General features: G+C 33.0%; 2 long non-coding RNA genes across 3 annotated transcripts; both read left to right on the plus strand.

The window, feature by feature from the left end:
• Positions 1 to 1,040: 1,040 nt before the first annotated feature.
• On the plus strand, positions 1,041 to 6,234 carry LOC143062133 (uncharacterized). 2 transcript variants are annotated; one of them, XR_012974567.1, is made up of 4 exons: positions 1,041 to 1,098; positions 3,166 to 3,243; positions 4,356 to 4,394; positions 5,941 to 6,234. It is a non-coding gene; the product is annotated as an uncharacterized LOC143062133 (long non-coding RNA). The 2 variants fall into 2 exon arrangements; XR_012974568.1 differs by lacking the exon at positions 1,041 to 1,098 and adding an exon at positions 1,169 to 1,309.
• Positions 6,235 to 34,043: 27,809 nt separating this feature from the next.
• Positions 34,044 to 38,088, plus strand: LOC143062997 (uncharacterized). Its single transcript, XR_012974909.1, has 2 exons — positions 34,044 to 34,182; positions 36,080 to 38,088. It is a non-coding gene; the product is annotated as an uncharacterized LOC143062997 (long non-coding RNA).
• The last annotated feature ends 22,860 nt before the right edge of the window (positions 38,089 to 60,948 follow it).

Genomic DNA, 60,948 nt, shown 5'->3' on the forward strand with positions numbered 1-60,948 from the left:
TTTTTTATGGGGCTCGTGTTGCTTATTCTTTAGTTTTCTATGTTGTGTCATGTGTACTATTGTTTGTTTGTCTTTTTAATTTTTAGCCATGGCGTTGTCAGTTTATTTTCGATTTATTAGTTTGACTGTCACTCTGGTATCTTTCGTCCCCTTTTGTATACTAGCTGTATAACTTCACCTCAATGCATTCTCATTTTAAAAATGTTTTTACGACAAAAAAAAAACACCTAAAAAATAACCAAAATCATCTAGAATATAAAAAGAAGATGTGGTGTGATTGCTAATGATACAACGCTCTACTACAGAACAAATGACAGCTTTCAACAATGAGAAAAACCAACACCGCAGTATCAGACATAAAAGGCCCTGAAGTGACATGGAAATTAAGTAAAGTGAGTAAAATGAAGGCTATTTTTAACAAAATATCGAACGAGAAACAAATATTTAATATTTAACACATTAACAAACGACAACCACTGAATTACAGACTCCTGACTCCTATAGAATGTGACAGGGTTAATATACTTGTTTGAAGGCGCCAACCATACCCTAACCGGGGACAGCGGTTTGATAGTACAACATAAAAAACAACATAAACAAACTATTAAAGCAAGTCGAAAAAACGTAACAGGTAACTCATCAGATGGAAACAAATAGAAATACATTGAACAAAAACTAAGAGTGCACGTGTACTTTCACATCCCCCAAAAAATCGACATTGAGTACAGATCTGCGAGTAATCGCAGTTGCTGGCAGCTTGCGTGGATACAATAACAAATATTAGGGAAAAATGCATCAAATAAAAACCTACTTCTTTTATAATTCCCACAATGATAGACGAACATATTAGAAAAGTTCATTAACTATCTGAACAACTGAGTACTGCGATGATGAGCTTATTGTAGAGTTTATGAAATACTAAAACGAAACGTTGATCGTTCAAAACTTAAAATTCAGTAGTGACCGCTTTGAATATGAAACTAATGACCTTTTGCACCAAGGTCAAGCATGCCGTTTATCATAAACATTCACATACGGTACATCATTTCATTTGATAAGACTTTCTCCCCAGAATTAACGTGGCAGGCAGTTCATCAGGTAAGATGATAAAACCTTGTTATAATTAAATAAGGTCATTATAATCATATTATAACACGAATTTGTTTTGATGTTCTTTCACATTCTCCATTCACAAATACATATCTTCTGCAATTGACAATACTGAGATATAAGAAGATGTGGTATGCGTGCCAACAAGACAACTCTTGGTCCACATCAAAATTGTGAACTTGATGCGACTTTCATACAAGTAAGAGGTTAAACTAGCTTTAAAACTTGGTTAAATCCACCATTTTCTATGTAAGCAAATGTAATACCATGCCCAGGACTATGCATGACAATTGTTATCCATTAATTTGATGCGTTTGAGCTTTAGATTTTGCCATTTGATTAGGGACTTTCCCTTCGGAATTTTCAACGGAGTTTAGTATTTTTGTGATTTTACTTTTTTAGCTCACCTGGCTTACAGGGCCAAGTGAGCTTTTCTCATCACTTGGCGTCCGTCGTCTTCGTTAACTTTTACAAAAATCTTCTCCTCTGAAACTACTGGGTCAAATAGAACCAAACTTGGCCACAATCATCATTGGGGTATCTAGTTTAAAAAATGTGTGGCGTGACTCGACCAAGAAACCAATATGACCGCCATGGCTAAAAATAAAACATAGGGGTAAAATGTAGATTTTAGCTTAAGACTCTGAAACCAAAGCATTAAGAGCAATTCTGACTGGGTTAAATTGTTTATCAAGTCAAGATCTATCTGCTCTTGAATTTTTCAGATAAGTCAGACAACCGCTTGTTGGATTTCTGCCCCTGAATTGGTAACTTTACCGTTTTTGGCTATTATCTTGTATATTTTTATAAATAAAGATAAACTGAAAACAGCAATTATGTTCAGCAAAGTAAGATCTACAAATAGGTCAACATGACCAAAATTGTAATTTGACCCCTCAAGGAGTTATTGCCCTTTATAGTCAATTTTTAACAATTTTCATAAATTTTGTAAATTGTTGTAAATTTTTACAAAATATTTTCCTCTGTTACTAATGTGCCAAGTTCATTATAGATAGAGATAATTGTAAGTAGCAAGAACGTTCAGTAAAGTAAAAACTTCAAACAATCACCATCACCAAAACACAATTTTGTCATGAATCTATGCGTGTCCTTTGTTTAATATGCACATAGACCAAGGTGAGCGACACAGGCTCTTAAGAGCCTCTAGTTGTAATAGTAAACCATTATAGGTCTCCAACACGTAGCCTTTGCTCATATCGATCATCAAGCTATAAAGGGCCCCACTATATGGCTAGTGTTACACCACTCAAACAGGTAAATAATACAACCCACACATTAATGCGACACTACTGATTAAAAGAGAATATCTATGACAGTATATCGCACTTTTAATACCACATTCGCATCAACCCGAGTCACCATTTTCGCCATAGTTTCATTTTATTGCAGTAGAACACACCAGGCCATACGTTGGTTTTTTGTTATTTTTTTTAAATTCTCTGACATGTAGGCGCCTTTAATAATTAATGAGCATAATTGAGGGAATTGGTTTTCGTTTAAAATATTTGATCCGTTTGTCAGAGCTTATTTCCTCAATCTAAAAATTATCATAAGTGGTCAATAGATGTCCAAGTTGAATCAGGGTTGTTTGCCCTTTTGACCAATTGTTATAGGGTTAATGCTGTTCATTCTGTTGTTGTTGTTGTTATTTTGTATTTAGTTTAGGCCAGTGCAATTTGTTTTAATATAAAGGTACGTTATTGTACTTTTTGTTAAGATCTTTTTAAAGTTCTTATTTACATGATTGAGCTAAATTAATACTCAAATTTCTTGATGATATCAAAGTCAGAAAGCTCTGAGGCAACAAACTATGAAGTGTTATTTCATTTTTCCGCTTCATAGTTTGCATTACTGTTTAGAATTGTTTGATCTTATAATAAAACTATATATTAGAGTTTTTGTCTACAAGTACGGATGCATATTCGTCATTGAAGAAACGTGTTTCTCACTGGGTAATCAGTATTTGATTTAAAGTAATTTCAAAAAATGGAAATCAATTATTAATAAGAATATAATGCAATATGTTTATTACAGATTCCTCGCACGTTTCCTCTCTTAACATACTGATGATGCATCTGACATTAATCCTTCTTGTGACTCCTTTTGTTTTAGGTAAATGTAAATTACTTAATTGTCTCCATAATGCCAAATTCTTGCAAAAACATAGACTAATGTACAGAACGTTCACACGACTGCCCAGTGAAACAACATAGCACATGACACATTAGCAGATAAAAATGTGCAGTCCTTTTAATTTGTCATATTGGTTTTATTTCAGTATTGTATCCATGTATTTATTAAAAAAAAAAAAAAATCACATTTTGAACCTTGATTCGATATATGATTGATTCATTGAAATGCTTGTTGCTTAACATCCAGTGGCAAACATGTTATATTCAAAGAAGGTTAATATGTATTCATTTAAGGCAATGTCCCGCTCACATTGTCATATGTCAATGCGTGTTCAACTACAGCCACGTTTTTAAACCTAACATTATGATTAATTGACTGTTGGTTGTTTAAAGTCCATGTGCAAATATTTCATGCAGGTTAAGAATGATCCTCGAGCTCAAGTTAATATGAAAAAGACGTGAAATAACTTCGAAAAAAAAAAGTAAAATCACAAAAATACTGAACATAGAAGAAAATCAATTCGGAAAGTCCATAACCACATGGCAAAATCAAATAACAGAACGCATCAAAATCGAATGGACAAGAACTGTCATATTCCTTACTTGGTACAGTACATGTGACCTACATAATGAGAATAAGAAAACCCTCATTCTCCTTCTACAATGGTCTTTCAAACAAAATCAGTAGAATATTAAACAATAAAGTCACTAGACACAAAATTCGAGAACTTTGTTCGATGCATTTATAGAAGCATCGCTTTTCAACATCCTGTTTCCTAGTTACTTCATTATATATCAAATGTAATCGATAATTAAAAAGAACTGAAAGTTTTAGATATTGCAATGTAAAATGATGTCATTTCAGTGTACTTGTGTTTATTCAAATCTATATAATTGATATATATATATATATATATATAAAAGAGATTCAAATAATATCCCTGCCCTAAGTCTAAGTGACCTTTTTTTAAAAGGATATTTTTTAGTGTCCTGTTTTGTTTTAGGATTGAGGATATGTTATAATTTATCTATATCGTTTAAGTTATTATATTTTTTTCAATGAAACATTCTTTTCTTAATCTTGAATTACAGTGTCTGGAGATAGCAACCTTCCAAGTGACATACCTGATGGTAAGGTTAGACCAAGAATTAACCGAAATTGTATTTTAGTTGAGACAGGGTAGAATAGCCCATGAACGTACTGTACTCTCTACGAAAATCTAAACTAATATTCAGTTCATTGTGTATACGTGGAGGTGAAATCATCATCCTTCGGTCAAAGAGTCGTGAACTTTCATTCATAAACACATGTTCTTTGATACATGCATATCTCTCTCGTGCAAAGCAATGAAAACTGTACCGATTTGGCTATACTTTCGGCTTTATTTTTTCTCAGCTCTTCAAAATTTCAGATTTTTAAAATATTTTGGGCTCTAGCATTGCTATATAATGGCAAGTTGTCCATATGCCTACCTGCTGCAGTAAAATTAAGAACGTTTAATACTATGTTATTTTCCACCAGATACCACTGTTAAAATTCACATTTAGGTATATTTAACCCCTCTTTTAAAAAAGTTGTCGGTTAAAGTGACAGAATAGCATTTGTCCTGAGGCCTTAAAGACGATTACTGTCGCTTTTCATGTATTATCTTCGTTACAACCGATTATTCTCTCAAACTTGTTGAGGCATTGGACTTTAAAACGCCTGATTGAAAGAAATTTTATTGTCAAACTATCAGTTACAAATATTACATGCATGATCAGGACGGGACCAATTGAACGATAAATCTAAAATATAAGGCATAGAGGCCGCTTGGGATGAAGGTTGGGGGATACTAGGACTAAATGATGGTATAATGGTTTTGTACCAAACAATTGCCTTAAACACGCTTACCTAAGGATACCACACATAATTGATTGGTTCTTAAATGTGTCAATATCTCTACGCACGACGCACGGGATTTTACGTCCCCCTTTGACCAGACGTGATGGCGTACTTGTAAATCCCGCACGGCCAAACGAATGCCCCAACTTGGCAAGGGTTGTTAGTGCGGTCGGAAAATAATCTTAAGTGAATGTTTCTTTTTCCAGTCAACCTTAGGGAAATTGAAACGATATAATTGTCTTTTATTAAAAGGGATTTATATGCACTACTAGTAACGACAGCAATATGAAACAATGATCAAATTGAGAATGAAAATAGGTCTTTAACACAGCGAAAAAATCTCGCCGTACTTCATCTGGACCCCAAAAAAATGTGTACTAATTCAGTGATAATGACGTCCTAATAAACTCTTGTACATAAATGGACGAAAATTAAAATAGTTATAGTATTATAATTTAATACGTTTCGTCTACATAAGACTCGCCAGTGACGCTCAGATCAAAAAAGTTATTAAGCCAAACAAGTACAAAGTTTAAGAGCATTGAGGACCCGAAATCCCAAAAGGTTGTGCCAAAAAAATCTATCCCTGGAATAAGAAAATCCTTAGTTTTTCGAAACATTTAAAGTTTTGTCAAAAGGAAATTTATTAAAATGACCTTAAAAAATCCGACAAGACTAACAAAGGTCAGAAGCTCTTGACTTTGGACAGGCGCAAACATGTAGCGCGGTGAAACAAGAGTTGTAAATACGACTCAGTTTTAAATATATTTTTTAAATTTTATTTCAATTTAGTGTGCATTCAGGCTGGAGCACCAACATGTCCTCCCGCTCCTTCAAACGACTGTACCACCCGCAAATTCTACAAAACCATTAAAAACGTAAGATGTGAATGGGGCTGTAAACATTGGTGTTGTAAACCTGAAAGTGAGGTACTAACAGAATGTCCAGAAACCAGCCCAACCAATCCATACTGTATACATACACATGTTGTGCGGTACACCATAAACGGAAAGCAATGTCCAGTATATTGTGGCTGTGTACCAGACTGCAGAGTGTTAACCTGCTAAATAAATGAAGAATAATGTCGTTCTCTTGTTGCTTCATTTCAGATGGCTATTTCTCCGTTCAAAACGAAAGCTGCTCTTAAATACATTTTTTACCCCAAATGCACAGCAATTCTAAATTGACTTGTCATAATCAGGATTGGAAAAATTAAGACTCGCAGGTATTTTTGACATATAGCTCTTCAACGGTTTCGGTACTTATACATCTTCGGATTTCAATTGTTTGGCTATGAGCGTTCCTGATGAAGTTAAATCCAGAAAAGAGCTGCGGACGTAAGAAATTATTGAACGTGTTGTTTTCATTTTTTTTACATCAAAAAGACTCGGTCATCAGTAATCCTCAAATCATAAGTTAAAAAGGCCTAATGTAGTACGAGGCGAAGAGCATTGAGGATCCGAAATTCCGACAGGTTTTGTAATATAAAGCGATGGTAGTATATTCCTACGGTAGACATATAAAACATATTTTGATTCTTACTGAGTTATTGAGGCACTAAATCGCCTTGCACGATGCCCGACACGCTGGTACACTCTATCACCTAGTCATGACACGAAATCTCAGTAGCATGAGTTCGAGTCCCGGTGAGGGATCTAACATTGTTGGGCTGATATTTAGACGAATTATATATAAGGTTCAGACGTTCTATTATATATATTTACATTCATTTATATAATGGCTGTCATCAGGGTTTAAGATCATTTGTTGTCCGAACTGTTAGTCAAATGCGATTTGTTTAAATATACTTTTTCACTTTTTTGGTCTTCTGGAAAATGTTGTTTGCGCGGTAGTAAGACCCAATATATTTGTTTCGCATGCATACTTATAAAACAAATAACAAACGCGACCATAGGTTTAAATTGTTTTCAATTTAGACCTGTTTATTGTATTGTGTACCAATTTTGTTTGCGGTATACCATCTTATCCCCAAGTTTATTGTTTTCTGTTTGGTATTAAAAAGTAAAACCACAAAAAAAAAAAACTCCGGAGAATGTTCAAAACGGAAAGTCCCTAATCAAATCTCACTTGTTTGACAGTTGAATCAAATTCAAATTTATTTACAACGATGCGTGAACACAACAGACATTATAGGTGTACAGCAGGCATCACCATGTCACAATCTCAATCAGAACAAAAACATACAAATATTTAATAAAGAAGCACAAAAAGCATATATCAAATTTAACAACTACATTAATTGCGCACTTTAAAAGGATTGAAATATTTGAAGTCATGTGAGTGAATGATTAGGTTCACAACAAGTCTGTTGTAGGATCGCATGTTTGACGTAAACGTTACACTGGTAGAGATATAATAGAATTTTGTCGTTCAAAGTATTTTGAAAAGTGAATAGTGAATGTACTTCAGCCCGGTAGCATAATGGGCAATATAACAGAAAAAACGACACAATTGCAGGATGTTTAAAAGTACAGAGACACGTCATATGTACTAAAAAACCAAAGAGACACAACAGGGCACACGTTCAAAGCACACCTGCACAAATGAAAGATGATACAAACAACACTTTTACGGGATGTATAAGTACCGATTTACCTCAAATGGATATCACCAAAACAGACCAAACAGAAAAAGTAATATTAATAACAGAACACTATAACACGTTATTAAGATGATAAAATACGTTAGTAGTCAGAATCTGTATACCAAGACCACCATGTATTATTTCATACGAAATATTAATCAACACGGTTCAAGTACCTTCCGATGAACGTTTTTAGAAAACGGACGAGACATACTCCTGGTTTATCAACATTCCGCTCAGACACTGGTAACGTTTTATAAAGTATAAGTAGGAGCTGCAAGCTCTAGAATATCGAATACGTTGGGAAATGTATATCCCATGTGCAGGCACAGTTAAATTGATATTCAAAGTCCATTTTGTTACATCTTGTGATCCTTTTATTTGACAATCGTCAATGGCAATGCTTTTTTAGGGACAACATCGAACGATCGATGAATGTATGCCCCAATGCAAGGTGTAGTGGTATTGGGTGTTAACCTTGACTGTCAGTCCATCTTCTTTTCATCCAATAAAGTTTCTGTACTCAACTTATGTTTTCCTCATCCTTATTGGTTTTTTTTTTTTTAAACTTTACACAATGCTAAGAACCAAAACGTGCAGACAGATTTCGAATTCGGGCAGTGATTCACTGACGATTTTAGAGTTATGCCCTTAAGAAAGTGTGAAATTGCAATTTCGTTTCAAACTGAGAACTCCACTGGACACAGCAGTTCTTATAAATTTAAACTCGTTTTACAGAAAAACACTTAAACCAAAATTGTTTTTTGTTTGTTTTGCAATCAAATTAAAGAGCAAACTTCTCCCGAGATAACCACTGCATATATAAGAAGCGACAATGCTGGGTGCTATCACTGTGAGATTCTTTGTCATCACTACATTGTATGTCTCTGAGAAAAGGCAAGACATCATGCATTTTATTGTAAGGGAATATTTTACTGACAAACCAGAAGGACAACTATTTACTATTGGTATGAAATGTTCTTCAGGTGTAACTAAATCTGTCACATTGATAACGTAAAATTTATCTTTAAATATATTGTCCTTGGTCTAAGACATGCATATTTTATATTTTGCGTTAACTTAATTAACAATAGGTAAAAATGTTCGAAAAAATTAATATAAGAAAGCCAAAACCCTACAATAATTTTAAGTATAATTTAACGTGCTAAACGGGACGATTTCAAATTCCCAATTATCAATTTCCCATTTCTCAGCAGTAACATACCCTCGGCCCCTTCGTATGGTGTTTACATATCACAATTGATACGTTATTCTCGTGCTTGTTCACACTATACGGACTTCATATACAGGAGTGTGCTCCTTACGCAGAAACTGCTCCAACAAAGTTATGAGGAGGACAGATTAAAATTGACACTCCGTAAATTTTATGGACACCATCACGATTTGGTGGATCCATACGATGTGTCGTTAACCAAACTAGCAAAGGACATTTTTACAACATGGTAGATTGTGTTTTGTCATAATGTCGTCTAATCTTTTAATTACCAAACGTGACTTATTCCCGATTGTGACTGTTTTGCCGAGTGTAAACTCTCATTACTATAAGACGTGGTACGGTACTTGTCTATCCCAAATTCATGTATTTAGTTTAAATGTTTAATGTTATATTTGTAATTCTCATCGGATTTTGTCAATGTGTTGACGTCTTTTCTATTATATTTATGTGTTATGGTAAAGAAAATTAATCACCGCCTTCATTTATTAGATTTGATTTCGTTCAACGTAATCAGTACGATATTTTACGTTTGAAGTTAGATAAACAAACCGGACATAGTTTTATAATATAGTTAATTGCTACCTTAGTTTGATATAAATAAGTATTAAAATGTGCTTTGTTATTAAATGCAATATCAGTATTTAGTTCAAATATATAATCTTAGATCAATCCTAATTCTATCTTGTTCATTCTTGTGTGACGTCATTTTTCATTTTTTGATGGTCTGTTTTGCAGATTCAAATGACGTCATTTTTTCGTCATTTTTCGGTTTCAAATAGGACGTCACTTGGCGTAGAGGTTTAACCTTATTCGGATGTGTCCACTTTTGTGTTTCAAATGTCTGGTTATGTAAATGTATTTCAGTTGTTTCCTGTAATTAGTTAATACTTCAGTTTTATCATGTACATCTTTTGAATATTCATTTTATAAAATTTACTGTTTGCAAAAGTATAATTATTCTAAATTATAGGGATTTTCTGGTAACGAACAGAAAACCCTTGCCGTTTTTGGCACAACCTTTTTGATCTTTTTGGTCCTCGATGCTGTTCAACTTTGTACTCGTTTCGGCTTTCAAACTTTTGTATCTGGGCGTCACACGTGGGTCTTGTGTGGACAAAATACACTTCTGGCGTATTAAAATTTTGAACTTGTTGCCTTTTGTTGGTAATTGTTCGTGTGATTCTTTGTCAATAGTGTTCTCCAATTTATTTATATTGTAGTCCTGTGTTGTCATTTTGATGTTATATTTCACATGGCCATAAAAGTGCGAGGTTTGGCATGCCACAAAACCAGGTTCAACCCACCATTTTTTCCTTTAAAAATGCCCTGTACCAAGTCAGGAATATGGCCATTGTTATATTATAGTTCGTTTCTGTGTGTATTACATTATAACGTTGTGTCGTTTATTTTCTCTTATTTTTGAGTGTAAATTCACATTGCGATAAGACGTGTCACGGTACTTGTCTATCCCAAATTCATGTATTTGGTTTTGATGTTATATATATATATATGTTATATTTGTTATTCTCGTAGGATTTTGTCTATGTGTGTTACATTTTAGTGTTATGTCGTTGTTCTCCTCTTATATTTAATGCGTTTCCCTCGGTTTTAGTTTGTTACCCCGATTTTGTTTTTTGTCCATGGGTTTATGAGTTTTGAACAGCGGTATACTACTGTTGGCTTTATTTACTATTGGACAAAAAGTCTGAATCACAGACATATGTTTAAAAAGCCTGACACCGGAATGTTGATTCATTTTTTTAAATAGTCTCTTTTGTTGTATGTATTCATTTATTGGAGATACTTCAGTGAGTCACAGGGTGAAAAGGCTAACTGTGATGCAAAGATTGCCCATTTAAGGAGCAAAATTACACATGTAACTGCTGGGAATGATATGAAGACAGCAAGTGAAATGAAAAAGGCCATTGATTCATTGGGAGGAGTTACCTAATGTGAAGCTGCCCATTTCGAACGAACAGCACGCTTGATGAGGAAAGCAAAAGAAAGAAAACCACTTGGAAAGGAATAACAATAATCTCTAACACTAATATAATGTAAATATATATATGTAACATATTCAGGTTTTTTGTAAAGTCAGTTCATATACTTATGACATCTAATCAGCATGTCACAATATATTCGTTGTACGTTCACAATTGTAGTCAAGCATTTTTTTTGTGTTAGTTTTTATGGCCCACCTAGGGACATTTTTTTTTCGGACTGTCTAACTGTCCATAAGAGAAAGAGTAGTAACCAAAATGAAGAAGCAGTGCATGTTGTTTTAACCCCTGATTAACCTGAAACACAGTACATGGGAGGACTTTATTGGCAAACACAAAAATGAACTGAAAAGGAAAACATCATTTGATCATATTAAAAATAAATGGAAAGATCCCTGCTCTATTATTGTTGAACATTCTGTTTTAGTTATCTTTTACAAAAATCTTCTTTTCTGAAACTACTTGGCCAAATTAATCCAAACTTGGTCCCAATCATCTTTGGGGTATCTAGTTTTAAAAATGTGTCCGGTGACCCGGCCAACCAAAGGGTTGTTTTCGTGCAACGTGATCGCCGTTTATTATTTCACGTTCAACGTGTTTTTACTTTTTTATTTGACGTTCAGTCGTGCAAGACGGGTGCCTCGTTCAACGTGTTCTGCTTATTTAATTTTACGTGCATCGTGATTTTCAAAGTCTTATTTTGCGTGCTCGGTATTTTTTCAAATAAAATTCAAACACTGGCAGCGATAGTCAAGAAATACTTTTTCAAAAGCCGTAAACCAATTATATCATAAATGTGTATACCAAATCGGGAATATCAAGTAAAACAAAGACATAATATATAAAAGAAAACAGTGACTCAGTCACCAAAGGTACAAATAAAAGTATTTATTTTTCGTGCAACGTTCATAACAGAAATTATTTCACGTTCAACGTGAAATTATGTCTTATTTCACGTTTTTTTCGTGCAAGCACCCCCCTTTTACAACCCTCTTCAAGGAACATCCTATTTTGTGTAATATCTGTGATTACTACGGGAAAGTACCACACAAAACTTCGGGACATTAACGTATTACGTAACGTCGCTACGAATAGACCACTTTCGAGTTCATCCGTCACCGGAAAAAAGCTCGTCAATTATGCGCGCCATTATGACGTTATTTACAAGATAGAGGGGATCACCTGTATTCCTGAACTATTAACGTTTATCAAGCGTCTTAGTGAACATCATTGTGCAGGATAAACCACACATGAAACAGCAGATATTGCAAAAAAATAGTGACAGTAAAAATTGATGATGTGGATATGAAGGTGGAGCAGATGTAAATGGGATGGATGGGAATCCAGTGTTATAAAGGAGCACAATCAAAATAAGAACAGTGCAAAATTTGATACCAATAAAGGAGGAATTTACAACTGTAATAAGAAATGAGACCTGTGTCAGAGAGACAAAATTTATTGTTGTTACGGGAGAAATCAAATCAACACTTATTGAGCTAGGCATGTTACAGATTAAAGCTAATGGTTCTTTTACATATCTAAATCATTTGAAGATACCAGATAAAGAAAAAAGATGTATAGTTAAAAACAGGACAGAGGAAAAATAAAACACATCTAAATAACAGAACAAAAAGAAAATCGACGAATAAACAAGAAAAGTAATATGTAATCGTTCAACACCAGCTGCAAGAAGATCACAATATCAATCCCTAATAAACAGACCAATTAGGACACAAAAAGAGAATAAACTGAGAAATACAGACAATATTGAAATTTATATGATATGATATAAATGAAGGAGACAGTCGATGAAAGCAGATAAAAAAAAATGAGTCCCCCAATCAAGCAGAAGAACCCAATGATAAACCAAAATGAGACCGACTCAAAAAAGTGAACATTACACATGTGTTACAGTGACTATGATAATTTAATTTGTTTATACAAATTGGGAATGTGAATGTTGTCTTTATTTGTTTTTGTAATAAAGACAGAGTCTGTGATAATTTGTTCATGTAAACAAAATCTATTTTACACATTTTAATTTACATTAATTTTATATAATTATTTTCGGATTAAAAGTTAAGGAGGAATGAACTATTTTCTAATCAAAAGTTAAGGAGGAATGTGCTATCTGTGATTACTCAGGAAAATAACACACAAACCTACAAGGACATTAACGTGAATTGTACTACTTACATGCATCATTGCTATACGGCGATACGACTTGTAATTTGTAAGTCATATATTTATGTCTTGCTCGGATCTTTCACTTTGCAAAAGAGATATAATGTCTGAAAAAATATTCTAGCTTATATATAAACAAACCTGTGCCCAATCTGTATAGGCTGCCCCAACTCAGCTGAGCTAGCTGAAACATCCTAACAGTCATGACACGCTGTGGTGTCTCCTTCCTGGAAGACTGGATTCCCCGGAACCCACGCTTCCAGCCTAGGTTTCAATCCTATGCAACACACATGTCTGAGTTAGACAAATAGTTGAACCTCTGTCAGTTTTGGTTGACCAGCTCCATATTCCAGCCCTCTTAAAGAGGAGTACTGCTTCATCTCATATACCATTCTCACCCTGCTTACAGACCCGTAAATGCCCTGTTATACTTTTAGTGCAGTCTTTTACATCGTTGTAAATATAACAGGATTTTGATGAGACTGTCGTATAAGTGAGAGGTTTAGTGCTATTAAACCAGGTTCAATCCAACATTCTCTACATTTGAAAATGCCTGTACAAAGTCAGGAATATGACAGTAGTTGTCCATTCGTTTGATGTGTTTTGTTATTTTGATTTGCCATGGGACTTTCCGATTGAATTTTCCTCGGAGTTCAGTATTCTTGTGATTTTACTTTTTAAAGAGAAGTATTCAGCATGACCACAAGTCCTCCAAAAATACTTTTGCATTGAACAGTTCTCTTCTGCAGCATTGGGGGCAGTCATTCTTGTTGTGATGGTGTCATGGCAATATATAGCGCCATCTTAACAAGGGAGATAATTTTCATTTTCAATTCAGAAAAGTCCATTGACTTTAATCGCAATTTGTAACCTTTAAATCCATTGTACATGACATTTTCTTTTACTATTTTTTTTTCTTTTATATATTAACTTTATTTTAGTACCAGTCATAATTACAAGGATACTAGGGTTTTTACTTTCCCAAATTTGAAGTGTTTGCCATACTTTTAATGCAATGCACTACACTCAGACAAATACTTTGTTAATTAAATTTCTGTTTTTTTTTTCTATCAATGCATATGACCACATAAAAAAGGTTGACATCTTTGTATAAGCCTATATTTTGAATTTTTAATAAAATAATGCAATATTTTTATATCCATGAATCACTCTCATAGCATAACTGCACAATTCTTGCAATTGAGCTGTACTTAACCTTCTTGCTGCCTACAGTTTTTCGAGGTTGCATTTCATATGCCAGAAAATACGACAGCTCGACGTCCGTGACGTAACATACCAAACAATGAATCGAATGACGTCAAGGCATTATGAACGTTACATTTAGAACCCATTGAAGAAAAACATAACACTGTTTAATCTTCTGTATTTTAATTGAAAGAGATACAACAATGATGAGAAGTTTGCATAAATTAAACAATGGACATATGTGTCCCTCCGGCAGCAAGAGGGTTGAAACTGAAGAAACTCGAATTGGAAGATCTTTTCCCAAACGAAGTCAAAAATCAATCATTTCAAGCACTTTCCTGACATAAAAAATATATATAAAGTAAGACAAGGTGAGTCTGACATGTTGAATTAAAATAGCTTTTAAAAGCATATCTAAAATTCTTTTTAATATGGTAGTCCAGTCAAACTAATGAATTACAAAATCTAGATTATAGCTTGATAAAAGATATGAAAACACTTTAAGAGTTGTTTGTTATACCCTAAAGACCGTTAAAAATCGAGAATCAATGCATTCTGGTGAATAGAAGCGGTAAAGTTATAATTTTGTACCAATTTTTATTGATATTTCTGCCTTTTTTGCAAGAGTTCTCTCCCTTTTCAATGCAACTCTCCATAGGATTTTAAAATGGTGATTTTTTTTAATCTTCCCCAAGTAAGATTTTATGGGAATTTTTTCTGTGTATATTTGGGGTATAATGCTAAATATTAAAAATTAAAAATCTTCTGTTGCAATTACTTTCAGGTGAGGGTCAAATTTATACAGATTCACTAGACTATTGGTCATACAGCTAGTTTGGAACAATATGATGGAAATAACAGAAAGTGGCTATTTGTCAAATGAGATGGGTGGAATATATACAGTTGTTGATTCATTGATCTTACATTGTACAAACGCAATAAGCATAGATGGGACATGAAGCATTTCTATAGGAACATAGATGTAGTATATTACATGATAGTGTGAGCACTCATGAATTTGAGTTGACATTGGCAGGTCTACTACATATCGAAATGAATGCATGTAAGGCTTCTTTTTTTTAATAAACTGGGAGCTTGTTCTTAAATATACATGTATATGTATGAAACTTGGCTAAATTTTTCCTGAATCATTAAATTCTACTAATAGATGTTTTTGGTCAATTTTGGAAAATGTACATTACAGTTGCAGATGAACTGGGTGTCCCATATGATAGACAACGCAACGAGACATTTCAGTAGAAAATTATTTAGTATGGTCCGATGCCGTGAAAATCCTAATTATTGCTTTATGCAGCAGATGATATTTACTTTCTTGCGTGCAATTATGCTGTTTCGAACTGGATGCAGAAATGGAAATCCAGATGCCATCATCGATGTTGGAAACAAACTATTTTGTCTATTTTATGCACGTCTTTACTCGCGATACCAGCGAATCCTAGCCGTCAATTGATATATTGAAAGTATGATGCCTGAAGAAGTCATGTAAATCTTACAATCTTCATATACTTTTGAGCAGGACAGGAAAATGTTGGACATTATCAGGGAGGTGACGCATGTTAAGAGGAAGTAGTTATCAAAGGTACCAGGATTATAATTTAGTATGCCAGACGCGTGTTTCGTCTACATAAGACTCATCAGTGACGCTCGTATCAAAATATTTATAAAGCAAAACAAGTACAAAGTGCCAAAAAGTTGTGCCATATTGTGTATATTGTGTCAGTACTAATTTATTTCATAATAATTTTTTTTAAATATTTCATTAATGATAATACAGTACGTTAGCTTAATATGTAAATATAATTTATTTGTAATAAAACTCTTGCAAAGTCATCACAAGGTAAATACATACTATCATAAAATATACTACTGAAATATTTAGTCTGTATAATGTGAACCAATAAATAAAAGTATGAGAACTATAATCTTTGGTGTATAATTTGTCTGGACAGTGCTGCAGACTGTTAATGTGAATTAACTGTTTTTACTAGGACTTTTTAGTCATGCCTAGAAGGTGCCTAGTCATCTGGGCAACAAACTTGATTGTTCGTAACTTTTTCAAGTTGGTTCTTCTACCTGAACATACATTGTATGTGCCAAGAAGTTGCATTCATCTATATCATATCCTACCCATACGGCTTGCGTCCTTCTTCTGAAAACCCTCGTCTGCGGCACTGTTGAATATGATTTCGCATATACTTCATTTATATTTTATTCTTTTGACGTTTGGGGAAAGCATTTCCTTTGCCCTATATTTTTCCAGGCTGAATTTTAGTTGTTTTTGCATTACTTGTCTCTTTTTTTTTTTGCAAAGGGGGAGGGGGGAGTCCCTTCCGCTTGTTCTGTATTCTCTGGTAATGGTAAAAGTTTCACCTGCCTGTTGCATAACTGATCTCGTCATGAATGGTGGTATTGACAGAGACCTAGTTTTTCCAAATTAATTTGTTATTTGTATCATTATTTTTGCCACAAAAATTGACTGAAGACTATAATCCTACAAAATATAACTTTTCGCTTATATATATATATCGTTTGTTGGTGTGGCTCATAAGTGTTCCTGTTTGGGTTTTTTTTTATAGATTAGTCCTTTGGTTTTCCCGTTTGAATGGTTTTACATTAGAGTTTTGTCAGTCACGCTATAGATTTCTGTGCGGAGTGACCTAAGGCTCCGTGTTGAGGAACGCATTTTTACCTTTAATGGTTCACTTTTATACATTGTGACTTGGATGGTGAGTTATCTTATTAGCACTGATACCACATCTTCTTATAACTATTTAATTCAATTAAGGGCAAAAAGAACTTATCAAAAATAGTGGATGAGCAACCTTAAAATCAAGACCAGACCCAAACTGTGCGAGAACAAGGGCCTTAGGCACATATTTATGAAGAGGTGATCCCTGTCCGGTCATTGTTAAGGGCAAATCAATATGTGATACATATAACGGAAAAAAAAGAGCACTGAAGTGTGTTGATGGTCAAATTAGTTTAAATCCTGACCTTACAAATTTCAATGCAATTGTGTGACTGTAAGATACATATTTGCACTTTGTGCTGGGTGGAAATTAGAATTACATTAGTAAAAGAGGGACGAAAGATACCAGAGGGACAATCAAACTCATAAATCGAAAATAAACTGAACGTTAACGCCATGGCCATTAGTGAGAGTAGCATATATGTAACATCTGATGAATGGAAGAAAATAACAAAAAGAAATACAGAGGAATATTTGCACGAGTTTGAAGGTAATGACAGTAAATGAAGCAACGTTATTGAGGAGGTTTTTAACAACACTATACAGACAAAGGAGGCTCTCATCGCTTTTTACTAGTCTTTTTGATAACTGAACATTTATGTCGAGAAAAAAATACTCGTGAATGTTTATCTCCATGAGTCCAATTTTATCAAAAAATGGAAAACGACATAAAAGCTTATGCCGTTTTAACATTTAATTTCTCTTAATACTAAGACTAAAAAAAAATGAATAAGGACTATAAATATTGATAAAAATCTGACCAGTAAATGTTTGAAACTGATAATTATATATATTACAAATGCGTTTTGTCAATATATACTTTTTCTTTTGCTTGGTCATTTTGGATAATGTTGTTAAGTGTTGTATTTAGGCTGCGCTACCAAGACATTTGTTTTAAATGAACACGTAATATAAAATAGCATTTTTTATCAAACGTAATCATAGGTTTGAAAGGGGTTTTCAATTAGACTTATGAAATGTCAATCATCTTATTAATAAGTTATGTTGTTGTTCCGGCGGAAAAAATATCAAATAATAGTGTCTTTTGAAAATCGTACTATTTCGAGTGTCTTTCAGAAAAATTTAGAATAAATGAGCACTCGGGTAATCACGCATACAATAAACATGATAAACATATAATTTGACAAGGATGAGATTTTGCGAATCATTTGTCCTGCATGACTTCAATAAAAATTTTATTGAACAACAAATCGTAGGAGTCACCTTGTTTGTATTTGATACAATAGCTTAAACAAAATCCGTACAAACAAAGCTACATTGCCGGCTAATGTGCATGTTCGACTATGTGTTAAGTTTTAGTTTTAATCAGTTTATTGAATAAATGCACATTTGTTCCCTTAATGGGGTTGAAGGTATACATTAATCAACACAATACATCATACAAAAGGAACAACAAAAGAACAAAACATTATATACATATATATATCTATCATCCAGTTGTTTAGTCCACCCTCCTCAGTGACCATGACTTTTTAACAAATGGAGCAGCATACTGCATAATTGACGGACACGAAAGACATAAAACCAATTTATCCAAATCATCCATATTTATTTTTAGTCATTTATTAAAGAATTTGATATAAAACTAAAAATTGATCTAAAAACGAAACTATTTATTTAATTAGATACCATTTCCTGCAACAATGTGAATAAATGAAACATAAATAAACATGTCGTTGGTTTTATTAAAGTTAATCTTCTTCGTCATCTTCCTCCTCTGACATGTCTGACTCAAAGCAAATCTTCAAAAACTCCATCTTGAACTCCATGTTGCCCAACATCTTCTAAACATCATTCACTTTTCCTTCATCAATAACAATCTTTTCAGCTGGTACTCGAGCATTTTTCTGCCAAAAAGTGGAATATAATCCATAATGACAATAACACCAACTCTGATGCTAATGTTGAAGACTTGAGGTAACTGCTGGTTGGTGTATTTGTGGTTGTTGTTAATATGATTGTGGATTTTATCTGACATTTTCAATATCTTTTTTAATTGTGCTTTCTAGATGCCAAGTAACAACAGTTCAGCTCGACCTACTATCTCAAGACAATTTAAAACCATAATGAATTATGAGCAAATGAATGATTAATGCAATTAAACAATTACATAACAGGCTTCATTTTCAGAGTAATGACTAATAAGTTAAAACTTTCTTTGTTATTTTTACCTCCAACTAAATCATCTTTGAAAAAAGGTCTTCTTGCTCTCAGACTACCATTCCATTCAAATATCTCTCCAAAAACTAGAAATTGAAGAAACAACAGACACTTATACCCCGTCTCAGTTTTAGACTTGTTCCTCGAATTTGACCTGTACGGTTATTTTAGGACAGGATCTGTACAAAATTATCAATTTCCCATTTTAGTAGCAATATACCAATTTAGCAATTCAAGTAAATTCCATAAGCCTTTGTCTGACCCTTTTTCACGTAGTAAGTTTTTCGAAAAATCTGTTCTGTGTATATACATTTATTACCTCCATATTTTTGTACATTTATCCAATGCTGGTCCTCTGCTCTGAAAAACAGCACAAATGGTTAAGCTCAGTCATTTGTTAAAAATAAAAGCATGTTCAATGTTTCTAGACAATATTGTTACGGTAAATTATGATTGATTGATTGTTGATTTATTAATGTTCAGTGGCAAATAGTTCATGATTGTTCAGGATAAATTGTTATTAAGAATGTATCAAGAGGTGACTATAAGTTGAGTAAAACTGTAAATGAAAAGCCTACATCCTATAGACCCTACACGTCGTGGATATTACCACCGTTGGAAGGCTCTGTTTGGTGACGGATGTATTTGCAGATATGTATATAATTATATATATGATTTAGGAATGCAATTATCTGTGATGCAATTTTCTAAATGAATGGTCCATTATATTCGATTTTTATGCTTCGTTTGTTGTTTATGTAATGGACATGGTGTGGTAGCCTTAAAGAATATAATAGCTTTTGTTGTGGAAAATATTTTTTGTACATCAGTACATTGTCCAAGGATGATTGCACTATTTGGTGGTCCATACTGCTGAATTGTCGGATAAGTATTCTGTCCATTACATATACTTCTCTGTTGACAAAAGTGGATTTCGAGTAGGTCTGAATTAAGAAAAGCAGGTGCAACACTGTTTCCTTTTCCTAAACACATTTTACAAAGGGAAGCTAATCCAATCAAGGAACTTTTTAAGTCATCACGTGTTCCCTGTGTTATAAGATGTTTTTTACTGGTGGCAATATGCTGTCTAGTCATGTTTTGGAATTCTCGGTCGCCAATGCTCTTCATTTTTATACTTGTTTGGCTGTTAACTTCTTATGAAGACGAAACGCACGTCTGGCGTATTAAAATATAATCCTTGTACCTTTTTGTTGAAGAACAGTCGAACTGACTAAAGCTTATCAAAAATGTCGTTCAGATAAAAACAGTCCATCATATTCGATTTTTATGCTTCGTTTGTTGTTTATGTAATGGACATGGTGTGGTAGCCTTAAAGAATATACTAGCTTTTGTTGTGGAAAATATTTTTTGTACATCAGTACATTGTCCAAGGATGATTGCACTATTTGGTGGTCCATACTGCTGAATTGTCGGATAAGTATTCTGTCCATTACATATACTTCTCTGTTGACAAAAGTGGATTTCGAGTAGGTCTGAATTAAGAAAAGCAGGTGCAACACTGTTTCCTTTTCCTAAACACATTTTACAAAGGGAAGCTAATCCAATCAAGGAACTTTTTAAGTCATCACGTGTTCCCTGTGTTATAAGATGTTTTTTACTGGTGGCAATATGCTGTCTAGTCATGTTTTGGAATTCTCGGTCGCCAATGCTCTTCATTTTTATACTTGTTTGGCTGTTAACTTCTTATGAAGACGAAACGCACGTCTGGCGTATTAAAATATAATCCTTGTACCTTTTTGTTGAAGAACAGTCGAACTGACTAAAGCTTATCAAAAATGTCGTTCAGATAAAAACAGTCCATCATATTCGATTTTTATGCTTCGTTTGTTGTTTATGTAATGGACATGGTGTGGTAGCCTTAAAGAATATACTAGCTTTTGTTGTGGAAAATATTTTTTGTACATCAGTACATTGTCCAAGGATGATTGCACTATTTGGTGGTCCATACTGCTGAATTGTCGGATAAGTATTCTGTCCATTACATATACTTCTCTGTTGACAAAAGTGGATTTCGAGTAGGTCTGAATTAAGAAAAGCAGGTGCAAAACTGTTTCCTTTTCCTAAACACATTTTACAAAGGAAAGCTAATCCAATCAAGGAACTTTTTAAGTCATCACGTGTTTCCTGTGTTATAAGATGTGTTTTACTGGTGAGCAATATGCTGTCTAGTCATGTTTTGGAATTCTCGGTCGCCAATGCTCTTCATTTTTATACTTGTTTGGCTGTTAACTTCTTATGAAGACGAAACGCACGTCTGGCGTATTAAAATATAATCCTTGTACCTTTTTATTGAAGAGCAGTAGAACTGACTAAAGCTTATCAAAAATGTCGTTCAGATAAAAACAGTCCATCATATTCGATTTTTATGCTTCGTTTGTTGTTTATGTAATGGACATGGTGTGGTAGTCTTAAAGAATATACTAGCTTTTGTTGTGGAAAATATTTTTTGTACATCAGTACATTGTCCAAGGATGATTGCACTGTTTGGTGGTCCATACTGCTGAATTGTCGGATTAGCTGTCCATTACATATACCTCTCTGTTGACAAAAGTGGGTTTCGAGTAGGTCTGAATTAAGAAAAGCAGGTGCAAAACTGTTTCCTTAAATCCTAAACACATTTTACAAAGGGAAACTAATCCAATCAAGGAACTTTTTAAGTCATCACGTGTTTCCTGTGTTATAAGATGTTTTTTACTGGTGAGCAATATGCTGTCTGGTCATGTTTTGGAATTCTCGGTCGCCAATGCTCTTCATTTGTATACTTGTTTGGCTTTTAACATCTTATGTAGACGAAACGCACGTCTGGCGTATTAAAATATAATCCTTGTACCTTTTTGTTGAAGAACAGTCGAACTGACTAAAGCTGATCAAAAATGTCGTTCAGATAAAAACAGTGAAAAATCTAAAAGTTTGTTATTCTACACTGAACTTTTGATGTCGTCCCTTATCGTGGAAAATTTCAACCAGCTATGATGTATTTTCAAGTGGTTCAACTGTACAACTTAATCTAGCATGGTTTTCCAATGTTGCTTGATATGATTTCATCAAACTAAGCACATCCCCGTACTTGCACCTGTTATGTTGATATATTCTTTTGTCTGGTGTCTATGCATGCAAAATACACCAGTGAAGTTGAATTTAAATGCTTCTTCAAAGTGGTTCCATACTATAGGCCGATTATTAAGAATGAGATACCTGCCTGTAGGACTTCGATAAATGTTTTTTACTGGATTAAACACTGAATTTAATTGCTTTTTTTGTCTATGCATGCGAAATACACCAGTGAAGTTGAATTTAAATGCTTCTTCAAATTGGTTCCATACTATAGGCCGATTATTAAGAATGAGATACCTGCCTGTAGGACTTCGATAAATGTTTTTATACTGGATTAAACACTGAATTTAATTGCTTCTTCAAAGTGGTTTCATATACTATAGGCCGATCATCAAGAATGAGATACCTGCCTGTAGGACTTCGATAAATGTTTTTTACTGGATTAAACACTGAATTTAATTGCTTTTTTGGTCTATGCATGCGAAATACACCAGTGAAGTTGAATTTAAATGCTTCTTCAAATTGGTTCCATACTATAGGCCGATTATTAAGAATGAGATACCTGCCTGAAGGACTTCGATAAATGTTTTTTACTGGATTAAACACACTATTTCTGAAAAAATTTAAAACATGTTTAATATCTTTACTTGATGTTTTTTTTTTATCAGAAATGTCAGTGGCAAGAAAATTTGAGACCCTTTTATTATCACCAAGAAGCAGTTTTGTAAGACAAAGATTTGATGTAGCTCCATCAAACATTAGTCAATTTCAATACCATGCTCATTCAAAAAATCAACCCATCCCCATCATCCATTACAAACAATTGATGGGTAGTTTCTTTGTTTGATGCATAAAGACCATGGGTCATCTAAATCCTTTGTATGCATCAAAAGTAAACTATAAACAATGTTGCCAGTTTCACTTCCTTTTTACCATTTGTGATAGTGCTTTTTGCATTATTGGTCTGACCAATGTCAACTAATCCAACAAATTCCCAGGCATCACCTACAAGTGGATTTTCAATATCATCTTGTCCAGTAATAGCTCCCCCCCCCCCCCCCCCACCCTCTCTATGTCGAAAATTGCTGACCAGTTGACGATCTGCTGCCTTTTTCATCTATGTTATATTATTATGGCTAATTCAACGTTTTTGTTTAACTCATTTTTTCTCATTAAATTCCGTTATATCTATACTATTAAACGAGAAGACCTCATTTTGTGTGTCGCTTCTCTTCCTTCCACAAAAAATCAAGCATCATGCCTCTGTGTCCTATAGGTAATATGCATAGTCGCATTTGTCATCCATTCTTATGATTATTCAGATTGAGTTATTTTGGGAGAAAAACGACAAAAAAGGAGTCCGGATATGATTCTGTCATCGGACTGACTTTTAGTCATAGATAAGACTTCCGGTTTGAAAGATGCACAAATACAACCAATCGTATAATATATAACAAAAATGAAAAATAAATACGCCAATCAGAGCGTTCTCCATATCATGGTGTTTAGATCGCAAGAACCAAAACTATTATACCTCCTTATAGAGGACAATTATTTTTCGCGTTTATCTACAGGTAAACTACGATTATACTACTTTAATATATAGAGACTCTCTGTATTCTGTCAGGGACTTTCTATGTTAGTATATTAGTATAGAAAGTCGGCCCTGATTCTGTCTACTGTTTTCTTTGAAATGTTTACTAATTAAGGGGTCATACCACTAGCATATATATTAAAATAAGAAAAAAATGCTCAACTTCATCTAAAAATACCTCGACCAAAAACTTTAACCTGAAGCGGAACAGACACGGACGGACGGACGAACAAACGAACGGATGTACAGACTAAAAACATAATGCCCACAAATGGGGCATAAAAAATTATTGTTGAAAGGGAAAATAGTGATTTGGCAAAAATGAAAGTAAGGTAGAGATTAGAAGTAGGCAGGGCCTTTTTCGGGGCGTCGGGATCGGTTGTTTTTAAGCTCGGGATTTGGGGATTGATCCTTACGGGATCCAGGAATGTATTTTTCGATTTCGGTATATGCATTTCTTTAAATTCTTCATCTATGGATTTCATGGTTTTAAACCCGGGATTTCGGGATCAGGACCCCTCCGATCGATCACCCTTCAAATTATCCTTAGTCATTTATACATGATTCATATCCTACCATTGGCATGTTAATAAGGCTCTCAAAAGAAAAAAAAAAACACTGATAGATTGTCCTAGATGCATATTTTATTAGACTAATAATGGTCTATATATAAGCATTTCCATTTATTTCAGGTTTGAAACGGTGCAAATTGTTAATTTGATTAACTTTTACCAAAGGAAGCATTGTAGCAAAGGAGAAGAATAATTGTGGTCTGAGGCCAGACACAAGAGAAATAATTGAATTTAACAGAAAGGAAACAAATATCGGACTTTGGAAAAAGGGAGAGGGCTTTTGATACCTTTTATGAAATTCTCCATACATAATATAATATCTTTTACAAAAAAATCATCCTACAACAGTCCATAAGGCCACACCAATTTAATTCCTTGTTCGACGGACCCGCCAGCACCTATTTTTTTCAAAGTAGAATTTTTTTATTTTTTTTATATTCCCGCTTCCCGCATCCGGAAATGTAATCGTGTCCATTTCCCGCACCGTTTTTTTTTTTTTTTTTTTGTAAATATTATAAACAGTTTTTATAATCACAATCTAACCTGTATTTATAACGATTTTAAACATATAAGCACCCAAGTACACTGTGTCCATGTCTGTGATAATATTTGATTCAGCATGAAACCCATTTATCCCAAATTGGAGTGCTCCGATATAAATAGAAAACAGAAGAAAATACCTGTACAGAACAAAACATTGGTTTCCTTCCCCCTTACTTACATTCCCTATCAAAATATGTTCGTTGTTAGTAATAAACTTCAAAGAACTTCGGAAAGAAATGCCTTCAACTGCAATATGCTGGCGATACAAAACTATCCATACCCCCTGCATGTTTATGCACCTGTCCTGATTGATTCAGGGGCCTGTCGTTCAGCAGTTAGATATCGTTGGTTGATGTTCATAAATATTATTTGGTATTTTCCCGTTTGTATATAATATATAAATTAGATCGTTGTTTTTCTTGTTCGAATTGTGTACACTTATAATTTTGGGGTCCCTTATAGCTTGCTGTTTGGTCTGGGTCAAACCCCTGCCGTACGTACTATCATGACCTGTATTTGCTATTATCCCTCAGACAGAGCACATATGGGGTCATTTTACTGTTGTAAAAAAGAAATACCAAGGATTTGCATAGTATTTATTTTCAATAATATTAAAGTAAATGTGTTAACATGGCCTAAGTCCAGGAATATTACAAAATTCTTGGGCATGTTTTGACCATTTAATACCAGATAGATATATAGTTCTTTGGGAAAATAAGAGCTCTTTTGTACTAAAAAGTTTTATTTACAAAAAAATATATTGCAACTTATATTGACCCCTCATACAAAGGATATTTATAAAATTGAGGGGTTGTTCCCAACCTGATTATGACTTGGATGGAGAATTGTCTCATTAATTGGCACACATACATATACCAAATCTAATTATTCAATTATTTATTGGTGAACAGGAAAAATACTTCATAAATTAAAGAAATGCCAAAGTACAAGTGATAAATCAAGTTTTAATATTGTCAAAACCTACTATTTTATGTTTTCAAAAAAAAAATAATCGCTCGCCTTTACTTTTCAAGCTTCGCCTCAAAAATTTGCAAAACAAATATTTTTTTATTAAAATTTTCAAATCGCTCGCTCGCCCCAATTTTTGGAGTCCAAAAATCTGTAGAACAAGAAATTAAATTGGTGTGGCCTAAGCTGTATATGCCCGCGATTTCGCGGGTGTGTTCTAGTTTACATTGATGCATTAACTAAACAGACACAATAAATAAAATAGTCAGAATATGGGTACATCAGTCATCATCGTATAACAATTTTAAAAGGAACAATTTAACAGAACACAAAAACATCTATCTACAAACACATTCATTCATTTGTGTGTCTGACGTCAGAAAATTTTATACGTCACATAGATTTGTCGTTCAATGTGCATACAAACAACTTTAATGTGCATACAAACAACTTTAAAATTTACCTAGGCAATGTTAGTATACAGGGTTAAAAAATCAAAAGTATGTAAGAATAAATTTAAGAAATAGACCGAGATTTTAACTAGTCCAAAAGTTATATATAGAATTTATAAGAATCCACACATAGTTAATTCAATACGCAATTGAATGATTTTGACGTTTGTGGTTCAACGTATATTGTAATGCATAATAGAAATATATCATAATGACATAAAATAGAACAATATCATACTGACGGGATCTTTTAAAGTACAGAGTCACGTTATAAGAACCAAAGAAATACAAAAAGTCGCATATACCAAACACATTACCAAAAAATTGAAAGACAATACAAACACATTGACGAGATGTATAAGTACCGACCCACGTCAAACGGATATCACATAAAACCATTCAACAGTAAAAGTAATATTAATAATAGAACCAAGATAAATGAAAGAACTATAAAACACTTCGTCAAGATGATAAACAACATCGTACGCAGAATCTATTCATCAAGACCATCGTGAATAATTTGTGAAGTTGATACGGAATATTTGTCAACAAGGTCATACCCTTGGTTCATCTACTTTCTACTCAGACACTGATGACGTTTTTCACAGTATGAGTAGGAGCTGCAAGCTTTTGAATATCGAAAAAGTTCGGAAATATATATCCTATATGCAGGTGAAGTTGGTATATTGCTACTAAGGTGGGGGAAATTTATAATTTCAAAATTAAAATCGTCTCGTTTGTCATAGATTCTGGTACTGAGATGAATGTGTAAGTCAAATTCGAGATATAAGTCTAGAAATGAAGCGGAGGAAGCCGTGTCTGTTGTTTCTTTAATCTCGAGTTCTGAGGGATATATTAATGGAACCCAATCAGAAAAGTTCGGATTGTTTATGGAAAGAACATCATCAATATATCTGAAAGTGAAATTAAATAATCTGGCTTCTTTGATCCTCTCGTTTTTGACAAGTGTCTGGGGGAACTCCGATTCATATGAAAATAAGAAGAGGCGCACAGTTTATTCCAATAGGAATGCCGACAATTTGTTGGAAAAGTCTACCTCCAAACTCAACAAATATGTTGTCGATAAAAAAAACTCCAGCATACTGACCACTTGTTCTTCTGTGTAGCATGTTTTACCTTTTAGTTAGTTTGTCACTATTAACGAAATATACCTTATAAAATTCCAAAGTAATAAATTTATAGCGTATGCTACCATTTTTATATTGAAGGCATTGTGGATTATTTCTTCTAGGCGATTTTTGAATTTCACATGGGGAATGGTGGTATACAGGGTTGAAAAATCAAAAGTTTTGATAGAACTAATTTCAGAAAAAGACTGAGATTTAAAATTGCCTAGAAGTTCTTTAGAATTTTTAAGAATTCACAAATGGTTAATACCATAACGCGAGTAAACAGTTTCACAGTATTTCTGAAGACCCTATTTCACTGCGGACAGAATTTTAGTCAATCTAATGGACAATTCGTTAGTGGAACATGAAGATAATTTTACTATCACACCTTCTTTGGTGTATGTCTAGGTCAGAATTGCAATTTTGTAACTGGGATTGTAGTAATATTCTATAATTTTCTGGAGCTCCTGTTGATAAAAAGTTTGTCTATAAGATTATTCACATTAACTTTATCTAGTGATTTGCTTTTTAGGTTTTTATTATCTTCCGAATCATTGTTTCCAGGTTTTTTGAGAATATTTTGAACTTATCTTTAGAACAAAGTCTTTTATCTACCTGTTTATATTATAAATAAATGACTTGTTGCAGATTGTATTGCTACATGTACATTCAGTCAATGCATTCATTCATTTGCAAAATTTCAAATGTTCTAACCGAAATATGAATCAACAGTCAACAGTTTCTTAGTTGGGTTCTAATATTATGTTCAAACATACTGTATGTCCTTAAATCTCTCATCTTGTACAGTTTTTGTAAATGTTACTGTGCATTGCAGTCTTGCTCCAGTGTGATGATATTACCGTGGACGAGTTATGGTTAGTGCCACGTTTTCTGTCTTTACTTGGAAATGAGATGGACTTTTCAGTTCCATCGTATTACTGGATTAGTTCTGTTTTACCTATGTAATAGAATAGGTAAACATTTTTATTGATATATTTGGTTCTGGAGTTTGTCTTTTAAACTAGCCACTTATTGCAAAGCATTAATTTAGTTGGCATTACATTCTTTTTCTCATTAAAAGAATTTGTTCATTTTCTAAGCATATCATCCAGAGGAAATCCCTGCTTACTTACTGATAGAAGTAGTTGTACTGTAAGTGGTAACCAACATGTTAAAAAATTGTACATATTCTTTTAATTAAATAAATTATCTTTTTTGATAGCATGATAGTCAGTACATTATTTCACCAAATCAGAAATCGTCATAAAAAAATGTAATCTAATACATATCCTCTCCGTTGTAATTTATTGTTTCTGCTTTTCATACTATACAAGTAAAAGTATATAGATCTAAGAAGATGTGGTATAAGTGCAAATGAGACAACTCTCCATCCAAGTCAAAATTTATAAAGTTAACCATTAAAGGTCAAAGTCCGGTCTTCGACACGGCTCACACCGAACAACATGCTTAAAACTAAAAATGCCTATGTACATGGTTTGATATCATGCATGAACTTTTAACAGAGGTATGAAACTTGAATTTTCCTCATGTTTGCAGTGTTTTAATTATTAATTCAAATACACCATGTACACTGGAATTATGTATTTATTACAGATTTAATTTTTTTCTGTTTAGTAAAACTTAATTGTTCTATAATATTTTAAGTTTTGCTACAGTTCATAGGGAATAGTTTGCAGGGGCGGAACCAACCAAATCTTAAAAGGAGGTTCAAATCATAAATGTCCATGTATTTACAAATTTATATATTGTTATTGGATAAAGAATATTACAAACAACTTTTATTCAAAATTACTGGAAAATAAAATAAACAGTTTGAACGAAAATAAACTTTTTTCTGGACAAAAATAGCAAAGTCAAACAAGACCAAGAATTTTTATCTAAGATATCCAAATTTTGAAACTAGACGTTTATTTACAAAAATTAGAATTAGTGACCATAATTTGCTCATTGAGAAGGGCAGATATCTAAAAATACCCCGAGACAATAGAACATGTCCAACTTGTTAAACCTTAGAGCTGAGGACAGGGGACTCTTAGTTAGTTTTACTTGTATATATATAGATATGTGTGTGTACAACTCAGTTATTTTATTGTTGTTATTACTTTTTTTTATGTCACGAGTATAATGTTATTTATATGACAAATAAAGATTTAAATTAATTTTCAAATGAAATTATTGAAACTAAGAATTAGTATTGTTTAATTGATTTAACACTATTTTCATATTCAAATGCAAGTGCATTATAAACGGGCTATTTCAACCAGGAAGACAGGTGTCAGTGACAGCAACAACTAGAATTGCTATTACCCATTTTGGACCTTTAGCTACAACAATGCATTCTTGGTGGGGTATCCTTGACGGCAGGTTTTCCCAAAGACAACTGAAAGAACTTGTTTGCAGTGATGAACGTGTCAGTGATGCCAGAGAAAGAATTTGAAGTACAGATGTTTTGGAAGCCTTCTCTCTTTTATATAAATGAACACTATTTTCTTCCCATTGCCCATATTTTATTACTATGGACAGAACGTTTTTTGCCTTCTGGTGAGAGGTTAAGCTATCTTACGACCAGGTTCAATTCACATTTTCTACATAAGAAAAGGTCTGTCCAAGTCAGAGATGTATGACAGTTGTTATCCATGTGTTTGAACTTTAGATTTTGTCATTTGATAAGTTATCAATTTTCCTCGGGTTCGTTTTTTTATGTGATTAACTTTTTAGTATCTTACTTTTTTAAACAATTGTTTTTAGGTTCGGATTTTCACTGTATTCCTCCTCGATTAAGGTCATATAAAACCTCAAATTACAAAAAAATGATACATATGTTTTTTATAACAAAAATGGATAGTTTTCATCATTAAACTTAATATATAAACTCATCATAGAAACCAGGACTAAATTTTGTATATACACCATTTGCGCGTTTCGTCTACAAAGGACTCATCAGTGACGATCGAATCCAAAAAGTTAAAAGGGCCAAATAAAGTACGAAGTTGAAGAACAGTACGGACCAAAATTCCTAAAAGTTTTGTCAAATACAGCTAAGGTAATCTATGCCTGATCACGGCCGACACTCGGCTAACCGAGAGATTGGTCGGTTAATCTATATTGAGTATGCGGCTATATCGGCGTTTGGTCTGTTATTCGGGTTGGCTAACGTCTGTTAATCAGGTGTTATCGAGAAAATCATTGAAAGTTCAGCATGTTTCATTGTAAAACTTTTTAAATATATTTTTATCATAAAAATTATTCATGTCTAACAAAACAATTTAATGTACTGAATCCAGTGGTGCAATTATTATTTTTCTAGCTTCGATGTACGATCTATAAAATGAAAAGGCGTGTTACTCATCAATAAATTTACACATTTTACACACACAAAATGTACACAAAATGACACGTTGGTTGAATTTACTTGCATGCAATATTTTGAACATCGAAAAAATACAGGCATTATGTTTGTTTACTATATTGATATCATTGTGCGAAAAATCTACACGAAAATCTGTATTTTGGTGACATAATTCAATCTTTATTTAAAACCTGGTCTGTTAATGGGTCGGATGTATAAAACCCGGTCTGTTATTTGGTCTGTTAAGAAATATGAATGGCAATAAAGGAATAATGTTATTGCTATATGGGGTGTTATCGGATCAAATGGGTAGGCTCAAGACGAGCGGCTAAAATATACGGAAACAACACATGAGCAATGAAACACAAAATATACGGAAACAACACATGAACAACGAACAATTTAGACAATGGAAATTGAAAATTGATCAAAATAGTTTAAAAAAAGGGTAGTAATAAAGTAATAATAATTTCATCCAAGAATGGTCACATATATCATGTGGATTCTGTTTAATTGTCATGAATGACACCAATTTGTCATCTTCATTGGTAACCAGTATATAAATCAGACATAAACGTCGTAATGTAACTAAACATCAGTAAGTAAAATATATTGGGATGCTAAAATATAAAGAATAGAGAAAGAATTATGAGTAAGATAAATAAAATGTAGAGAAAAGTGACACAACAATTTGAAAAATACAGAAATACACACCACCCCAATCTGGACCCTCATGGTATACACGAGAATCTGGATGGAGACGCAGAATATAGAATAATAGATAAGGACAGTAGGTCCGAGTACACAGTTATCGTCCTTTGATTTTCGAATATAGTCCTTAGTGTGGACAGTGTGTTACTTGCCAATTTTTGTTATACCCCTTCCAAATTTATTTCTCCATGTTTTATTTCTCATATAGCAAGTAGGGGGTGAAATGACACTGTAAAAGAAATTGGGTCATAAATATTAATGTAAAGTAGTGATTAGGTCCAGCTGAAAAAAGGTACAAAATTAGCACTTCGGAAGCTGTCAAAAGATTTCAAGACCCCCTTAACATAAAACTGTCCATATTTTGAGTTAGAGCTGATGAAGTTTTCTATAATTTTGATATAATTTGTCTCAAAAGTAGTACAACACACTGTAAACATATTATTGAGAAAGCGCAGGTGGGATTTTTTTTTTTTAATTTTCATTTATTGTCTAAAAGAAATGCACTACGAAATAACTGTGTACTCGGACCAGTAGAGAGTGATGCATTGCTAAAAAAGAGAGAGAAAACACCTTGGTGTTGAAACAGTAACGGATTGCGATGTACTCATATTGTTAACAAATGCTAGAAGTTTACATGCGGACAACTACAGTTAATCTCTGCGCTTATGTAGAAAGACACTAAACGGAATAAAATGAATTAAATCTTAAGATAACAAAATGTAGCTGTATTCGCTCCTTTCAATTTACTTCTTTAGAATGATTTGTAAACACCATATGATTAAGTAATAGAAGAAAAGAACCAACTGGATGATGCTGACGAATTAGGGTTTAACGTCCAGTGACAAATATCATGTGCATATGAGAACGACAACACGTTATATGTACCCTGTGTTGTATTTAAAAGACACTTTCAGTCGGATTTGAGAACGTGCTACTTTGAACAGATGCAAAAATTAAGGCTGATTGGAAACGTTAATAAAAAATTCATATATATATATTCCAGCATATATTGAAGTGGCACACTCTTCAATAAAATGCAAATAAAGTCAAAATAAAAATGCTCTTACTAGAAGGATACTGTTTCACCGTATTGTCATTTTTTTTTTTGAATCAAGAACATCTCATTCTTAACTTTTTCAATGGGATAATATAAAGGTAGCAAAACTATTGTCGTGGCTAAATAACTCTTAACTGATTTCAATTGTCCAACCCATTAACAGACTTTATTACCATAATTTTCACTAAAACGTGGTATTATTCACGTTATATTACAATATTATGAAATATTTACTAATGTCAATTTATTTTTTAGAACCAAAGTACTGTTTTGTGTCCTTTAAATGATATCTAAAATGTTTTTTTTTTCGCCTTTTATTAAAAAAATTGCTATGCGTATAAGCCTAAATACTACATACTTGCGCGACGCCTTTTAGTTTTACTGAAAACTGCGCAGAATATGATATGTTTTTAAGGGTGGAAAATGTTCTATGATAAATATAATTTTGTCCGAATCTTTTCTTTTTTTGATTTGGTTCTTATAATTTGCCAAAAATCTGTACATTTAATAGAGTTTAACATTAAAATGTGCGTTTTACTCTTAACAGACGTATAACCAACCCGATTAACAGACCAATCGCCCATATAGCCGCATACTCAGTATAGATTAACCGACCAATCTCTCGGTTAGCCGAGTGTCGGCCGTGCTGAGGTAGAAAAGCCTTAGAATATGTACATATACTTTTTTCTGAAAAAAAATCTTTAACTTGTCCACATTTAGAAGAAGTTTACTTTTTTTAATTGCTTGCTTCCAGGAAGCAATTCGCCGACATATTTTCCGTATGCAAAGTGACCATAGCGTAAACCTTCTCGATGAAATCCGTTGATCGCAATACGCATGGATCTGTCACGGAAATAAACTATTATCTGATTGTACATGTTAAACACGTGCTCAATATCCAAGCTTGTTTGTTGATTGTTTACTAGAAGGTGACAATCGAAAAACCCCGGAGTCAAAACACGGCATTTAATGAGCTACCATATTTGTTAAATCATAACAGACAGAGAGAGAAAAAATTGACGATTCTACGATATATTTGCATAAAAATGATAAAATCGTGCACAGAAGACTAAGTTTATGAATTATACATAGATTGGTTTAAGAATTGGATAAACATTATTTTTCACCAGTCACTCGTTTCATATGACTTTAAATGAGTCATCGCAGTTATGTACAATTACCCGATTTATATTGTTCCACGTGAATTTGCTCATAAATAAACTTACCATTTGCATAAATAGATGTATTAAGCTCTTCAAAGTTATTACTGTAATATTGGTAATTTGGTCAAATTGCTGGGACTATTAACATGATATTTTTCATAGTATAAAACTAAAGACTGAATAACATTCATTTGAGTACGCTGATTGTCTAAGTGGTAAGTTATTTTATTTGCTATTTTGAATTTAAATCTATAAATTACAAATTTGGCAAAAATCTATTGTTTCAACGCCCTAATAATTTTCTGACAGTTCCACCCTCGGACGGACTTTTTAATCATAATTATAGCCGTTTTGAAATTTCTTTCCTGAATACTGTGCTTTCATTAGAACTAATAACTTCGCATACGTAAAATGTTTAACTTAGAAGTTTTTAGACGTCATAAAGCGACATATGTTGTAAATATTTTTTGCACCGATATATTTCATTTTACTTGATAGTGAGAACATCCACCTCTTTTTTATACATGTATATATGTCGTAAAGCTAAATTAAGTTTGAAAATTGTAACAATTTCTCATAAAAATTTAATAAACTTGAGTTTTTTTTTCAGAAAAAAATGTTTTCATTTATAACTTTTGAAACAAAAGTAAATTTTTTTTAATCGACAAATAAATATGTATAATTTTGACGAAATGCGCATCTGGTGCAAGAAAATTGGTACCGTTAATTTTTTTTGACCCATATATATCTTGAAAAAGCACATGAGGGTATTTTTTTTTAATCAGATTTTAAATGATTAGCTTGTATGCCCATTTTTTTGTAAAAGCTTCGTCTGGTGTCAACACTACAATACCTGCCCTTCGTTATTGGTCTAAAACATGTCATACAGAGAAATACAAGATTACTCCCTCTGACATCTTCGATAAGTAGAACTGTTAAATGCCAGTATCAGAGAACGGCTATACAAATTTTCGCTATTTGGATATTGATTTTGATTTTGCAATTTGATGAGTGACTTTCCCTTTTGAATTTTTGCCGGAGTTCGGTATCCTTGTTATTTATCTTTTTACTACTTACGGGTTTACATCTTACATATTTAACTTAGAACATATTTAGACATCAATACACTCGAACAAACCTCTACAGATTTACCTTGGAACAGAGTTTTGACAATTCCATCTTAGAATTCAGGAAGTCTGGAATATGACAGTTGTTTTTCACTCTTTGATTGATACAGTTTTTTTAGACTTCCCGTTTTTAAATGATCCTTGGTATACGGTATTTATGTTGTACTCCTTTCTGAAGGTCAAAATCTACAATAAAGCGCCCTATGTTGATCTTAAATCTATTTTACACATATGATGGTTTTACTAAAATTTGATTGCGGATTTAAAAGAGTGACGAAAGATACAAGAGGGACAGTCAAACTCATAGAATATAAACTGACAACGCGATAGCTTAAAATTAAAGAACAAACACAAATAATAGTACAGAAGGCTAAAAACTAAGAAAAACGAACCCACCAAAACCTGGGGGTGATCGCATGTGCTCTGGAAGGGTGAGCAGATCCTGCTCCACATGTGGCACCCGTCGTGATGCTTATGTTGTTAATCATCAGGTAAAAAGTCCAATTCGCTAGGTCACAATCGTGAAAAGGGAAAGGTATTGTAGTTACGACATAAGGAACATATCCGATATCATCTGTGAAACGGTTATTCCAAAACGGTCAACCAACTCGTGATGTCGTGCGTAAAATGTACGAAGGGATGATTTCAACTTCACCATTTGGAACTCTTAATAGCTTCCTTGTGAGCAGCAATCCTCTATCAGGGGAATCATGATAGGAAATACAAGCCCGGGAATATCGTATCAATTGGGAGATATATACTCCTTAAACTAATGAGAAGGAGATGATCTGAAATTCATGTGATTTAGCGCTTTAAAACCAGGTGCAATCCACCATTTTCTACATTTGAAAATGCATGTAACAAGGCAGGAGTATGACAGTTGTTGTCCATTTGTTTGATGTGTTTTTTCATTTGATTTAGTGTTCAATATTTTTGTGATTTAACTTTTTTCATGTTATTTTAAATATGTATTTTTTTTCCATAGAAAGGTACACGAAGTAAAATGGATCCGTATGATTTTAAGAATGTCGTCGACACGAATCAATCAAGCTTCACTCAATATAAATATGGATATAATTTTACCACAGATTTTTACAATACAGATGTAAATGATTACCAGACAGTTACACACAAATTTGCAATAGTATTTGCAATACTTGTTGCAGCCATCATTTTTTCAAATCTACTGATCATTATTTTAATTATTATGAAAAAACTTAGGAAGGACTTATTCTATTGGAAAGTAATAATTTTATCTGTAGGAGATTTGATAGGGTGTACTACTTTACCATTTTCACATATAATGCGGGATGATGATTGGTGGAAAAGCGATTCAACTTGTATAATGGTACTCAATATGACCCTGGTATATTATTTATTTAGTGGATTGTCTTTGGTAGCTTTATGTTTAGATTTTCCCATCAATCTTTTTTCAACCTACTTCAGACTACGCCGTATTTTTCATCGAACTATTCATGGGTTATTTATGGTTTTGCCTTTTTTCCTAACGTATGTTGTTGCATTACCAATATTAATTCAATTTGGAACAAAGGTAAAAATGGTAGAATCTGCTGACCTTAAAACAATGTGTGTTGAGACAATGATGACCACAGATGAATCCTATACTCATCCATTTATTCCTGTACAAACACTGGCAGTTGTCGTTAATATTCCAGCACTACTCATTATGATTGCTTCTGTTATAACACATAAAAGGTCAAGCAAACAAGTGAACACAACCGCACCTTTAACCAGAAGCAACCCGTCAACGGATTTGGAAAATTTAAACCCATGCGGTATGCCTGAACAAAAATTATCAGATCAACGGTGCGAAAACATCGTAGTGGAAAGCGAATCAGTGTTTTCGTCTGCTAGCGAAAACGAGATATTGTCATCTACATATGCTGTCATTGCGATTACAACTTTCAGCATACTATGCCGTGTTCCACTTGTTGTTTGGGTTAACAGAACAGAAAAGGAGTTAAGTTTTGATGATAACATACAATCCTATATGATAACACACTATGTCATTAATACTATTTCTCTGATACCAGCTGCAGTAAGATCATATATGTGGATGATTGACACCAATGTAAGGAAAGCTGTCTTCGCGACGTTAAACCGGTGTGGTATCATTTTGTAATGTACTGCATTACAGATGCATACGAATGACAATTTATATCCATATAAATAGTAGTAGCAGACAGTTTCTTGACATATACTTTCATGAAAAAATATAATACTATGTGTGTGTGGTTTTTTTTTTTTAATATGTGTTTTACAACATTAATTGGAATAAGTATTTATAAGAAGATGTAGGTATGAATGTCAACGAGACAACCATCCATCCAAGTCACAATGAATAAAAAAAGAAAACAATTAAAGGTCAAATAACTGCTTCAACACGGAGTCTTCTTGGCTCACACCGAACAGCAAGCTATAAAGGACCCCAAAATGTCAAGTGTAAAACAATTCAAACAGGAAAACCAACTGTCTTATCTATAGAAAAAAATGAGAAAAAAAACCCGTTTTTGCTGTCAGAAAGTCGGATATTCTTTTATGGCAATTGAATTTCTGATGTCAGTTCCCGGACAAATTAAATATGATTACTACAGTAATTACATGTAACTATATCTTTAATCAACAGATGAGATATTAAAATGGGGGGTTTAGATCTTTACCGCTGTATTCATATGATATGATTCCGTTTCATACAGTAACTTCGGTCTATTTTACAAGTGCTAGTCGTTTAGTATCTTCTGCAAATCAAGAGTCATTACCGATATGAGCTCTATTTAAATGGAGCATAATTTTATATTTCCCAAAGAAGCCAAAGTACACCGTAATATTTTAGAGCTCATGCAAAGTTGCCCAGTTTTTAATAGATTATGCATGAAATAAATCCATCAAAGAAACCAGGATAAAATTCCACTTGTTGATGTATAAAAAGAAATCTATAAAATAAAATTTTGAAATAAAATATGTAGAAGCCAGTTTTTTTTGTTGATACTTATATTGTGTGAATTCTTACAGATCGTGGGAATCTGATGCATTTAGTAAACCCTGATTTTAAACGGCAAAGTTGTTATAAACGACATGTACAATGTATGTAATTTTGGTATCAAGTACATTGATGGAAGACCAGATGGAAGACCAGAGTTCTTCATTTATGGTAGAAATTCCAAAAGAACATATAACAGACTTCTGACTTTCTGGATTTCTTCCTTTGTTAGTGTCACGTAGTATATTGAGGTTCCAAGTGGATAACCAATACATCATTCCTTCATAAATATTAAAGTTAAATTGAATTGTTTAAACATGTTATTTACAAACAAAATCCAGGTTCATTTTATTTGGTACATCAAAATATTTGTCATTGAGGAAGGATAATACTTGGGTTGTACAACTAGGTCAGCCGGGGGAAAGTTTAGGGATTAGGAACGCCACAGGAAAATGCGGATAGTTTGGATAAAAGCAGACATGATACATGTACATTATATAGTTGTTTTATGAATCCTTGACAGTGTGGTACATTTGTATCTCCCTTCACGCGGAGTTCGTATAAATTTCGATCTAACGTTGCTTAATAATGATACTCCCTTTTCAGCTAAGCAGATGTATCGGTTTTCCCGCAGGGAGGGAGAAGTCATAGGATGACCAAATATATATACACTGGTCAACTCTTTGGGTTTCATTGGTTGAAATCAACTTGTAGTGTATGAATAAAATGTATCGATTGTCTGATGCTTATAACGTCCAGATGCATTTTTTTTTATGCATGTTCAGGACAAGAATTAATTAATAATATGTACATTAAGTAGGCCATATAACAGAGGCTATCTGGGATGAACATCGTTAAAACTAGAACTTCCACTGGAACATATGTGTATAGTAAATAGGGACAGAAATTTTGCTTTGCTACAGGTCAACTACGAATCCCTCAACGTTTTTTCTTAACTTTCAAACAATGTCGTGACACTCTTTCTACACGATAAATTGGATTTTACTTTCCCTTTCTGACAGACTTGACTGCATATTTATACATCCCATAGTCAAACAGATGCCTAACTTCGTCAAATGTGACTGCCGGTCGGAAAAAACAATGAGTGACCATACTTCTATTTCCCAGTCACCCTTGGAGGTTGTGTGAAGAAGTTTGATTTGTTCTTTCTGGTGCATGCTATATGATATATCGATGTCCTTGTCCTCTTTATATTTAGTGCATTTGTATGTCGGTACAACAAATGCATATGTGATTAAGATACTCACTTATCATGATTATGTTGTACCAGACTAACTAGATTAGAATATTTGAAATTTCTATGTTCACTCTAAATATGCATGAAGTGTTTGCTACTCAACATTAAGTCGATACCAATGTACATGTTGCAAATCGATCTTGCAATTATAATAAATATAAACAACTGGCGTTGTTCAAACTGAATTAAATGCTTTAAAATTTTAAATGTATTCTTTCAACTCTGTTCCTTATTTAATTTCTGGCAAATGTGCCCAAAATACGTTTGAGACGTTCAAGCATTTTAAAGTGGATTCGTTTCGGCGATTAACAATTACTGGACACGTTTTGGCGGTTATGTCTTATGTGGACACGTTTTATGCGATAATAACTTTTAAGGACACGTTTTGGGAGTGTTACATATGCTAAAATTATTTTGTTTTGTTTCGTCTTTTAAAAAAGTTAAGTAAATTAAGGACATGTTGCATGATTTTGAATTAACTATTGGTCACCGTACAACCTTTATTTATAAACATAAATGTTGAACACAACGGAAACAATGCATACGAGCAAACATGCGGCCTTATTTATGAATACACAAATGTACGTACGCTTTAAATCTGAATATAGTCACTTATGATGTGATTCATATGGAAATTGTTGTCAAATTATAAATAAACAAAAGGGTAATTTACATTAATCAACTGTAATTTTGTTGCTAATTATATATGACTAAAAGCATATCTAAAAGAGAATATTGATCGTTTTTCCTTTTATTAAATGTCAAACATTATAATAAATTATTATATTTTCACAAGGACAGAATTTGGTCTACATACATGTATTATTGCAGATCGACGGGTTTGACTGCCTTATCATATACTTTCATTGGTTGCAAAGTTTAAATAAAATGATTATTCGAACACCATTAGAAATGATATTTTTACTGTAAGTAGAAATTGGACTCAATTTTAAATCTGTATTTAATATACATAATTTATAGTAATTTTAAAATTTCTTTCATGAAATATAAACCATCAATGGTCGATCCATGTGCCAAGTTAAAAGATTAAGAGTTATAAAAACACAGAAGTCAGCACTTCGGTGTTGACATGAATATTAATTATACATGTATGGTCATTTTTATTAATTTACTGTTTACAAAAGTATGAATCATTCGTAATACTAAGGATTTTCTTATCCCAGGCATAGGTTTATAACCTCAGCCGTAAGTAGCACTACTTTTTTGGAATTTTGGGTCCTCAATCCTCTTCAACTTTATGCTTGTTTGACTTTCTAATAGTTTTGATCTGAGCGTCACTGGCGAGTATTATGTAGACGAAACGCGGATGTGGCGTATCAAATTATGAGCCTAGTACATTTGATAACTAATTAAAATATTTATGGTTGAAAAAGTCTAGTCTTTAATGCAAATCGGCCATAACACTTTAGACTTTCTTTCATCCTTCGATTAGTATAATCCTTATGCTCATCTATTCTGGTCCTCAGGACAATGTGCCATGTGTTAGCTGATAGGCATACACTGTCACGAGGTCCCACTGTAACATACATGTACTTGATATAATTGTTACCGAAAAACCAGTTTTATACTGACCAATTAGTATGTTTCTCTTTATGACTTTTTAGTCGATTTATTAATCTTTGTCCGGAATTTAATAGGTATACAATACCACACAGTTTACTTGAGCACATCATATACTGTTTCTCACTTTGTTCTTTAATTTGTTACCTCTTCTACGAATTTAAAGCTAAACAGATGGTTGGTTACTCAAAATATATCAGATGAAGATCGACAGAATACTTAAAGTCAGTCAGTTGGCTCCCACTATGATTTTTTTTTTGGATCCGGCACTGCAACTAAATGAAAAAAAGTTGTATGATTTTAGAACTTATCTGTATTTGTATTAATATCGGAAAGGTGTATTGTAGATGGGGGTTTACATAATACAGAATAATGGTGGAAAATATAAACACGATAAATAAAAGAGAAAAATTAAACCTTAAAAATAAAGAATAGAGAATAATGAGGTCCTAAATTTTAAAGAATGGAGAAAAATGGGAAAACCGAATAATGATAAGAGAAAACGGGCCTTAAATTTAAAGAATACAGAAATGAAGGTCCCCCATTTATACCCTCTTGCTAGCTGCGAAACAGTAGCTTTGATAGGTCCTTATGATAGTTTTTGACTATAAGCGGACCATAGAACTACGTATTTTTTCTATTTCAAAACATTTGGAATTACGACTAAGGGTAAGGTATTTAGTCCGTCACTCCTGCATATTTGGTTTTGGATTGACATTTCACCGACATCGATCCCAAGAAAGATTGGATTTCAGTAAGTTAAAGTAGCATACGCAAATCTTGAAACCTTTACATTTTATTATCAGTATTACATTTTTACGTACCTATTCCAACCGGCAAAACATATCCATTATTTCTGTAAATGATGGGAACATGTCCTACCCGAATTTTTCAGTTTGCAGAAATAGCCGTTTTATGCTCCTACTTTGTTTCTTGTGTGCATTAATTAATTCTGGAACGTCACAAGATTTTTGTCTACTCCTCTTTGCTGATATTATTTTTTTAAATGGTTTTAACATTGTAGTTTCATCCTCATCATGAGGATTGGAGTCACAATGAAACTGTTGAAGTTCAAGGGTATTTTTGGATCACAATTGATTGATGCAAATTTCCTAAAGAAAGTACATCCTGCACTCAGAATGGATAAAATGTATTCTAGTTGTCAAAGAAAGTATGCCATTTGTGTAGATCTTCTCTCTCTTATTACAGAAGAGTCCCAAAAGGGAGACATACATGTAACTCACTACAGTCAGATCAGAAGCTTTAGTCTGTACTTTATTACTGTAGACATATATTAAAGAAGATGAGAAATTCTAATTTGTTTTAAATTGTTTAAAAAATCTAAACTGATGCGACATTACTTGTAGCCATTGATAAATTTTAGTTACAATCGATATAAACCTATACATTCTGCACATATACGATGCTGGTTATTTATGGCTAAATGGCTGTTTAATATACGCATATACAGCGGCAAATTTAATACATATTCCGGACGAGAACACGTAATACACTGCCAATATGTATCCTGCCATGTACTATGAACCGATTGAGTTGTTCACAAGGCAGGAGAATAAATGTTATCCTATTCGGACACACTATTCTTAATTCCAAACTATAAGTGTTTTACACTTTTCTCTTATTTCTTAATGTTTGAATATACGTTGGTTTTTTAAAGTTTGTCCTTGAGTATTACTGAAGAAACATGTATTGTCAAAATGCGCAACCGACAGTAAAATTGCTACCGTTTGCTTAGCGCGAAGGCAGCAACATCTTATTTTAAAGAGTTGTTTAACAAGGCCGTGTTTCACCTCCGACTTCCCAAACTTTAGACGAGAGCGTTTCCACGTAGCCACCAATGTTGTATTTTACACAAGAAGCGATGGCGGACTTAGTTATAAAATCGAGTTGTCTTTCTTCTACAGTTAATTGGTTAACTGTAGGTAACTAATTATATGTAATTAGTGATATGTATTAAAATGAAAGAGAAAAGCTATTTAATAATGGCGCAGTTGGAAGGTTACACGCAATGTCTTCATAAAAAAGTTTAAAATAATACAACTTTTTGATAAATAAATAGGATTCCCCTAAAATATTTGGATACTTGTAATTTAATTGAAAGAAAGGACATCGTGTATTGACTCATGCCCAAAATATCTGCACGCACACATGTCGTGTAAAGAGAATTAAAAGATTTAGCGACAAAATTATAACGAATACATGTAGTTTACATGTGCTTAATATACTATTAGAGCTTTCTTACAAATTGACGAAAGGTACGAACGAACGTAAAGGGAGCACGTATTTCATTTCCACAATAACTGTTAAAAGAGTCTGTGTTTTATCCAGTAAAACAGCATTCTTTTCTAAATCAAGTTTATTTTTCAAAAAAGAATAATATCGCAAATAATACACGATTTTAATATAATCAAACAGAGAAAAATAGTGTCAAATACACTTACGTCCGATACGTTACTTACGTAAACCACGAGAACACACATTTCCGCGGGAAATTTTTAAGCACGAGTTTCACGATAACTTTTCAATGGCATTATTGAAGTACGTTAGTCTAAATTTAACGACAAGATTCACATTTATTTTATTTTTTATAGTACACTTTCAGAAAATTGTCAAAGTGGAATATCGGAATTTCCTAAACAAAACTGATGATACATGTTTTTAAAAAGTAATGTTGAATAAATCTAGAAAAACAGATTTTGTATATCAAGAAAATAAATCTACGATTTTACACCATTTACATTGTGGATTTTATAATGACGATTTAATAATACACATGTTTGGAAGATAGACGCGAAGTTATCACTTACCGTCCAGTGGCTAATATTTGATGAATGTCGAGGACTATAGGCAAAACGCAATTATACGCTAAAATATTCGATCCAGTGCCCGGGGGGCGATGATTCAAAACACTGTAATATTGAAGAGTATACGTATGGGAGGGGTCGGTTTTTAGTTTTTTAGGGGCATTTGTTTTGTCTGACTACTAGATATATTTAGGATATTTTGTAGTGTTATCTCATCCGACCTGGTGGTATCATATTTTAACATATCGTACGTCCAGAAATCCTAAATATATCGGAAAAGTCCAATTTAATAAGTGTCGTTGCATATAGGATAATTGTCCGAAGTTCCACGACTATTATTTAAATATGTCAAAATAAAGGATCCCTTAAACGAGTCTTACGTATGATTCGTCAAGCATACGTACCTTTCGTCAATTTGTAAGAAAGCTCTAATATGACTATAATACATTTACATGACTGTAATAGTTTGCATTACATATGTTAGATATTGTTCATTAATGTGTTTTAATCCATATATTGTATCAAATCCCTGTGTTGAATTAAACACAAATATTAATTGTCTCTATAACAAAATTTTGTCTGACTGTAAAAAATACTTAAGAAGATGTAAAAATGGTCACTATACTGCACAAACTTGTTGAATGTTGCTTGCTATGTGGGTCGTTAACAATCACCCTGGTCGTCATCATGCTATGTTTTTTTTTTAGTTTTGTGTCGTTAGTCAAATACTGATTGACTTCTAATTGACATAAAGCTCACATCTCTCTTGTCTTTATTTATGTCAGTACTAAGTCTTTCATATTCCAAATTTAAAGTACTATTTTAATTTTCCAGTACAGGGTAGTTTAAAACGCTGTTCTCTGTCTACAAGTCCCAGGCCTGGTAGTTAGGAAGAAGATGCTTGGCAATCCCGTTCTCGTAACGAATGTGACCTACCCAATTAGACTATTTACCGGGTTTGCAATAACATAAGCTACACGGCAGGTGTGACATGTGGAGCAGGGTCTGCTTATCCTTCAGAGGCAGCTAAGATCGCTCCATGTTTTTGGTAGGGTTAGTTTTACTTAGTCTTTAGTTTTCAATATTGTGTCTTATTATTTGTCTTTTTCTTTTTTTAGCTATGACGTTGTCAATTTATTTCCGATGTATATACCCGGTAAAAAAGGAAAAGTGAACAGGTTAATTGTTTGTCTGTCTGGGTATTTTTTTTTAAACAAATTTCACAAACTATGCCTAGGCGCAGTCGTGGCTCAAAATGGACACATCTATTGTCTCCTCATAAATTATAACATAATATTTCTAATTTTTTCTGAAGATGAATTTAAAAATATATTAAAAAAACTAAAATATTTAAAAAAAAAAAACAAAAAAACATTGGTTTAATTGACCTTAATTGAGTTCAGCCATTCCTCAACTGTCGCTTCTGGTGATATAGCGCTTCTTTATACTAGTATTATGAAATAAGAAGATGAAGTATGATTTCCAATGAGACAATTATTCACTACGACAATGATAGACCAATGTTGCATACAATTTCGTGAAACGGTTTTGAGTTACTGTCCGACATTTTGACGACTGACGGACGAACAATTAACGGTATACGATAACACGTCCCGTAAAAGGGCGTATCAAAACAAAACCAGAATATGGGAGATATCAACTAACGATAACCACTTAATTTCAATCTACTGTGGGTAGGTAAACAATGAATGTACCGGAGTAAAATAGACTTATGAGAGCTCAACTCTTCCCCTTACCCATGACAGTAGTCATTGTGCAGAGCATAAACTGTCAAATTCACATTTTACCATTAGATCAGCACAATCTACAAAAATAAGCGTAAATTAATAACTAACCCACAAAGAGCGTCTATCCAAAGTTACTCGCAGTATTTGAAAGGACAAAGTACGATAAGTTTCAGTGAATGCCCGTCAATTTTTGTAAACTTCAATAATTGTGTAAAGTTTCGCTGAAATAATTCATGTTTTGTGGCAATACACACCTTCAGTTTCGCGGAAAAGGTAAACAGAGTAACTACGGCCCACAATCATATAATATTTATTCCTTTCATTCTTTGGATAAGAATATTGATGCATTTCAAATATCTTAGTGGGCCGTAGGTTCGCTCATACTTTAACATTTAAAAAATGTGAAAAAATCGTAGTTTTATTGAATCAATGAAATATTTAAACGAACTGCGGACTGGAGAAGATATCCGGTAGTAACCTAAACCTACGATAGTTGATCCTTCGATAGCCTTTTTCTTCTTAATAATATAATGGATTTTTTCTTTTAATTATTACTTAAACTTACAATTTACGATCAAGGAACATAGACTCTCGTTTTGATAAATGCATGAAATTAAAAGCTATTTTAAAAGACTATTCCACTGATGGATAAAATATGTTTCCCGGACGACCAATTTCAATTTGATTTAGAAAAGGGTTTCAGACGAACCACTGTTATAATTTATTTATTTATTTTTATTGGGGGGGGGGGGGGGGTGATTCCACTGCTTGTGTAGTGTTGTAGTGTATTCGCGAGTATAGATCAAGAGGCAGTGCTTCGCCGCCGACATGATAACTTCTATATCTGAAATATTCTATTGACTAATTTTGAAATTATGAAAAAAATCAAGTTCAAACACCTTGCGGCAAAATTGACCATAAGTAGTTATATGCACCCTTGACTTATATTTTGAGTATTCATAGAGTGCGTTAAATAAAATACTCATATCGAGAGAGAAAATCTAAAATTAAAATGAACTTGGGGTTTGATTTTGAAGTAGCAGGTATAGATTTGCTTACCGGTCGCGAAAATCAGATGAATCCAAAATAAAATGTATGGTCGCAAAAAGATAGAATGATACCAATCGATAATTAACTTATTCAAAGTCAAGTTCGCCGATAATAAAACAAAATCCAAATTTATGGCAAATTGCATTGGTTTCCGAAAAACTCAAGAATTTATTTGAATTTGAACCATTTTTGATACACTATATGTGTCATTTTTTTGGATCACCACGTCCAAGATTAAGATCTAGAGAAAAATAAAATATTGATCACAAATAAAGCTGAAAAACATTTTAACATATTGAACCAGAGGTGTTTTAGATACATTGTATACCGGTATTTGATGAGGGGAATAATCAATAGCTTTGAGTTCAAGACCCGGAGCTGGCATGTCAGTAACTGCTACTAGTCCTCTATTATTAATTTAATTATCATTGTCATTTTACTTAGTTTCTTCTGTTACATATTCTGACCTCGGACAAACTCGGACTTCTTTTAAACTGAGTTCTCTGTTCGATATGCTAAGTGTAACTTTCTTTATTCTACATTGGTTAGAGGTGTAGAGGAGGGTTGAGATCTCACAAAACATGTTTAAACCGCCGTATTTTGGCGCCTGCCCCAAGTCGGGAGTCTCTGGCCTTTGTTGATCTCTTGGAGTTTAGTGTGATGTATATTTTTACTGAATTAGAACACATTTTTGTGTAGGGGCTAGCTGAGGACCACCTCCGAATGCGGGATTTTCTCGCGCAGCATTGAAGACCCATTTGTAGACTTCGACTTTTTCTGCTCATTGGTCGGGTTGTTGTTTCTTTGAAATATTTCCCATTTCAATTCTCAATTTTATATACATGTCATGTACCAAATACCCTTAAATAACCTGAAATTCGTACCAAGAAGAGGAATGAGGATAATATCAAGTTTATATGTCGAGTTTTGTTTATTCTTTAGGACCATTTCTTTACATGGTGAACAAAACAGAATGTATAAAAACAAAATGTCAAACATTTTTGTGTTTAATTCTGTTTATATAAACATTTAACTAGGATAAATTTTACCATGTACTTAAATAACATAACTGTAAGACCCCCGAGGTGACTTATATTTATTGTGACTACAGTTCTGCCGACACGCAGTAAAGCCCTCGCCAAAAGGGGACGTATGATTTACTGTGAGGGATGAAAAAGTTCGCAGGGGAGTTTAATCTAATGCCTCGTGTGAAAAATATGCGTCGCTCAATGCATCATAAAAAAACATTGTACATGTAACAACCCTTGGATGGATTCGTGGGTATAATGTTGCATGACAAAATAAGTTCTGTTCCTATTTCAAAATGCCCTTATTTTCCAGTGGCTGTTCACCAACCTTCATCAATAATGCCTATTGCAAAATTTAACTATTGTAACTTGTTCTCGTCAAAAAACATGCATGATATATTTGCCACTGGACGTTAAACAACAAAAATCAATTATATATATTTATATATAATTTTATATATAATAGTAAAGAACTTGGCATAATATGCGACACACATTGTGTTCATTGGATCTATAATACAATGCAGAACGTGAGTACGTATTCAAATATTACATGATTACCGGGGTGGGAGGGGTCAAAGTAAATAAGAAAGAGACAATTATAATGTCTATTTCAAAGAGATTTTATTGCCAATTTTGGTTGTGAGTCCTGACAAAACTACGTGTGATTACCATATACTGAATATAAATATATTTTGCAAAATATAAAAAAAAAATCCAACCTTCCAGGCTATTTTTTTTTTTTTATATCGGACTACATACTTGTGTTTTCCTTTAATGACACTAAGGGAATGATCAACATACTTTTTAGCAACAAAAAATACCTGAAACTCTGTGTTTTTACCATCTTACGACGTGCATTTTGAAGTTCATCTTGCACAGACAGACCTATTGAATTTCAATGGAAAATGTTCCTGGTCAAACTCAAAGTTATTCTTATGGAGATAGAGCATAGCAAACCGGCAAATACTATAGCCAGCCATTGCACTATTTTCCCAGGTTTCTTAGACGCATGAAATTTGTGAAAAAGTCTTTTACAACAAATTGAAGTGACAGACATAGTAAGAGGTTGTAACATTACAAAATATAACATAATGTTTTTGTCAGCCAGCTTAATTGCTACCCGTAGGATTCCTTCATCTCGCAATGGTTTTTGTGCTTAAACACCACTTTCAATTTGTCACGTCTTGAAACGTTTTCTGCCAAAAAGTCTTTCTGAAACCCTTTAACAATGCAATACTTGTAATAATCAGAATCGTCAGCATAGCAATACTTTAACTATGGAAACTGGGATTCCCTAGACGGAGAAGAAAATCTTCTATGTGTTTTCAAATAAACTGCAGATATTTGGTCAAGAGATTGGCTACTGAACAGATTTGTTTTATCAGTATCATACTGCTAATCTACAAATTGTAGAAGAATCCAACAATTATATAGAGAGAAATACATCCAAACACAACTAAAATGATAGTGGGAAGTCCGTTTGTCTGTGCGAGATATACAAGTTCGAAGCCCTGTCCGGTGAGAATGGGGATGCTAAATCCGATGCCTCGTGTACAGAGAGTACCACACTCTTTGCAAGTTTAGTACCCTTTGCGACAACTTTTGTAGGGGTCCTGATGGAAGGTTCATTTTCTGTCCCTATCCAATATACCCTCATTTTCCCGTGATAGTCCAAATTTCCCCGCCCCTCATCCCAGATGGCATGTATTGCAAGACCTATCTATTATATTTATTGTAAATGTGTTCAGAACATTAATGAACTATTTGCCACTGGACGTAAACCAACCAGCAATCATTCAATTATCTTCAAAGAAACTGTTATCAAACAATTATATAAAGACGACTTTGCTTTTGTTTTCCGGAATGAATGTAATAAGAATATTAATATGTTTAACGTCACCACTGTTGGAAAAGTTGTTTCTTAAATACGTATTGTTGTATGAATATGGCTATTACAAAGTCTTGTACATAACGGCTTGTATACTTTGTTAACGCAATCAATACTTTACTTTAAAATATGCAACATTTTATTTTGCGAATATACGATGTTTTTCCACGCTTCACAATAAAATTGGTGGACTGCCAATCATCATGAAAATGGCAAACCCAAAACTTTAAACATAAATCGTAAACCTTATTCTTGTACAAAGATATGAAATGTAAATTTCAAAATATATATAATAATAACAGCAATAAAGCAATAAAATTATTGAATCCAATGTAACTCCGTACATTTTGGTTAGCTGAAGCAGGATCAATATAGACTCAGTAATTAAGATTATACCACAATGTTGACTGATATACCCCTATAATTGATTTCTTTACCTTTTTTAGATACAAAAAGACAATTTATAAAAGTAAACCATTATAGGTCTGTTTGTTTTGATCACACATCGTTGTCAATATAATGATATTTTATGCGACTGTAACAGTAATTAAAGAGAGGCTAAGCTAATTATAAAAACAGGTTTACTCCACCGTTTTCTACAGAGGAAAATGACTGTACCAATATGTCAGCTGATATCCATTCGTGTGAATATGTCAGTTGATATCCATTAGTGTGATGATTTTGCCATTGCCTAAGGATCGACTTTCCGTTTAGACTTTTCATCGGAGTTTGGTATTTTTGTTATTTTACCTTGTACCTTGCAATAAGTTCTAAAGTTTACAAATTTTCTCCTCCATTTTTAACAGCTTCTTCTCTTGACACTTTAATAAAACTAGAGGCTCTAAAGAGCCTGTGTCGCTCACCTTGGCCAATGTGAATATTAAACAAAGGACACAGATGGATTCATGACAGAATTCTGTTTTGGTGATGGTGATCTGTTTGTAGATCTTACTTTACTGAAAATTCTTGCTGCTCACAATTATTCCTATCTATAATAAACTTGGCCCAGTAGTTACAGTGGAAAATAGTTTGTAAAAATTTACAAAATTATTAAAAATTGACTATAAAGGGGTTAATTGACCATTTTGATCATGTTTGACTTATTTGTAGGTCTTATTTTGCTGTACATTACTGCTGTTTACAGTTTATCTCTATTTATAATAGTTATCAAGATAATAACCAAAAGGTGCAAAATTTTCTTAAAATTACCAATTCATGGGCAGCAATCAACAACGGGTTGCCTGATTGGTCTTAAAATTTCAGGGCAGATAGATCTTGACCTAATGAACAGATTTATTTCTCGAGAGATTTGCTATAGGCGCTTTGGTATCAGAGATACTAGAACAAACCCGTGATATTGCGGTTCCGTGACTGAATTTAAGTAATTACTATATAACTATGCGTAAATAAAGTCAACAGTAGTATACCGCTGTTCAAAACTCATTAATCGATGGAAAAAATTAAATCGGGGTAAGAAACTAAAACTGAGGGAAACGCATTAAAATATAAGAGAACAACGACACAACATTAAAATGTTACACACACAGAAACGAACTAAGCTTTAGACAAAATCCGCTGAGAATAACAAATTCTTATTTTAGTATTGGTATTGTCATCTGATAAGTAATGCCGATTATAAGATGCACATTTTTCTCTGCTTTCAAAATCTTTCTGTTTGAACCCGTCGACCTGGAACTTATCACTTATTGGTAATATTAATTATTTGGAAAACAAAAGGGCCTGGAATGAAGTTTTTTTTAATCACAGCATTGACCTATATACAGTGGAGATCAGTTCTAACCTCTCATAAATTCTGTCAGAATCTGTCAGGAGAACTGTTCTAGAACAGTATGTAGAACTGTCAGCCTGACACCTTTTAGTCAGTTCTAGGTTAGAACTGTTCTAGCTAGAACTGATTTGGACAGTTCTACCTAGAACTGATTTGGACAGTTCTAGCTAGAACTGATCCTGACAGTTCTACCCTAGAACAGTTTTATACAGTTCTAGCTAGAACTGACCAAATCTTTGGTCAGTTCTACTTGTAGAACAGTTCTACGGTTAGAATTGATTTCAAATTCTACGGCTATAATTGATTTATAAATTCTACGGCCAGAATTAATTTATAAATTCTACGGCTAAAATTGATTTATAAATTCTACGGCTAGAATTGATTTATAAGTTTTAAGAAATATTTGTCTTAATATAAAGGTTTCGGCAAAATAGCGATTAATGTTATATAGAGTTTTGCTATTTTGCCGGTTTTATTTCAGATTTATAACCGGCAAGAGAACATTTTTAACCCCGTCATATTCTGCATGTATGTGCCTGTTCCAAGTCAGGAGCCCGTTATTCAGTGATTTTCTTTTGTTGATGTGTAACATAAAATATTTGTTGTTTTTCTTTCATTTTTTGTACATAAATTAGGCCGTTAATTAGTATTATTTGGGGGGGGGGGGGGGGTTATTTGAATTGTTTTACATTTGTTATTCTGGGAGTCAGGATGGCTCGTTATCACATAACAAAATTATCTGACCTCATTAACCAAATGTAATATCTGTTTACGAGTAGTTTTCATACCTCGGACGGACCTGTTTAACAAAAATCTTTTGACCACATCAATCTATACTGACATTATTTGCTCTTTCTTTTTTGCAAATCTAGCTGCACAGTACTTCAGTTTTAATTTAAGGTCAAGAGGGACTGTACTATACAAGTTACAGCAATATTGGAAAATAATTATGTTTGCATCAATTTATAGTGCCAGCATGCAGGGGCAGATCCAGCCATTTAAATAAAGGGGGGGGGGGATGTTCCAACTATATGTTCCCATTCAAATGCAGTGATCGTCAAAAAAAGGGGGTTCCAACTCCTGACCCCCCCCCTTGTTCTGCCAATGAGCATATCCTCTTTTTATTTTAAATATTGAATCATAAACAAATAGTTTTCATACTTCAGACTGGGTCGTATAGTAAAATCTTTTGACCGCATCAACCAAAACTTACCATATTTGCTTTTTTTTTTATGTAAATCTAAATAGCTACACAGTAGTTTAATTATAATTTTAGATCAAGAGGGACTGTAGTATATAAATAACTACAATATTGGAAATCAATGACCACAATTTTTTTTCTCGCATCAATTGAGAGTGCCAGCATTTCCTATTTTTATTCAAAATATCCATCAGAAACAAATATCATTAGTTTTCATACCTCAGACTGACAGTAACATGTAATCATGTAACAAAATTATTTGTCTGCATCAATCAAAACTGACCATATTTGACCGCATCAACCAAAACTGACCATATTTGACCGCATCAACCTAAAACTGATATATTTGACCGCATCAACCAAAACTGACCATATTTGACCGCATCAACCAAAACTGACCATATTTGCTTTTTTTTTTAAGTAACTCCTATAGTCGCATAGTAAATCTGTAATATTTTTATGTAAGGATGGATTGTAAAATCATGAAAATACAAATTATAGAAATATTGGAACACAATGCTACCTAATTTCATTTGCATCAGTTTAGAATGCCAGCATGCCCTCTTTTTATTCAAAATATTGCATCATAAACAAATATCAGTAGTTTTCATACCTCAGACTGACTGGTATAACAAAATAATTTGTCCGCATCAACCAAAACTGACCATATTTGCACTTTATTATGTACATGTTGTCAATCTTAATAGCCGTAAAGTAAATCACATATATTTTTATATCAGGATGGATTGTTTAATATAAATGAAAGCAATATTGGAAAATAAAATTATGCTCACGTCAGTTTATAGTGCCAGCTTGTCCTCTTTTTCATCAAAATTTTGAATCGTAAACTAATTACAGTATTTTTGATATCTCAGACTGACTCATGAATATAACAAAATTATTTGTCCGCATTAACCAAAACTGACCATATTTGACAGCATCAACCAAAACTGACCATATGTGACAGCATCAACCAAAACTGACCATAATTACACTTTGTTATGTAAATTTTAATATATATATAGCCGCATACTAAATCACTTATAGTAAAACATATTACGATGGATTGTATAATTCAAATGACAGCAATATCAATATTGGAACACATTGGCTACAAAAAAATTTCCACATCAATTCAGAATATCAGCAAGTCCTCTTTTTATTCAAAATATTGAATTGTAAACAAATTTCAGTGGTTTTGATATATCCGACTGAGTGAGAGTTGTTTTAACAAAATTATTTGACCGCATCAACCAAAACTGAACTTATTTAATTTATCATGTAAATATAAATGTTATTTGTATATATGGCCTCATTGTAAACATGGTAAACCAATATTATTTCTATGTGAGGACGGATCGTATGATGAAAATGACACCAACTTTGAAACACAATACACCTTATCGCTAATCCTGGATGACCCGGCCTCTTGAACTTTTGAAGCATACACCAATGACTTTTCCATTGTGGCGTCAGATATTTTGTTTGATGACGTCAAAATTTTACAGGAACCTGTGTGATATCCAGTAATGGCAGACAAATAGCGACAAGGTGTATTTATACCATATCTAAGAATTTAGCGCACCGTTATTTCCTCTCTGTATCCATAATAATGAACCGTCATCAAACATGCTAAAGTGACTTTTTAACATGTTTAAGTCAGTAGTTTGTGATGTTTTTTTTTAAACAAAACTATTTAATGGCATCATCCAACACCCACATGACTGATTCATACATTTTATTTTAAAAATAAAATAAAAAGTACATGTATGGGATGTTCTCTTCTTGGAATAGTATACTGTTAATATAATTTGAAGAAGCAAAGAAAAATGCATGATTTTGTTTGTAGCCGAACGTCCAGGGGCAAATGTTTCATTCATGTTCAGATCCAGTTTATTTTTCTGAGTTGCAGACTCCCAGATATCATTTATAATCGTTATGGATAAGTCCGCTAAATTGACGAGATGGTGCAAATGTATATATAGTTTTTTTACGTTGTTCAACACTTTTTTCATTAATATCCCACAATTCATCCACTGTTCAATTTTCGTTTGAACATTTGTCAAAACAGAATCTTAAATGAATGTAAATCCAAGGCAAACAAGGTAAATTACGATTAAAATTCCATGATTTATGAAGAGACTGTTAAAAACGGGGAACGAAGAAACGTAAACAATGATGTTTCCGTATGCTATCTTATAAAAATATTTCTCCGATGAGTTGGGTAACCTTCTATTCACTTCGATATTTGTACATGTAACGTAATAAAAGTCGTTTGATCAGTAAAAAATATAGAAAATCTGCTGTTTAATATATAACAAAGTAATTGAAAGTGATTTATTTCTTCTAAATTATAAAGTGCCCTTACTGCAGTGACGTCATTTAGAACTGTTCTACAGTCCTGACTGATTTAGTCAGTTCTGCTGACAGTTCTACGGTTAGAAGTGATTTGGACAGTTCTACCTAGAACTGATTTAGACAGTTCTACCCTAGAACTGATCCTGACAGTTCTACCTAGAACTGATTCTGACAGTTCTACTTAGAACTGTTCTAGGGTAGAACTGTTCTAGGTAGAACTGTTCTAGGACAGGTTAGAACAGTTCTATGACAGAATATTCTGACAATTCTAATGAGAGGTTAGAAGTGATCTCCACTGTAAGATAACAAATATAAAATCAAAACTAAATACATGAATTTGGGATACAAATGTACCGTGACACGTCTTATAATAATGTGAATACACACTCAAATATACGAGGAATCAAATGACACAAAAGAAACCCAACGTTAAAATGTAACACACCCAGTAACGAACTACGGACTTTAATTGTGACAAACCTGAAGGCGACAGTTAGATGTAAGTGGAGGGTGACATACGATTAGAAAACGAGATAAAAGCCACAAAGCATCACATAAAATTGAGAATGGGAATGGGGAATACATTTTACAGAGCACATAAGAAACAATTAGAACAAATGTAAAGAGATAACTGTTGATGAATACTCAATAAACAATAGAAACGGTACGATTCATAAAGTTTTTTTTTCTGGAAATTAAGTAAAAAAGTATTAATTGAAAAAATATGAACAATAAAATTGAGAAAGGAAATGGGGAATGTGTCAAAAGCCATTCCTGGTCTCTTTGAATAGACAAAAATACTTTTTGACCTTGAACTTGATGATAAAGAAGAAATTATTTTGAGAGAAAAAGCAGATAGATAGATGTGTTTAAGAAGGGGTGACAATTCGAATCTCCTGTCATGTAAAGCAGATGCCAGCTGTGTTCAAAGCAGAACATATTGAAAAGAAATGCAATGCCAACACAGACACTTTATCGTAAATATGTATAATGATTCCACAAATAGCTGGATGTCAGGTTAAAAACAGATACTGACGAAAACATAACATTTCATGAATGGAAATCTGTGAAACTACACAACGGGAAGGAACGCATGCGAATAATCGAAAATCCATTGTCGAGAACCAAAATCATAACATTAATGAAAGATTAACTTGCATTGTTGTCATTGTCAATGGAATTTTATGTGACAATTATTCAAGTTAGAGATTACGCTAGCTATGAAACCATGTTTAATCCAGCTTCCCACATGAATATGTCAGTTGTTTTCCATTAGTTTGAGCTTTTGATTGTTTTCATTAATGAAAAGACTTTCCGTTTTGAATTTTATAGGAGCTCGGTATTTTTTAAAATAGATATCAAAGGGACATTCACACTCATTAGTCGAAACTAAACTAACAACACCATAACAAGAAGAAGAAAAAAAGACCGAAAAACAAACAACACATAACAAGACACCTAAACGCATCATAGAAAACTTTAGACTGAGGAACACTGGCTCAACTGAAAGCCGGGAATGATTTCATCTTTCCGGAAGGGTAGGCGAAACATGCTTCAGTGTAAATTAGAATTTTCAGTTGAAAAGATATTTATTGAAATGTATCTATGGAATCTATTCATCCAACATTACAATGTCGCCATGTTGTCTTTGGATTCTGAAAAAAGTAAATCACACGACACCAGAATACATTCCAGAACTTAGACATGTTTACTCTCTAGACTGGCTAGCTGTCATCTCAATACCAAAAACCCCAATTCGTGTTTGAATTCATAAGCAATTGTGAGTGTATACATGGATCCGTTAATGATAATGTAATTAAGTCAGCGACAATATTAATTCAAGATGCCAAGGACTTTTTACAGGGCTACACTTTTTGTCTGTCGTATCAATAATGAGACATGTCATTTTATCAAAAGGCATACCACATGCGAATGTGAGAACTAATCAAATGATAGCCAGCATGTAATCGGGGCAACGGTAAATCACAGACAGACAAGACTTGGACCCAATTTGAGATCGATAATATTTATGTTCCACGGTGTCTGTATCTGTAGATGAATGTATAGCTGTGTCTGTAGATAAATTGAAGCAAGGCGAATATGTACTAAATAAACTCATCATAGATACCAGGACTAAATTTTGTATATACGCCAGACGCGCGTTTCGTCTACAAAAGACTCATCAGTGACGCTCGAATCTAAAAAAAAAGTCTACTAACAGTGTATGAAAGAGAATTGATTACATTGGATAGGTGTTTGAAAACGACAAAACTAACAGGACAATATACATAGATTTCATAGTAATAGTAGTAAATTAAGTCTTTTGAACGTTTACAGAAGAGCAATGCATTAAACTATCAATCTAAAAGCGTTTCAGATTGATTGATGTTTAAAATTTTCAGTTAATGTTCTCTTTCTATATTTTGTATCATATACTTGAAAGTGAGATGTTTCTTGTAAAAAGTTCATCGATTATAACTTTAGTAGTAAATGTCCATTTAGGGGATTAATTCCGTAATTAAATTGACGAAAACGAATTTACAATTTTTGTAATCAATGGAAAAAGTCTTCAAAACGGGATAAAAATGATAAACCTTCTTTATCCTGGAATTAACCAATGTTGTGTGTGCTCTATTAATAACGAGAGAATTGTTACAGGCTTATTGTATCTTGTTAAAATTCTGTCTATTTTAAGGCAAATTAACGGTAAAACATTGTTTTAATTAGGGATCCCATCTTTCCACATTTCCGTCATTTGTCATTAACAAATACGCAATTTTATGAACAAATCTTTCACATTCATAAGTGAACATGTAGGTCTTTATATAGATTTGATTAGAAATCATTGCACTGGTGGTTCTTTTTATGTGCAGATTGTTATGAAGTTTCACCGTAATCTGTACAGAAAAAAAAACCCAATAAATTATAAACGCAAAACAATTTGTATAGACCTACATAAAAAACAGAAATGCAAAACATTTGTAATAGACCTACACCTACATGAATGTTGGATAGTTGTTCGTAAATTCATCAATCTTCGCATATTTCTATTTGGGGGTTTGCATCTTGCAATTTCCGTGAGAACAAGTCTCGAGATCGATAAAATAAATATTCCACATAAAAAACGATATTTTTGAAAATTCCATTAAACGGAAATGTACATTTGAACTCTATAGTTTCACCCACTGAAGATATTCTATCGTTAAATATTTCATAGATTCTTGTTCAGATAACATATAACCTGTCTTTGTTTCAAAGTAACAGGATGGAACAATCAGTGTTTACATCTTTAACGATCAGCTAGAAATTGACAGGTGTTAAATATGATTTAAAACGGAATGAAAAAAATAATAGTACGTTAATATTGTTAATCTGTAAAAGTGATTACTATTGCCCACGTCAACAAATCAGATCTAGGAATATTTCAACTCTTTTAATTGGAACTAAAAACCCAAAATTAAGTATACAATCATCAAAATGTGAACAATTTAAAATATTTCCTTAGAATTTCTCAAAAACCCGTTCACATTTTCCTATATATATATGAGTTAGACTCCAATTGAACATTAATTCGGCTTTCTACTGAAACACAAGCATGAAGAATACAAAAACAGGTATGATTAACAGTGTCAAGAAGGCTGTAACCCATTTACGAAAACTTGTTTGTTGTAAGACGTATTAGATAGTTAGGTTGTTTAATTATCAAAAGCTGATATTGAACATTTAACTGTTTGATTAACGCTAATACAAGTATGCTGATCGTTAAGATTAGCTTACTTGTATATATTTGTATATAATAAACATCCAGTGACAAATATTTCATGCATTTTCAAATCTGACGAGAACAAATTTAACAAAATATTAAAAAAAAATGTAAGAAAGATCTGCAAAGTGACTCTATTTAGGTGGATGTAGGAAAGTTTGGCCTGTCAATGAATGAAGTATCGGTTATATGTGAAAAGATTTGAGAAGACCAAAATTGTGCCTGACAAAAATCTACATTTAAGAGCAGTATCAACTTTTATTAGTTTCAATATACAGACTGCATGACAATTTCCCACCTAATGCACCAGAGTAAACGAATTTCCTTGTAAATTTATAAACATTAAACTTCCAAAACAGAAGACCCCAATAAAAGAATCTTTTGCAGTTCGAGAAGTCCATGTATTCATATATCTATACCCAATTCGTTGAAATTATAATAACAGTATACTTTATAGATATCTATTAATAGTATTGTCTATATTTGTATTTAAAAACATACATATATTTGTATTATATCTTACAAAAACATCACCAACAAGAATGTTTATACATAGGCAACTAGTGCAATGATTTATACATAAAATTTTAAAACGTGCGAAGAGTACATGAACATGTAGATTTCGATGTAGGCTCTTTTTCAGTTCTATATATTCAGTCAATATATTATTTCAAAATGAAAGTGTTTAAAATTAATGCATAAATGTGTGGGATTGCGAAAAATGATGATTTCGTTTGGGTCTTTCTTACCATATAAAAAAGAAGATGTGGTATGATTGCCAATGAGAAGCTATCCATCAGAGTTCTTATGACGAAGATAATAGTTTTTTGGGTTACATCACAATTAGGTCGTAAATGACCATGAGTTTATATCATCTTCTGAGTTTCAAACACAATAAGGCCTAGGAAATAGGGAGCGCAAGAAACGAGAAACTTAGTCGTGTCAGGTTATTTTTTATAAAAAAAAATGATGTTTGCGCGATATGTTTCCGGTCCCAAAAACCTATTAAACTTTTATTGTTTTCTTTGAAATTTGTGTAAACTTAAAATGTGTTCTAATGCGACATAATAAAAACACCTAATACTTATATTCAATTTTCAAACAAAATTATCCATTAGCTGTCTAGTAATTATTAAATCTACTATACATTGTGATAATGGTCATTGGATCTCAATTTGAAAAGTAAGCTAGAAATAATGGTCAAATTGTAGACGTACCTTTGGTAATTGATTGGGAAATTATTCGTCTTTTTGGTATCTATTTTCAAGAATGACAACAATAAATATCGCCGATTACCATATTTTGATTTTGGTCAAAAGAAGTGAGGAAATATTTGGTACAGTATAATTATACAGATTATCTCATTTGTAAGAAAATACAAAATTGTATGACTCGTGGTGCAAAACTTATTTAAAAAAAAAACAAACATAAAAAGCAATAAAATTACCCCTGGGATAGAGTATGAGTATGTTAAATCTGGACTAACTTGTATCTTTTGTTTCAGTCACGTTTTGTTGTGTTATATCGTTATTCACCTTTTGTTGTGGATTATCACCATTAACTATTGACGTCTGTGAACCGTGTGGTAGGATAAGCGGGACACCGAGAATGTTAGACATCTACAGAAATATAGAAAACAAATTGTTATATTTAACAGCTGAAACGTCTGTCGAACTATGTAGATATTATAGAGTGAGTATTTTATTCAATTATCAAAAATTAGGGTTTGGGTGTGAGGATGGAGTCCTTTATCTTATATGATTTTTTTTACTTCTCTATAATTCTTTATTCGAATTGATCATTATTCTGAATATCCTTATTTTATATTAAACAACTTCATTGTTTTCAATTCAAAAAGTCGAACTTAGACCCTCATTCATGATTCAGTTGTTCCTTTGCATATGGACGATTTTTAATTTTGTCAAGACATAAAAAGCTCGGTTAAACGCGGTATCCATCCTTAATGAAAAGACCGCCTGATCTTCGACAGTCAGACAAACCATAACAGTAATTACAAACATAACATAGTGGCACAATAATAAAAATACTTTATCTAAAATCAAGGATGCTGTCAAAACATGATCATCATGGTAGAATTGTAAAATATTTAAACAAAATACATATCCACTTAAAACAGAATCCGACTGTTGACCCAGTAATATATTTTAGGTATGGGTTGCATCATTCTTTTATTAGCCCTACGGTTACACTTGAGCACAGAAAACAAATAAAGCATATAATCTAAATCAAAATATGTCCAATTCGGGCTTAAATTGAACTGAGAAGAACTCCGGCTTCCCCACCAGTTAAAACTAGCAGTCACAAATAGCCACTGTATAGATCACGTTTATAGTTAAGGGC

Source organism: Mytilus galloprovincialis, chromosome 2 (genome assembly GCF_965363235.1).
Source record: "Mytilus galloprovincialis chromosome 2, xbMytGall1.hap1.1, whole genome shotgun sequence".
Taxonomy (NCBI): domain Eukaryota; kingdom Metazoa; phylum Mollusca; class Bivalvia; order Mytilida; family Mytilidae; genus Mytilus; species Mytilus galloprovincialis.